This window comes from Magnolia sinica, chromosome 9, assembly GCF_029962835.1.
Source record: "Magnolia sinica isolate HGM2019 chromosome 9, MsV1, whole genome shotgun sequence".
Classification (NCBI taxonomy): Eukaryota; Viridiplantae; Streptophyta; class Magnoliopsida; order Magnoliales; family Magnoliaceae; genus Magnolia; species Magnolia sinica.
Window position 1 is genome coordinate 74,578,806 of NC_080581.1, and position 72,089 is coordinate 74,650,894.

The following is a 72,089-nucleotide window of genomic DNA, read 5'->3' on the forward strand; positions in this document are numbered from 1 at the left end:
CATCACTGAGTAAATAAACATGACTCATTTACAACTATTTACCAATGTAATTGGAAAACCAAACAGGCCAGTGGTAAAAAATACCTAGGACTACGAGTTCTGCCGTTTGTGAATTGAGGGCCTCGATGATTCCTTTTCCAGCAGAGAGGGTCGAAAATCGTCATTCTTATTCACAAAAAAAGAATGGTCATGGACCGTTTCGTATGAGCCTTCAAAGGACGGCTATCAACCGTCCTTTAAAAGGACGGTCATAGACCATCCTTAAAAAGGACTGTCATGGACCATCTCTGATGAGCCTTCAAAGGATGGCCATAGACCGTCCTTTAAAAGCACGGTCATGGACCGTCCTTAAAAAGGACTGTCATGGACCATCTCTTATGAGCCTTCAAAGGACGGCCATAGACCATCCTTAAAAAGGACTGTCATGGACCGTCCCTTACGAGCCTTCAAAGCACACTTTCAAATTTGAGAGGGTCAATATACACCTGTTACAATATATTTCATCGTATTCTTCCTGATATACACCTGTTATATAATATATTTCATCATATTCACATTCACATCCATCTAAACCCAAACTATGTAAATCTAACATAAATTACATTCATCCAAACATAAACTACATCCATCCAAAAACAAACAATCTTATCCACGTTACATTCACCCACGCATAAATACATATAAGTTTAACATCATAAATAAAAAAAAAGGAAAAAAAATCAGCAACAGTTTTTTTTTTTTTTTTTGTCTTTCATCTAAAAAAAATATTAAACCAACAAAACATTATAATTTAGAATCATGAAGAATTGCATAAACTTCTTCCAAAAAAGTGGGTACTTTTTAAAAATAAAACTGATCATTAAAATAAAACTAATGCAAGCAAATAATGTAAAAAAATATTTCAATTCAAGTTAATAGAAACAACAACAAAAATTAAAGCTTTGTAAAAAGGGGCATGTATTAAAAGGGATACATTGTTGTTTGTTGCCATGTGATTGGGCTACAATTCAAGTTAATAGAATCAACAACAAAAATTAAAGCTTTGTAAAAAGGGGTATGTGTTAAAAGGGATACGTTCTTATTTCTTGCCATGTGATTGGGCTACATTATTACAGCAATCAGGTTTGGGTTCGGGATCGGGTTTATGTTTGAGTTTTCAAGTTTAGGTATAGGTTTAGGTTAGGGAGTTGAGATTAGGATTAGGTGTAGGTATAGGTTTAGGGATTTGAGAATACATTTAGGTTTTAGGTTTAGGTTTTAGGTTTAGGTTTAGGTTTTAGGTTATAGGTTATAAGTTTAGGTTATAGGTTATAGGTTAAGGTTTAGGTTATAGGTTTTGGTTTAGGTTTAGGTTTAGGTTTAGGTTTCGGTTATAGGTTTAGGTTAAGGTTTAAGTTTTAGTTATAGGTTATAGTATATAGGTTATAACTTTAGGGAATTGAGAATAGGTTAAGGTTAAGATTTAAGTTTCGGAAATCGGGTTCGAGGTCGGGATCAGGTTTAGGTTTGGGTTTTTAAGTTTAGGTTTAAGTTTAAGTTAGGGAGTTGAGATTAGGATTAGGTGTAGGTTTAGGTTTAAGGATTTGAGAATACATTTCGGTTTAAGGTTTAAGTTTAGGTTTTAGGCTTATGTTTAGGATATAGGTTTAGGTTATAAGTGCAGGTTATAGGTTTAGGTTTAGGTTAGGTTATAGGTTAAGGTTTAGGTTTAGGTTTATGTTATAAGCTATAGGTTTAGGGAATTGAGAATAGGTTTAGGTTTAGGTTTAGAAAATCGGGTTCCGGGTTGAGATCAGGTTTAGGTTTGGGTTTTCAAGTTTAGGTTAGGGATTTGAGATTAGGATTAGGTGTAGGTTTAGGTTTAAAGATTTGAGAATACATTTCGGTTTTAGGTTTAGGTTTAGGTTTTAGGCTTAGGTTTAGGTTATAAGTGCAGGTTATAGGTTTAGGAATAGGTTAGGTTATAGGTTAAGGCTTAGGGAATTGAGAATATGTTAAGGTTTAGGTTTTGAAAATCAGGTTCGGGTTTGGGATTGGGTTTAGGTTTGGGTTTTCAAGTTTTGGTTCAGGTTTAGGTTAGGGAGTTGAGATTAGGATTAGGTGTAGGTTTAGGTTTAGGGATTTGAGAATACATTTAGGTTTTAGGTTTAGGTTAGGTTTAGGTTATAGGTTATAGGTTTAGGTTTAGGTTTAGGTTAAGGTTTAGGTTATAAGCTATAGGTTTAGGGAATTGACAATAGGTTAATGTTTAGGTTTAGGAAATCAGGTTTGGGTTCAGGATAGGGTTTAGGTTTGGGTTTTCAATTTAGGTTTAGGTTTAGGTTAGGGAGTTGAGATTAAGAGTAGGTGTAGGTTTAGGTTTAAGGATTTGAGAATACATTAGGTTCTATGTTTAGGTTTAGGTTATAGGGTATAGGTTTAGGTTTTGGTTATAAGCTATAGGTTTAGGGAATTGAGAATAGGTTAAGGTTTAGGTTTAGGAAATCGGGTTCGGGTTTGAGATCGAGTTTAGGTTTGGGTTTTCAAGTTTATGTTTAAGTTTAGGTTAGGGAGTTGAGATTAGGATTAGGTGTAGGTTTAGGTTTAAGGATTTGAGAATACATTTAGGTTTTAGGTTTAGGTTATAGGTTATAGGTTTAGGTTTAGGTTCAGGTTTAGGTTCAGGTTATGAGCTATATGTTTAGGGAATTGAGAATAGGTTAATGTTTAGGTTTAAGAAATCCGGTTCGGGTTCGGGATCGGGTTTATGTTTGGGTTTTCAAGTTTAAGTTTATGTTTAGGTTAGGGAGTTGAGATTAGGATTAGGTGTAGGTTTAGGTTTAAGGATTTGAGAATACATTTAGGTTTTAGGTTTAGATTTTTGTTATATGTTATAGGTTTAGGTTTAGGTTTTGGTTATAAGATATAAGTTTAGGGAATTGAGAATAGGTTAATTAATGTTTAGGTTTAGGAAATCGGGTTCGGGTTCGAGATCAAGTTTAGGTTTGGGTTTTCAAGTTTTAGTATAGGTTTAAGTTAGGGAATTGAGATTAGGATTAGGTGTAGGTTTAGGTTTAGGGATTTGAGAATACATTAGGTTTTAGGTCTAGGTTTAGGTTATTGGTTATAGGTTTAGGTTTAGGTTTAGGTTTAGGTTTTGGTTTAGGTTATAAGCTATAGGTTTAGGGGAGAATAGGTTAAGGTTTAGGTTTAGGAAATCGGGTTCGGGTTCGAGATCGGGTTTAGGTTTGGGTTTTCAAGTTTATATTTAAGTTTAGGTTAGGGAGTTGAGATTAGGATTAGGTGTAGGTTTAGGTTTAAGGATTTGAGAATACATTTTGGTTGATTTGAGAATACATTTTGGTTTTAGGTTTAGGTTTAGGTTTTAGGCTTAGGTTTAGGTTATAGGTTTAGGTTATAAGTGCAGGTTATAGGTTTAGGTTTAGGTTAGGTTATAGAGGTTTAGGGAATTGAGAATATGTTAGGGTTTAGGTTTAGGAAATCAGGTTCGGGTTCGGGATCGGGTTTAGGTTTGGGTTTTCAAGTTTAGGTTTAGGTTTAGGTTAGGGAGTTGAGATTATGATTAGGTATAGGTTTAGGTTTAAGGATTTGAGAATACATTTAGGTTTTAGGTTTAGGTTTAGGTTATAGGTTATAGGTTTAGGTTAAGGTTTAGGTTTAGGTTATATGTTATAGGTTTAGGGAATTGAGAATAAGTTAAGGTTTAGGTTTAGGAAATCGGGTTCAGATTCGGGATCAGATTTAAGTTTAGGTTTAGGTTTAGGTTAGGGAGTTGAGATTAGGATTAGGTGTGGGTTTAGGTTTAGGGATTTGAGAATACATTAGGTTTTAGGTTTAGGTTTAGGTTATAAGTTATAGGTTTAGGTTTAGGTTTAGGTTATAAGCTATAGGTTTAGGGAATTGAGAATAGGTTAAGGTTTAGGTTTAGGAAATCGGGTTCGGGTTCGGGATCGGGTTTCGGTTTTGGTTTTCAAGTTTAGGTTTAGGTTTTGGTTAGGGAGTTGATATTAGGATTAAGTGCAGGTTTAGGTTTAGGGATTTGAGAATACATTTTGGTTTTAGGTTTAGGTTTAGGTTATAAGTTATAGGTTTAGGTTTAGGTTTAGGTTATAAGCTATAGGTTTAGGGAATTGAGAATAGGTTAATGTTTAGGTTTAGGAAATCGGGTTCGGGTTCGGGATTGGGTTTATGTTTGGATTTTCAAGTTTAGGTTTAGGTTTAGTTTAGGGAGTTGAGATTAGGATTAGGTGTAGGTTTAGGTTTAGGGATTTGAGAATACATTTAGGTTTTAGGTTTAGGTTATAGGTTATAGGTTATAAGTTTAGGTTTAAGTTTAGGTTAAGGTATAGGTTTAGGCTTCGGTTTAGGTTATAAGCTAGAATTTTAGGGAATTGAGAATAAGTTAAGGTTTAGGTTTAGGAAATCGGGTTCAGGTTCGGGATTGGGTTTAGGTTTGGATTTTCGAGTTTAGGTTTAGGTTTAGGTTAGGGAGTTGAGATTAGAATTAGGTGTAGGTTTAGGTTTAGGGATTTGAGAATACATTAGGTTTTAGGTTTAGGTTTAAGTTATAGGTTATAGGTTTAGGTTTAGGTTTAGGTTTCGGTTTCGGTTTAGGTTATAAGCTATAGGTTTAGGGAATTGAGAATAGGTTAAGGTTTAGGTTTATGAAATCGGATTCGGGTTCGGGATCGGGTTTAGGTTTGGGTTTTGAAGTTTAGGTTTAGGTTAGGGAGTTGAGATTAGGATTAAGTGTAGGTTTAGGTTTAGGGATTTGAGAATACATTAGGTTTTAGATTTAGGTTTAAGTTATAGGTTATAGGTTTAGGTTTAGGTTTAGGCTTAGGTTTCGGTTTAAGTTATAAGCTATAGGTTTAAGGAATTGAGAATAGGTTAAGGTTTAGGTTGATGAAATCGGGTTCGGGTTCGGGATCGGGTTTAGGTTTGGGTTTTGAAGTTTAGGCTTAGGTTTAGGTTAGAGAGTTGAGATTAGGATTAAGTGTAGGTTTAGGTTTAGGGATTTGAGAATACATTAGGTTTTAGGTTTAGGTTTAGGTTATAGGTTATAGATTTAGGTTTAGGTTAAGGTTAAGGTTATAGGTTTAGGTTTAAGTTAAGGTTATAGGTTTGGGTTTAGGTTAGGTTATAGGTTTTTGGTTAAGGTTTAGGTTATAGTTATAGGTTTTAGGATTTGAGAGTAGGTTATAGGTTCAGGTTATAGGTTATAGGTTATAGGTTTAGGTTAAGGTTTAGGTTAGGTTTTGGGATTTGAGAATAGGTTTAGGTTATAAGTATAAGTTTAGGTTAGGTTGTAGGTTAAAGTTTAGAGAATTGAGTTTAAGTTATAGGTTGAGGTTATAGTTTATAGGTTTCGGTTGTAGGTTTCGGTTGTAGTTATAGGTTTTGAGATTTGAGAATAGGTTTAGGTTATAGGTTAAGGGTGTGGTCCCTGCAAATACAGATATAAATACGGCCTGCTCTAATTGGCCAGGCCCTTCCAATGGTGTTCATAGGAAATGGACAGCTTCGTCATGGTCATAAAAGCGGTTCCCATCTTTTAAGGACCCTCACTCAACATCCAAATAGTTCTGACGCACATCCGGGTCTGCTCCATCAATTTCGAGTAAATACATAAACATGGACTGTCCAAATGGCCAGGCCACTCCAATGCTATCCATAGGAAATGGACAGCTTCATCATGGTCATAATAGCGGTTCCCACCTTCTAGGGACTCCTGCTCAACATCCGGATAGGTCCGATACACATCCGGGTCTGATCCATCAATTTCGAGCTAATACATTTAAAAACAACATAATTATATCTAAAAGCATCTGGATACCTGGGGAAGGCCTCCCATATTCGTATTGTTGGTTACTCATCCCTTTGTCTATAAGCCACAATCGACCAACACTTTCTATTGCTACCTGTTTTTTAAAATCAACACAAATATAACTGGGAAACAATATAAGGAATAAGAAAAAATGAATTTACTTATACATATCATTAAATGTTTCCCTATAAGGAGGTGATATTATATCTTTGATAGCCACAACCTGTATGACAGAGAAAAATGCAACCGATACAGTCTGTTACAATTCAAATGAGAAAAAAGATTTGTGGCTGCACCGATATTCTAGCACATTACGAACGACTGCCTACATACCCAAAAAGTCAGATTGGGATCAAGCCACTACGTAGTTCTTTTTAATTAACTAAGTTACTAAAGGTCATAAATTTCATATTTAACAAAGTATCACTGAATGTCGTCTCAAATCGTTTTTGGTTAGGATTTGAGAATAGGTTTAGGTTAAGGTTATTAGTTTAGGTAAAGGTTATAAGTTTAGGTTATAGGTTAAGGTTTAGGTTTAGGTTTAGGTTATAGGTTATAGGTTAAGGTTTAGGTTAGGTTTTAAGTTTAGGTTAAGGTTTAGGTTAGGTTTTAAGTTTAGGTTAAGGTTATAGGTTTAGGTTATAAGTGTAGGTTACACTACGCCAAAACTGCGAAAAAAGGACGGTCCAAAACCGTCTCAAATGGCCAAAAAGGACGGTCATGGACCGTCGCAAGGGCCGTCAAATTTTGACGTGTCGTATTACTTAAAGGACGGTCGAAAACCGTCATTTTTATTGATGAAAAAAAGACGGTCATGGACCGTCCCAAAAAAGGACGGTCCTGAACCGTCCTTAAAAAGGACGGTCTCGGACCGTCTCCTATAAGATTTTAAAGGACGGCCATCGACCGTCCTTTAAAAGTATGCCAAAACAGTGAAAAAAGGACAGTCCAAAACCGTCTCAAATGACCAAAAAAGACGGTCATGGACAATCGCATGGGCCGTCATATTTTGACGTGTCGTATTACTTAAAAGACGGTTGAAAACCATCATTCTTATTGACGAAAAAAGGATGGTCATGGACTGTCCTTAAAAAGGACAGTCATGGAGCATCTCTTATGAGCCTTTAAAGGACGGCCATCGACCGTTCTTTAAAAGGACGGTCATGGACCGTCCCTTATGAGAGGGTTAATATACACCTTTTACAATATATTTCATCATATTCTTCCTGATATACACCTATTATATAATATATTTCATCATATTCACAGTCACATCCAACTAAACCCAAACAATGTAAATCCAACATAAACTACATTCATCCAAACAAAAACTACATCCATCCAAACACAAGCAATCTTATCCACATTACATTCATCCACACAAATATATATAAGTTTAACATCATAAATAAAAAAAGAAAAAAAATCAGCAACAATTTTCTTTTTGTGTCTTTCACCTGAAAAAAAAAATATTAAACCAACAAAACATTATAATTTAGAATCATGAAAAATTGCATAAACTTCTTCCAAAAAAGTGGGCACTTTTTAAAAATAAAACTGATCATTAAAACAGGTTTAGGTTTTAAGTTTTAGGTTTAGGTTTTAGGTTATAGGTTAACATTAAGGTTATAGGTTTTGGTTTAGGTTTAGGTTTAGGCTTAGGTTATAGGTTTAAGTTAAGGTTTAGGTTTTAGTTATAGGTTATAGTATATAGGTTATACCTTTAGGGAATTGAGAATAGGTTAAGGTTAAGGTTTAGGTTTAGGAAATCGGGTCCGAGTTCGGGATCAGTTTAGGTTTGGGTTATCAAGTTTAGGTTTAGGTTTTAGGCTTATGTTTAGATTATAGGTTTAGGTTATAAGTGGTAATAGGTTTAGGTTTATGTTAGGTTATAGGTTAAGGTTTGGGTTTAGGAAATCGGGTTCGGGTTCGGGATTAGGTTTAGGTTTGGGTTTTCAAGTTTAGGTTTAGGTTTAGGTTAGGGAGTTGAGATTAGGATTAGGTGTAGGTTTAGGTTTAGGGATTTGAGAATACATTTCGATTTTAAGTTTAGGTTTAGGTTTTAGGCTTATGTTTAGGTTATAGGTTTAGGTTTAGGTTAGGTTATAGGTTAAGGTTTAGGTTTAGGAAATCGGGTTTGGGATCGGGTTTGGGTTTGGGTTTTCAAGTTTAGGTTTAGGTTTAGGTTAGGGAGTTGAGATTAGGATTAGGTGTAGGTTTAGGTTTAGGGATTTGAGAATACATTTAGGTTTTAGGTTTAGGCTTAGGTTCTAGGTTATAGGTTTAGGTTTAGGTTAAGCTTTAGGTTAAGGTCATAAGCTATAGGTTTAGGGAATTGAGAATATGTTAATGTTTAGGTTTAGGAAATTGGGTTCGGGTTCTGGATCGGGTTTACGTTTGGATTTTCAAGTTTAGGTTTAGGTTTAGGTTAAGAAGTTGAGATTAGGATTAGGTGTAAGTTTAGGATTAGGGATTTGAGAATACATTTAGGTTTTAGGTTTAGGTTTAGGTTATAGGTTATTGGTTTAGGTTAAAGTTTAAGTTTAGGTTTAGGTTTAGGTTTAGGTTTAGGTTATAAGCTATAGGTTTAGGGAATTGAGAATAGGTTAAGGTTTAAGTTTCAGAAATCGAGTTCGGGTTTGGGATCGGGTTTAGGTTTGGATTTTCAAGTTTAGGTTTAGGTTTAGGTTAGGCAGTTGAGATTAGGATTAGGTGTAGGTTTAGATTTAGGGATTTGAGAATATATTAGGTTTTAGGTTTAGGTTTGGGTTATATGTTATAGGTTTAGGTTTAGGTTTAGGTTTAGGTATAGGTTATAAGCTATAGGTTTAGAGAATTGAGAATAGGTTAAGGTTTAGGTTTAGGAAATCAAGTTCTGGTTCGAGATCGGGTTTAGGTTTGGGTTTTCAAGTTTAGGTTTAGGCTAGGGAGTTGAGATTAGGATTAGGTGTAGGTTTGGGTTTAGGGATTTGAGAATACATTTAGGTGTTAGGTTTAGGTTTAGGTTATAGGTTACAGGTTTAGGTTTAGGTTTAGGTTAAGGTCATAGGTTATAGGTTTAGGTTTAGGAAATTGAGAATAGGTTAAGGTTTAGGATTAGGAAATCGGGTTCGGATTCGGGATCAGGTTTTGGTTTGGGTTTTCAAATTTAAGTTTAGGTTTAGGTTAGGGAGTTGAGATTAGGATTAGGTGTTGGTTTAGGTTTAGGGATTTGAGAATACATTTAGGTTTATGTTTAAGAAATCGGGTTCGGGTTCGGGATCAGGTTTAAGTTTGGGTTTTCAAGTTTGGGTTTAGGTTTAGGTTAGGGAATTGAGATTAGGATTATGTGTAGGTTTAGGTTTAGGGATTTGAGAATACATTTAAGTTTTAAGTTTATGTTTAAGTTATATGTTATAGGTTTAGGTTTAGGTTAAGGTATAGGTTTAGGTTTCAGTTTAGGTTATAAGCAATAGGTTTAGGGAATTGAGAATAAGTTAAGGTTTAGGTTTAGGAAATCGGGTTCGGGTTTGGGATCGGGTTTAGGTTTAGGGTAGGCAGTTGAGATTAGGATTAGGTGTAGGTTTAGGTTTAGGGATTTAAGAATACATTTAGGTTTTAGGTGTAGGTTACAGGTTTAGGTTTAGGTTTAGGTTTAGGTTATAAGCTATAGGTTTAGGGAATTGAGAATAGGTTAAGGTTTAGGTTTAGGAAATCGGGTTAGGGTTCGGGATCGGGTTTAGGTTTTGGTTTTCAAGTTTAGGTTTAGGTTTAGGTTAGGGAGTTAAGATTAGGATTAGGTGTAGGTTTAGATTTAGGGATTTCAGAATACATTTAGATTTTAGGTTTAAGTTTAGGTTATAGGTTACAGGTTTAGGTTTAAGTTTAGGTTAAGGTTAAGGTTTAGGTTTAGGCTTAGGTTTAGGTTATAAGATATAGGTTAGGGAATTGAGAAAAGGTTAAGGTTTAAGTTTAGGAAATCGGGTTCGGGTTCAGGATTGGGTTTAAGTTTGGGCTTTCAAGTTTAAGTTTAGGTTTAGGTTAGGGAGTTGAGATTAGGATTAGGTGTAAGTTTAGGTTTAAACATTTGAGAATACATTTAGGTTTTAGGTTTAGGTTTAGGTTATAGGTTACAGGTTTAGGTTTAGGTTTAGGTTTAGGTTAAAGTTATAGGTTATAGGTTTAGGTTTAGGTTAAGGTTAAGGTTTATGTTTAGGTTTAGGTTATAAGATCTAGGTTTAGAGAATTGAGAATAGGTTAATGTTTAGGTTTAGAAAATCGAGTTCGGGTTCGAGATCGGGTTTAGGTTTAGGTTAGGAAGTTGAGATTAGGATTAGGTGTAGGTTTAGGTTATAGATTTAGGTTTAGGTTAGGTTATAGGTTGAGGTTTAGGTTTAGGAAATCGGGTTCGGGTTCAGGATCGAGTTTAGGTTTAGGTTTTCAAGTTTAGGTTTAGGTTTAGGTTAGGGAGTTGAGATTAGGATTAGGTGTAGGTTTAGGTTTAGGGATTTGAGAATACATTTAGGTTTTGGGTTTAGGTTTAGGTTATAGGTTACGGGTTTAAGTTTAGGTTTAGGTTAAGGTTATAGGTTATAGGTTTAGGTTTAGGTTATGGTTTAGGTTTAGGGAATTGATAATAGGTTAATGTTTAGGTTTAGGAAATCGGGATCGGGTTTAGGTTTAGGTTAAGGAGTTGAGATTAGGATTAGATGTAGGTTTAGGTTTAAGGATTTGAGAATACACTTAGGTTATAGGTTTAGGTTTAGGTTTAGGTTATAGATTTAGGTTTAGGTTAGGTTATAGGTTAAGGTTTAGGGAATTGACAATAGGTTGAGGTTTAGGTTTAGGAAATCGGGTTCGGGTTCGAAATTGGATTTAGGTTTGGGTTTTCAAGTTTAGGTTTAGGTTTAGATTAGGGAGTTGAGATTAGGATTAAGTGTAGGTTTAGGTTTAGGGATGTGAGAATACATTTAGGTTTTAGGTTTATGTTTAGGTTATAGGTTATAGGTTTAGGTTTAGGTTTCGGTTTAGGTTATAAGCTATAGGTTTAGGGAATTGAGAATAGGTTAAGGTTTAGGTTTAGGAAATCGGGTTCGGGTTCGAAATTGGATTTAGGTTTGGATTTTCAAGTTTAGGTTTAGGTTTAGGTTAGCGAGTTGAGATTAGGATTAGGTGTAGGTTTAAGTTTAGGGATTTGAGAATACATTTAGGTTTTCGGTTTAGGTTTAGGTTATAGGTTACAGGTTTAAGTTTAGGTTTAGGTTAAAGTTATAGGTTATAGGTTTAGGTTTAGGTTTAGGTTATAAGATATAGGTTTAGGGAATTAAGAATAGGTTAGGTTTAGGTCTAGGTTTAGGTTTAGGGAATTGAGTTTAGGTTATAGGTTTAGGGAAAGGTTCGGTTTAGGTTATAGGTTTTGGGATTTGAGAATAGTTTTAGGTTATAAGTATATGTTTAGGTTGGGTTATAAGTTAAGGTTTAGGGATTTGAGTTTAGGTTATAGGATTAGGTTTAGTTTTTGTTTTAGGGATTTGAGTTTAGGTTATAGGTTTAGGTTTAGGTTCTAGGTTTAGGTTTGGGTTTTGGGATTTGGTTTTGATTATATGTTTTGATTTAAGTTATAGATTATAGGTTTAGGTTTTAGGTTTTGGTTTTAGGTTTAGGTTTGGTTTAGGTTTTAGGTTTTGATTTAGGTTATAGGTTAACGGTTTAGGTTATAGGTTTTTGGATTTGAGAATGGGTTCGGGTTTAGGCTATAGGTTTTGGCTTTGGTTTAGGTTACAGGTTTTGGTTTTGGTTATAGGTTATAGGTTTAGGTTTAGGTTTAGATTATGGGTTATAGGATTTGAGAATGCATTTGGGTTTAGGATATAGGTTTTGGTTTTGGTTTTGGTTATATGTTTTGATTTAGGTTTAGGTTTTAGGTTAAGGTTATAGGTTTAGGTTTAGGTTTAGGTTAAGGTTATAGGCATAGGTTAAGGTTTAGGTTTAGGTTTAGGTTATAAGATATAGGTTTAGGGAATTGAGAATAGGTTAAGGTTAAGGTTTAGGTTCGGGTTCGAGATTGGGTTTATGTTTGGGTTTTCAAGTTTAGGTATAGGTTTAGGTTAGGGAGTTAAGATTAGGATTAAGTGTAGGTTTAAGTTTAGATTTTAAGTTAAGGTTTAGGTTTAGGTAAGGTTGAGGTTTAGGTTATAGGTTAAGGTTTTAGGTCATAGGTTTTGGTTTAGGTTAAGGGTATGGTCCCTGCAAAGCAAATACAGATATAAAGACGGCCATCCGACACAAATGCCAGGCCCCTCCAATGCTGTCCATAAAAAATGGACAGCTTCATCATGGTCATAATAGCGGTTCCCTCTTTCCAGGGAACCCCGCTCTTCCGAATAGCTCCGACGCACATCCGGGTCTGCTCCATTAATTTCGATCAAATACATAAACACGGCCTGTCCAAATGGCCAGGCCCCTCCAATGCTGTCCATAGGAAATGGACAGCTTCATCATGGTCATAACAGCGGTTCCCATCTTTGAGGGACCCCCGCTCAACATCCGAATAGCTCCGACGCACATCTGGGTCTACTCTATCAATTTCGAGTAAATACATAAATATGGCCTGTCCAAATAGCCAAGCCACTCCAATGTTGTCCATAGGAAATGGACAGCTTCATCATGGTCATAACAGCAATTCTCACCTTTCACGGACCCCCGCTCAACATCCGGATAGCTCCGACGCACATCCGGGTCTGCTTATTTAAATAAAATGGATTATCAAGATCATTTAAATAAAATCAGGTCCAATCAATAATCTGACCTGGAGGATTCTGTTAGCATTGTTGACGGCACCTCGAATCTTGTTTTAGGGCCTAGAAAGTCAAAATTAGATACAAAAATTAGAAAAACCAAAGAAATTTAAGAAAGATAGTCAAAGTCCATGTGAATGAGCACAAGTATGCACCTACATATGAATTCTGAAAAGCTATTGCATATCACAAAAAATAATAATAACAATAATAAATAAATAAATAAATAAATAAATAAATAAAAATCCTTGCGTTTGGTTATTCAACAAAATGGGTTAGAATGAATTCATTTACCTAATTCATGGAAACCTTGCGTTTGGATATTCAACAAAATTGAATTGTAATAATTCAATTTGGTTCAATAAACTCAGATTTCTAAGAAGGATTTAATGGTTTTAAATCCATGGTTTTCTGGAAAAGGTCCATTTCCTGAACGTCAAATTCAACGGGGAAAGTAACATGGTTAATATTACTTTTCACAGGGCAAAGTTTCAATTATGTCTCTTCTTTACCTTCCATTTTTTTCTTAACAAGAAAATCCATATTTACTAATATTTCCATTTTTCTATTTTTCAAAAGAATGAGTTCGGACTTCGAAAGCGTCAGCTCCAGCACTCGTACTTTCAGCCCAAACCCTAACCAAGGACTCCAAAATTACCAAGTACTCATAAACATTCATTGCAAGCATTTTCAAAAGAATGAGTTTGGAAAATCAATCCTCTTATTTTCATTTACAGAAACTAGTGGATGACAAATTATGTGTAACTTACAGAGACGGTTCAGCCACTTGTGCAATTAGGGAAGGTTCAAAAGGGCCAGATTTTCACTTTGCAAACCTTGAAAATAGAAGGCAAAAATGCATGATTTCAACTTTGAAAGCAATCTCGATCGCCTGCAAAAATGCAATTTGTGTTCTAATTTGACCATTCATCAGATAGCAAAAATGCAAAAATGATTCCCACCATCAGATAGTACACATGCCAAAGATCTGACCATTCATCAAGTAGTGTAAACTGTGAAAATGCCTAAAGCAGTTATCGGGGAAAAAAAAAAAAAAACCATCTAATATTGTAGCATAATTGCAATGAATTACCTCTAATGTCCTCAATAGCTGTCTTTAAAGAAACAGAGAGAAGCATCATCAATGACAAATATGAAACAAAATCCTTCAAAGTACAATTTTATGAATTATTTAGATGAGGAGAATCCAGATAAGCAGGTTCCATGTAGAGTGATTCCATTGTTCTCTGTTTATGTCTGCGACCTTAAACCACACATGAGAAAATCAATGGTGCTTTCTCACAATGTTTTCATGCAATTTCCATAGAAACTTACCTGATCAATGTCCTCACAAACAACAAGTTCCTCATGACCAAATGGATACCTATGAGGCACAAACACACCATCTATTAGCTACAGCCATGAACACACCATCTATCAGCTATAGCAGGAACTTAGTTGAGTAATTCCAAGCCAAAAAATGCAGGAAAAAGGTCACTTGAAAAGTTTACAATGAACCAAAACTCGAATAAAGCTTTCGACAGTGATCTCGTGTAAGCATCAGTTGTGGTCCACTACTGAGTGGATCAGACTGATTTTCAAGATGAGGATTACTCATTTGCAGCATGTTGGCAACTAGACAACTAGCTAGGTGGAGTTGGTTATTAGTTACCAATACATGTTACTGTTACACAAAAGTTACATAACAGAGGAATACTACTTGTAGCCACAAGACATGAATGCCCACATGTGCCATCTTTGAACAGATGTATTTGCCATCAATCTGTCTCCATGCAGTGTGTAAAGTGCAGCAGTATGTAATTGTTAAGAGTGCCAGTGCCTGACATACTGTTCTTCATAGATTATCATCTATCTAATGGTTACAGAAAGGGCCAAAGAATACAAATTTGGAAGAAATAAAGTATGTACCTGATTGGAAAATAATGAATTCGAGACTATGACAGGAAACTTCTCAGAATTCAGTAAGCATGTAGTTGTTAGTCTCATGTCCACCACTTGACCTTCAAAAGAAATTAGGCATGTTGAAAGTTCATAAACCATACATGAGATGCAAATTCTATACATTGTTTTGTTTCTTTCTAAAATTCTAAGGAATAGGATGCAACCACTTGTAACAATAGTGGAGTTCTAAAATTCTGAGGAATAGATGCATGTCCATTGAAATGGTTGTTGCTATCTGCTCCAATACCAAATCAGTGGAATAGGATTGCAAATGATAAAATGAGATGAAAACAATTATTACAAATTAAACCTGAAATTCCTCGCAAGCAAGCATACACAATCACACTTAGAATACCAATCTGGAAATTGTCATGGGTAACTGCTCTAAGAGTTGTACTAATCTGGAAATTGTCATGGGTTACTGCTTTAAGAGTCACCAGATTGTGTCACGTGAGCTTGTGATATATCTGAAAATTGCCTATTGCCTGTAATCAATGGATGATACATCACTTATAATTTTGTTTCACCGATTGCTCTAATAGATCAACATCTGAATCTTAAACTTGAAAACCTTTATGACCTTATTTTACAATTAATCCAATGCATATATACCAAAAAAAAAAGTCAATCCCGTTTTGTAAAATCAACCTAAACCTCTGGATTAGTAGAAAGGTTATCTTGCCTGCAACAAAACTAGAGAAGAAGTTCCCATGCAAAAGACCCTGATTATAACACAAGGCACAATATAACATATTTTCCTGAGGTGGCTGCTCATGAAGGTATTCTCTGTTTCTAGTCTTCTTACAATCAAATCTTGTGGCTGGAAAAAAAAAAAAAAACACAAACCAGATCTACAATCAACAATTAAAACCCTAACATTTCGACCAAATCAGAGCTATGAAAGTATAAAAAAAAAAAAAAAAAAAAAAGGCATGATTAAGCCATAAACATCCCAAAATCTGAGCCAAGGCTAGGGCAAAAACACCCCTACTACAGTTGAGGCATCTCCGATTTGAGGCAGTTTCATAAGACCTACTACAGGAGATGCCTATATTCTTAGATTGAAAATTTCAAACTGCCCAACTAAGCAAAATCAAAATTATTATTATAAAATGCTCAACAATACACAGGCGTTTAAAATCTAATGAAAAGACATCTAGTAGATTTAACCAGATCATCGAAATTGTGGGTCTCATAACTCATTATGAGTGGAGCATCTCAAAAATCACACTGATCAAGCAATCCTTACTATCTGATTGATGGCTATCAAGTAGATGGTCAAAAGTAAATAGTGAGTGGTCCAAATTTGAAGGTGTTAGAAATGGGAAAAAAATAAAATTACATCATCATCACAGCTGAATATCGAGTGTGCGTGTGGCATGAGAGTGTGGGGTTGTGTGCGTGTGTAAAAAATTAAAAAAAAAAAAAAGAAAAAAAGAATCCCATATAGGCTGATTAGGGATTTCGAATCCCAAATCCAGCAATTAGGGTTTTCTGATTCGAATCCCCAAATCAGAAATTAGGGATTTCAAATCCCAAATCCAGTAATTAGGGCTTTCTGATTTGAATCCCCAAATCAGAAATTAGGGATTTCGAATCCCAGTCCCATATTGGGGATTCCATTCATATTACCCCATAATCCAGTTGAAATTAGGAATTTTTTTTTGGATTCGAATCACCAATTAGGGATTTTGAATTCGAACCCCAAATCCAATTGCCAGATTGGGTTCAATCTGGAATCAGATTGGGGATTCCATTATAATCCTCTGCTTGAGCATCAGTATAACATTTTCAATGCAAATCCCTAATCAGGTATTCTAAATTGCAGAAAGCAACAGCAAGAAGGGAAAAGGTTTACATCATACCTGAGAATCGAAGATTCACAAGCAACGGAAGGCCCTTGATCGCCATCAGCAGTGGCTTCTTAGGGTTCGATCCGTCGTACACCTTCAGCTCCTCCTCCGTGATCTCCCTGAACTGGACCGGAGGCGGCAGAGGCTCCATCTTCTCCTCGTAATCCCTCGACCTCTGCGAAGGAGGTGGAGAATCGAAGAAGTTGGAGATGGCATAGTAGAAGGCCATCGCTAGGGCTAGGACCATGAAGAAGGTAGTCGGGGAGAGGCCTGTGTAAGCTGTGATGGAATCTTTCAGGATGGCCCACAGCTGATCGACGGTTGAGACGAGTAGCCATGGCCGGATTTCAGAGAGAGAGAGAGAGAGATTTCGGGCGCGAGAGAGGGTTTGGGTTTTGGGAGGGGCGGGCGCGCGAGAGGGATTTGGGGTTGCTGGAGATGGGCGCGCGCGGGAGTGGGTTGTGGGGTGGAACGGATTAGCTACTCCCCCTGTGGTCTGTGGGCCCCACCATGATGTATGTGTTTCATCCAAACCGTTCATCCATTTTTAAAGATCATTTTAGGCCTTCATTTTAAAAATAAGAGGGATATAAATCTTAGGTGGACCACACCATAGGAAAACAATAATGATTGGATATCCATCATTTAAATCCTCCTATGGCCCACTATACTGTTTATCTGACATCCATTCTGTTGATTAGGTCATAAAGGCCGAGATGAAGGGAGAAAACAAACATCAGCTTGATCCAGTACTTTTACGGCTCCCAAAAAGTTTTTAATGGTCGACATTCATTTAACACTTTTTCCTGTAATGTGGTCCACTTGAGATTGGGATATAACTCATTTTTTTGTAATATTATAAAATGATCTATAAAAATAGATGGACGGCATGGATGAAACACAAACATTATGGTAGGGCCCACAGACCACTGAACACAAAAGTTGAGAGGGGTTACCCTCCATTAAAACATTCATAATTATTTTTTGGGCACACATATATGTGGTTCACAAATCTAGCCCATCCATTATATGTGTGCCACTTGGATGAGGGGTCATACCAAGTTTCAGACGCATCCAAATTTTAGGTGGGGCCCCACTAAGTGCTTTTATATGTTTTAGGCATGTCTACATGTGATTTTAGATGGTATGGCCCAGCAGAGTTCTGTATATGGCTGATTTTTAGGATATCCTATAATTTAAAGGGGACCCATCAAATGCACGATGTTGATTTTTGACACACGTCATGGTGGGGCCCACATAGCTCAACCTTATGGGAGTTCCCATGAGCTCGACGAATAAAACATTTTCCATATATATATAAAAACTTATGATGTATTTGTTATATTCACACCGTCCATCCATTTTGAGATATCATTTTAAGTCACGAGCCAAAGAATGAGACAGATAAAAATCTGTAGTGGACCTCACCACAAAAAACAACGGGAAGGTGATTCCCACCGTTGAAACTATCCTAAGGCATATCGTAATGTTTATTTGAAATCCAACTGGTTCAAAAGTAAAAATAAAAATAAAAAATGGTCATGGGGCCATACATCATGGTGGGGCCCACACAGCACCAACCACCAGCCATTGGATGGTGTAGGGGGAGTAGCCAATCTGTTCCCCTTATTTGTGGTGTGGTCCATTTAATCTTTGAATATGATTCATTTTTTAAATAATTCTGTAAAATGATCTCGAAAAATGGATGAACGGTGTGTGTTGATCCCAAATTTTCGGTAAATCCAAAACTCAAGTGGACTATGCCACACAAAACAGTGTGGAATAATGATTTCAACCTTGAACGTTGGATCTGCCCCGTCAATCAGATGCACCATTCCATGGTAGGCCACAAGCTTAAAAATAAAGTCAATCCATGACTTAGGTGGGCCACACTACATACTATAGTTGAGAGGGTTACCCTCCCATTAAAACATTAACAATCATTTATTGGGCCCACCTGGATGTGGTTCATAGATCCAGCCTATTCATTATGTGTGTCCCACTTGGATGAGGAGTCAAACCAAGTTTCATACACATCCAAAACTCATGTGGGCCCCACCAAATGCTTTTGTATGTTTTAAGGATATTTTCACATAGTTTTAGATGCTATGGCCCACCTGAGTTTCATATATGATTGATTTTTGGACTTAAAGGGGACACATCAAATGCATGGTGTTGATGTTCTACACACATCATGGTGGGGCACACACAGATTAAACTCATGGGAAGTTCCCCCGAGGTGACCTTATAGTACCATTTTACTATTTTAGGTAACTCTTTCATGGGTGTTACTCTAACCGTGTAGGGCCCACCTTGATATGTTTTATGTAATTGAACCGTCCTCATATTTTTTCCATCATATTTTAGGATGTGATTTCAAATCATAAGAACTCAATAATCTCAAGTGGGTCATACCAATCAAAACAATGATAAATAACTATTAAAAACCTTTTGAAGGCCACAAAAGTTTTGGATCAATTTGATCTTTATAATTTACCTTCATCTAGATCTTCTTTACATTATTAACAAGTTGGATTGCAAATAAACATTACTAAAACCTTATGATGGGCTCTTTATAATTTTTAATGGCGAGGTACTATATTCTCATTCTTTCCAGTGATGTGGTCCACTTAATGTTTAAATCTACATAATTTTTTATAGCCGGCCTAAAAATGGGTTGGAGAAACATAGGGCGGCAAGGATATACAACACATCATCAAAATCTCACTTTTGTTATCTAACTTTACAATTTTTCTTGTCAAAATACAAAATCTAGTTTTCTTTTTTAAAAATATATTTTTTTACAATTTGTCAATTTTTTCACAATTCTTTGATTTTTTAAATTTTCTTTTTCAAAATATCATTTTTTAAATCTCACTTTTGTTACATAACTTTTCAATTTTTCTTGTCAAAATACAAAATCTAGTTTTCATTTTTAAAAATATTTTTTTACAATTTGTCAATTTTTTCACAATTTTGTTTAATTTTTTCAATTTTCTTTTTCAAAATATCATTTTTTAAATCTCACTTTTATTATATAACTTTTCAATTTTTCTTGTTAAAATACAAAATCTAGTTTTCTTTTTAAAAATATATATTTTTTTACAATTTGTCAATTTTTCACAATTTTGTTTAATTTTTTAAATTTTCTTTTTCAAAATATCATTTTTAAATCTCACTTTTGTTATATAACTTTTCAATTTTCTTCTCAAAATACAAAATCTAGTTTTCTTTTTAAAATATATATATTTTTACAATTTGTCAATTTTTTTCACAATTTTGTTTAATTTCTTAAATTTTCTTTTTTAAAATATCATTTTTTTATCAATTTTTTTTTTCAAAATTATCAATATTATTCAAAGTTCTTAATTTTTTTTTTTCAAAATCTAGATTTTTATAAAATTACAGTTTTTTTAAACATTGTTAATTATTTTTTCTAAGCTTGTTAACTATTTTTTTCGAAATTCATAATTTTTTGGTTCTTAATTATTTTTCTAAGCTTAACTATTTTTTGTTTAATTTTTAGTTCTTAATTATTTTCTAAGCTTCTTAACTCTATTTAGTTTCTTTTTTTCTTAATTATTTTCTAAGATTCTTAACACTTTTTATAAGATTATTAATTTTTTTACAAGATTCTTAATTATTTTTGGTGCTTCTTAACTATTTTTGGTTCTTAATTATTTTCTAAGCTTCTTAATTATTTTTGGTTCTTAATTATTTTCTAAGCTTCTTAATTATTTTCTAAACTTCTTAACTATTTTTTGTTTAATTTTTTCTTAATTATTTTCTAAGCTTTTTAACTATTTTTTGTTTAATTTTTTGGTTCTTAATTATTTTCTAAGCTTCTTAACTATTTTTTGTTTAATTTTTTCTAAGCTTTTTAACTATTTTTGTTTAATTTTTTCTAAGCTTCTTAACTATTTTTTGTTAATTTTTTCACAATTTTGTTTAATTTTTAGGTTCTTAATTATTTTTTCTAAGTTTCTTAACTATTTTTTTTCGAAATTCATAAAAAAATTTTCGAAAATCATTATTTTTTTTTTCTTAATTATTTTTTTAAAAGATTGTTAATTATTTTTTCTAAGCTTCTTATTCAAAGTTCTTAATTTTTTTTTCAAAATCCTGATTTTTATAAAATCAGTTTTATTTATTTATTTTAACATTGTTAATTATTTTTTCTAAGCTTTTTAAATATTTTTTTTTAGAAATTCATAATTTTTTCTAACCTTCTCAACTTCTTTTTTTTTTGAAATTCATTATTTTTTTTTCTAAGCTTCTCAATTATATTTTTTTGAGCATTAGAGACGGTTAAGGACCGTCTCTAATGCAGACGGTCTTAGACGGTCTCGAAAGACCGCTATAAGACGGCTAAGGACCGTCTCTAATAGGGACGGTCCTGAACAGTCCCTAATAGAGACGGTCATTGACAGTCCCTAATAAAGACGGTCATTGACAGTCTCTGATAAAGACGGTCCTTGACAGTCTCTAATAGAGACGGACTTTACCAGGGCTATAAGACGGCTAAGGACCGTCTCTATTAGAGACGGTCTTTGACCGTCTCATATTATAAGTAAAAGACGGCCAATGACCGTCTCTAATGCAGACGGCCAGTGACCGTCTCAGATGACTGCATATAAGACGGACTTCGACCGTCTTAAATGATTTGTAGACGTTCAACATTTTAAGACAACATTAGAGACGGTCAAGAGCCGTCTAAAATTTTAGAGACGGTTTACGGCCGTCTCTAAACCGTCTTTAAACCAAAGAATTTTAGAGACGGTCCATAACCGTCTCAAAATCCGTCATTTTTTTCATTTTTCACGTAGTGTTATAGGCTTAGGTTTAGGTTAGGTTATAGGTTAAGGTTTAGGGAATTGAGAATAGGTGTAGGTTTAGGTTCAGGAAATCAGGTTCGAGTTCAGGTTAAGATTTAGGTTTTAGGTTTTGGGATTTGAGAATAGGTTTAGGTTATAAGTATAGGTTTAGGTTATAAGAATAGGTTTAGGTTTAAGTTTTATGTTTAGGTTAAGGTTATAGGTTTAAGTTATATGTTTAGGTTTAGGTTATAAGTGTAGGTTATAGGTTTAGGTTTAGGTTAGGTTATAGGTTAAGGTTTAGGGAATTGAGTTTAGGTTTTAGGTTAGGGAGTTGAGATTAGGATTAGGTATAGGTTTAGGTTATAAGTATAGGTTTTAGGATTTGAGAATAGGTTTAGGTTAAGGTTATAAGTTTAGGTTAAGGTTGCAAGTATAGATTATAGGTTTAGGTTTAGGTTATAAGTATAGGTTTTGGAATTTGAGAATAAGTTTAGGTTAAGGTTATAAGTTTAGGTTATAGGTTTAAGTTTAGGTTATAGATTATAAGTTTAGGTAATTGAGAATAGGTTTAGGTTATAGGTTTAGGGTGTGGTTTAGGTTAACTAATTTCTTTCATATGATAGGCCCACCTAATGAGTGGTTGGGCTGATTTTTGTACAAGGCTATTTTCAGGGTCGAGCCAACCTATTGGAAGGATTGTATGTTACATGAACATGATAGGTTGAAAGTAGCGTAGTGGACAATGAATTATGGTTTGATTGATTGGACTTGAAACCTTCTTAGAGAAAATAAATGAATAAATAAATAAATAAAACTATAACATATTGATCACCACCAAACTTCATGACAAATTTAAAATTCAAACACTTCAAATGGCATTCTTAAGAAGAATAATTAAATAGAATAAAGAAAGAAAAACAGAAGTTACAGTAGTTACAGACTCGCCAACTTCCCCAGTTCAAGTGGGAGTGAATTATTGAAGTTATTGCAGCTTATTTTCCTGAAAATAAATGACTAATTATATTTAGTTATTTATCAATAGCTCACCATTGTTATTATGGTCTGTTCTACCTAATAAGTGTATGGACTAATTTTTGTACAAGTCTATCCTCATGATGGAGCCAACCTATTAGAAGGTTGGATGTCATGCAAATATATAGGTTGCAAGTATTTCATTGGGTGGATAGTAACGTATGGTACAAGTGGCTGAACTTAAAACCTTCTCAAAAAGAAAAATATAAAAACAACACATTAATTATTGCCAAATTCAGTGGCAAATTCGAAATTCCAGAAGATAAGTTATTAAAATAAATAAATAATAAAGCCTATGGCATTTTTGAAGAAGAATAACTAATTAGATTTGGAAAAAAAAAAAACTTACAGTTGTTGTAGACTTTCTAAATTCCCCAGTTGAGGTGGGAGCGAACCAATGAAATTATTGAAGCTTATATCCCTGAAAAGAAATAAATAATTATACTTTGATATTCATCAATAGTCAAACATTGTTGTAATGGTATAGCCCACCTAATAAGAGGTTGGGGCTGATTCTTGTAAAAGGGTATCCTCATGGCAAAGCCAACCAATTAGAAGGGTTGGTATCATCACAAACATGATAGGTTGGCAATAATTCAAGGGATGGATAATAACTTATGGTCCAACAAGTTTTGAACTTAAAACCTTCTAAAATAGATAAATAAATAAAACTATCCCATGTTAACCACTAACAAATTGGGTGGCAAATTCATAATTCCAAACACATCATATGGTATTTCTGAAGAAGAATACTTTAATAAATTTTTAAAAAATAAAAATAAACAAAACTTACAGTTGTTGCAGACTTGACAAATTCCCCACCTGTGGTGGGAGCCAATTAGCAAAGCTATTGTGGCTTATATCCTTGAAAATAAATAAATAATTATATTTTGTTATTTATTAATGAATAAACATTGTTGCTAGTCTGACCCACCTAATGAGTAGATGGGACTGATTTTTATGCAAGACTATCCTTATGGTGGACCCAACCTATTGGAAGGTTGGATGTCGCACAAACAAGCTTAGTTGGAAGTAACTCACTAGGTGAAAAATGACTAATGGATCAACTAGGTTGGATGTCGCACAAACATGCTCAAAAAGCAGCTTTAGCAGTTTCCTGTTTCAAGAAATTTACATCAATGGGGCAACCAACTTAAAACAAATACCACCATGTGCACCATTCCAGATGCTAGATTATTATCAGAAAATTCCATGCATTTATAGTTCAAAAGCATTCCACCTACCTCATCTTCTGAATTGCTTTCTGAACTGTCAGTTGATTCTTCTTTCTTCTTTAATGCTGGACCAGGTGAACTCTTAGTTGGCAGTGGTTTATTCGATCTGGCAGGAACCTTAGCTACAATTTTCTGCTTGCAGTTACATTTGACTAGAATCAGCAATCTAGAATCCGGGATATATTTTTTTTTTGATGATTTGGAATTGTTTTTTGATGATTTGGAATCTTGGATTCTAGAATTGTATAAATGATAAAATGGGTGGGGGAAAAAAAGAAATTTATCAAACTGCTTTAGTTTTTTACGAATAAATTTTTTCGCTAAAACAGATTTTGAGAAAGAAGCTGGTAACAATGCAAGAATTAGATTAGACTCAAGATGCAGAAAGAAGACAGAGAAGAAAGAAAATTGAGGATTTCCTGTTTGATCTTAGGGGTAACATTTGGCCAACAACCACCATAATTCTAGTCACCCCTGCTTGGATGCAGAATCTGCTTTGGAACCAACTTCCCAATGAACATCTACTGGTGCAGGGGCCAAACTGTAATCAAGAATCCTCTTAGTCAACAAGAGGATGTGCATTCAAAAATGGACTTTAAGGAGTCCCTCAAAAACAACAGAATTTTCCCAGCATGAATTATAAGGCAAGACGCCTAGCAGTCTAAACTTTCAGTTTCCCACAGCATGGGCTGTAGGCAATATAGCCTTGCATTTAGAAAGTGGTATAAAAGCACATATCTGCTGATGCCTAGCTGATACCTATTCAAATTGCAGAAACATGATACATTTGTCTAAGGCCTGGAAGATCTTTTACATCTCTAGGTTCATAAGATGATCAACTTTGATGAATTGAGGGGTTTACATGTATGCAGGAAAAATGCAACATGTGTATGGCCTTGAAGACAATAAGTACATCTCAGACAATGCTCCATGGTATGATAAATGCCTCACGCATTTCTATCATCTTGGATGCATTTCCTTAAAATGTAAATATGAATAATACTATATGGATATAGTAATCGCGGGATATAGCAATCCCATAGATCTTGCACCACTGACACAGCTAGCATTACCTTCAAATCTGTGCAATCCACTCTAATACCATCCAATCTGCCGGGCCAAACAGGGCCTTATTGTACTGAGTAAACTCAGTAGGGCCTTTCAGTTTTGAATCCCCAAATTGAGAAAATTAGGGATTTTAATCCCAAATACAGCAATTAGGGATTTCGAATCCCAAATCCCAAATTGGGAATTTTAGATCCCCATCCCCAATTCCAGATTACAATTAGGGATTTCAGAATCCAGATCCCTATTCTAGTTACAATTAGGATTTCAGATCTTTAATCCCCTATATTCGTTCATGGATTAGGGATTTAAATCACAAAATTAGGGATTACAAGATCCAGTTTCCAGAGCTCGGCTTGGAATCTGATAATTAGGAATTTTATATACCCTTACCTATATTTCTGGGAGATAGCCATGGAGGCCATAGTCAGCATCTTTGTTGGTCTTCTATGTCTCTTCATCTCCAAGATCCCGGCCTTACACTTCATTCCATCACAACCAGCACCTCCACCTCTCTCTACGACAACCATTATCGTCGCAAAGAGAGGGTCTCCTGGTAGATGCTAGCGGCATACGTGGTTTTCAGACCACCACTGATGTCATTCGCCTTCAGCAATGCCGTCAGCCATCTTGATCAGCACCATGTTTGATGGAGACGGCCGGTCGATGACTGACTGCTCATTCATCAGCGGCGGTGGAGGCCTATTGGGTGAGAGAGAGAGAGAGAGAGAGAGAGAGAGAGAGAGAGAGAGTTTGGGTTTTTGGGGAGGGGCGGGTGAGGGAGAGAGAAAGGGTTTGGGTTCTGGGAGAGGGGCGGGCGCGCGAGAGAGAGACTGGAGGGATTTGGGTTTTGGGAGGGGCGGGCATGCGAGGGACTTTTAAGCGGAAACGAATTTGGGTTATTGTGTTCAGTACAATGTGGGCCCCACCATAATGTTTGTATTTCATCCATGCCGTCCATCTAGTTTTCTAGATCATTTTATGGTATTAGACCAAAAATGAGTTATATTCCAATCTCAAGTGGACCACATTATAGGAAACAATGATTAATGAATTTTGACCATTAAAACTTTTTTAAGGCCATAAAAGTTTTGGATCAAGCTGATATTTGTTTTTACCCTTCATCTGGGTCTGTGTGAACTAATCAACAAATTGGATGTCAAATAAATAGTACAGTGTGCCTTAAGAGGATTTTAATTATGGATATCCAATCAATATTGTTTTCCCGTGGTGTGGTCCACCTGAGATTTATATTCCTGTCATTTTTGCGGTCAAGCCCTAAAATGATCTTTAAAAATGCATGAACAGAATGGAGAAAGCACATACATCATGGTGGGGCCCACAGAGCACCGACCACCAGCCACGGGGCTGGTGGCAGGGGGAGTAGCCAATCTGTTCCCCTTTTAAGCTTACTTTTTAAGTCTTGTGGGGCCCACCATGATGTATGTTATTTATCCACTCCGTCCATTCATTTTAACGGATTATTTTAACAATTGATCCAAAAAAGGAGTCAAATCAAAGCTGTAAGCGGATTACATAACATATTAACGATAGAAATTTATTTTTTATTATTTCTTATGGTGTGGTCCACTTAGACCTTTGATCTACATAATTTTTTGGCTCATCCACTAAAATTATATATCAGAATTGATGGGCGGTTTAGATCAAACACATATATTCCAATGGGCCCCATGGAGCCCCTCAAGGTGGGCCATACCATCTAAAATCATGTGAAGAAATGCCTAAACCATATAAAATCACTTGGTGGTGCCCACCTGAAATTTTGATGCATATGAAACTTGTTCTGACTCCTCATCCAAGTGGGACACACATAATGGATGGGCTAGATTTGTGAACTACATAAAAATCCTCCTAAGGCCCACTATACTGTTTATTTGACATCCAATATGTTGATTAAGTCACACAGGGCCAGATGAAGGGGAAAAACAAAAATCAGTTTGATCCAAAACTTTTATGGCCCCAAAATATTTTTTAATGGTTGACGCTCATTCAACAATGTTTCCTGGAATGTGGTCCACTTAAGATTTGGATATATATCATTTTTGGTCTCATACCATAAGATGATCTTTAGAAATAGATAGACGACATGGATTAAACATTTACATCATGGTAGGGCTCACAAAAGTTTTGCATCAAGCTGACATATATTTTTTCACTTCATCTAATTTTTTACACCTAATCAATAGGTTAGATGTCAAATAACCATTACAGTGGGCCCTAGGAGGTTTGCAACTAGTGTACATTTAATCAAAAAAAATTCCATGGTGTGGTCCACCTGAGATTTAGATCTATCTCATTTTCGGGATTAAGACATAAAATTATCTTTTAAAATGGATGGACGGCGTGAATAAAACACATACATCATGGTGGGGTCCACATTGCACCGACAACTAGCAACCTGGCTAGTGGCAGTGTAACTAGCCAAACCACGTACACTTCTGGATGGAAGCGGATTATGTATAGAGTAACTTGGTACCATAAGCATACTGAGTAAATCCGGTGGGGCTCACCATGATTTATTCATTTATTTACTATCCCACTCTTTTCTATGGTGGGTCCACTTGAACTTTGGATCTGCCCCGTCAGTCAGATGCACCATTCTGTGGTGGGCCACAAGCTTAAAAATAAAGTCAATCCATGACTTGAGTGGGCCACACCACATACTATAGTTGAGAGGGTTACCCTCCCATTAAAACATTCATAATCATTTATTGGGCCCACCTAGATGTGCTTCATAGATCCAGCCCATTCATTATGTGTGTCCCACTTGGATGAGGAGTCAGACCACTTTTCATACACATCCAAAACTCATGTGGGCTCCACCAAATGCTTTTATATGTTTTAGGGATGTCTTCACATAGTTTTAAATGCTATGACCCACCTGAGTTTCGTATATGACTGATTTTTGGACTTAAAGGGGACACATCAAATGCATGGTGTTGATGTTCTCAGGCCATATATACAGTTTCGAGCCAAATGGATGGTGAGAACCTTATGATGTTCTAGATGACTTTCAGGCCTCTTTAACGTGAATGGCTTGATTTCCTATGATATCTGATATGTAAATCCTTCGATCTTGGTCCCCTGGGGTCTATCCCTTGCCTTTGGTGTCATCAGAGTGTTAAATCCATGCTTTAAGCATCCTTTTCAGTCCTATGCTTGTGAATACACCTTGCATCACAAATACGATTAAATAGGGCATTAAACAGTATCATGTTCATAAAAACAAGTAATAACTGGGGTCTAATATGTAATATTCGACCCTCAACAGGGGGCCATATAAAGTTTTGGATCAATCTGATATTTTTTTCCCTTCATCTGGGCCTATATGACCTAATCAACAGATTGGATGTCAAATAAAAAGTACAGTGGGCCTTGGGAGGGTTTTAATGGTGGATATCCAATCACTATTGTTTTCATGTGGTGTGGTCCTCTTGGGCCTTCAATAAAAAGTACAGTGGAGAAAGGTTTCCTTAAAACATTCATAATCATATATTGGGCCTGCGCCTAAATGTGATTCACATATCCAACCCACTCATTATGTGTGTCCCACTTGGATGAGGGGTCAGACCAAGTTTCAACCGCATCCAAAACTCATGTGGGCCCCACCAAGTGCTTATATATTTTTTAGGATGTCTTCACATAGTTTTAAATGGTATGGCCCACTAGAGTTTCGTTTACCGATGATTTTTGAGATATCTCATAACCTAAAGGGAACACATCAAATCCATGGTGTTGATGTTCGACACACATCATGATGGGCCCCACAAAACTTACTAACATCAATTCTTAGGTTCTTACAAGTTCAGTAAGTTGGGTCACAATTTTAACCAGAATATTTGGCCCATTTTACATGTCTGGTCCATTCACTCTATTTTATTGATTAATACTCTCAATTTGACTAGTTACTCACCTCAATTAGGCTACATATGAGAAAGATATTAGGCATACAAGATTGATCAACAATTTCAGTGAAATTTGTGAAGTTATTTACTCTTTAATTTGAACTGATTAGATTGTCCAAAAACGATTAAAGGTTCAATTAGTGGATGTGCCTAATAATTTAGTAATTTTATTTTTCACAAATAAATTTAACATTTTTTTTTCAAAATGTATAATTTTTTTTCTCTTTTAACTAAATATCATTTTTATTATAAAATATTTTAAAAAAATTTAAAATACAAATTTTGAATTTTTATTTTCAAAATCTCAAAATTTTTCTCATATTTTAATTTTTTCTCAAAAATTTCAAAATGCCGATTTTTTTCTTCAAAAGCATTATTTTGTTCTCAAAATTTTTCTTAAACACAATTAAAATTTCTAAACTTTTCAATATTCCTTTTCGTGTGATATTACAAATCCTTTAAATATTACCTTTTAATTATATATAAAAAAAATTTCCATTCATATGATATAAAAACTACACACACACACACACACACACACACACACACACACACACACACACACACACACACACATTTTTACCAATAAAATTTTTTAAAAATTAAAACATTTTTACATTATTACCCGACCCAAAAATGGGTTGGAGAAACATAGGGGCGGCAAAGATATACAACACATCATCAAAATCTCACTTTTGCTATGTAACTTTTCAATTTTTCTTATCAAAATACAAAATTTAGTTTTCTTTTTTAAAATATATTTTTTTACAATTTGTCAATTTTTTCACAATTTTGTTTAATTTTTAAAATTTTCTTTTTCAAAATATCATTTTTTAAATCTCACTTTTGTTATATAACTTTTTAATTTTTCTTGTCAAAATACAAAATCTAGCTTTCTTTTTTTAAAAAAAATATATATTTTTTTACAATTTATCAATTTTTTCACAATTTTATTTAATTTTTTTTCAAAATATCATTTTTAAATCTCACTTTTGTTATATAACTTTTTAATTTTTCTTGTTAAAATACAAAATCTAGTTTTCTTTTTTAAAATATATATTTTTTTACAATTTGTCAATTTTTTCATAATTTTGTTTAATTTTTTAAATTTTCTTTTTCAAAATACCATTTTTTATCAAAATTTTTTTTTTCGAAGTTGTCAACATTATTCGAAGTTCTTAAAATTTTTTTTTTCAAAATCTAGATTTTTATAAAATTACAGTTTTTTTTTTTCAAAATTTAAAATTTTCTTAATCAATGTTAATTATTTTTCTTAGCTTCTCAACTAATTTTTTTTCAAAATTCATAATTTTTTCGAGCTTCTTAATTTTTGACTTGAGCATTAAAGACGGTTTAGGACCATCTCTAATAGAGACGGTCTTTGACAGTCTCTAAAGAGATGGTCTTTGACAATCTCGAATAGAGACGGTTTAGGACCGTCTCTAATAGAGACGGTCTTTGACAATCTTAGATTATAAGTAAAAGACGGCCAATAACTGTCTCTAATGTAGACGGCCAATGACCGTCTCAGATGACCGCATATAAGACAGTCAACGACCGTCTCTAATGCGAACAACCAATGGCCGTCTTAGATGACTGCGTATAAGACGGTCAACGACCGTCGTAAATGATTTGTGGACGTTCAAATTTTTAAGACAATATTAAGGACGGTCAGGGGCCGTCTAAAATTTTAGAGACGGTTTATGGCAGTCTCTAAAGCGTTTTTAAACCAAGCAATTTTAGAGATGGTCCAGAACCATCTCTAAATCCATCTTTTTTTCCATTTTTCACTTAGTGTCAAGTAGCCCTCGTGATCTCTACAGACGCCTCCGCCTCCACCAATTCCTGGGTTGCCCCTAACCAAGCCATCAACATTAAGTTTTAACCATCCCGTTGGTTGTTTAGCCCAGGAGATGATCTGGAATTTTTCGATGTTGAACTTAGAGTGAGAATCCAACCCCAACACTTACATCACGGATCTCCCGGGAGCAGAATAGGAGTCGGAGGTAAGTAGGAGAGCCTATTTCTCGCAGCCATTTGACAACTTTCTAGATAGTTGGACCTGGTTTGAATGGGCTATTCTCATATCTAGCTACATTCCTGCCTAGCCACAACTCCCAAACGATGATGGAGGGAACAATACCCCGGAGGTATTGCCATGGAGAAGATCGTCTAGCAGCCGAGAACCAGTGGAGGAGACGTGAGTTGATGGTTTGATCGTGGATGAATGGAATGTGGAAGAGGCGAGCGAAGTGCCTCCAAACTAGAGTAGCAACCAGGCCATTGCATAGCAGATGATCGAGGCCTCCCTGTTGAGATGAGGGCCTGGTTGGGGAGAAGCCTGGAGGGGGGAGGCAAGCTGACGGCCGGCTTGTGGAAGTCGCTGAACAGAGGGCTACAAGATAGTGCTGGGCCTATGGATCGAGGGGACCGAGGGGGAAATGGAGTGGGAACTGTCCGTCTACCCCTGGATTGGGCTGAGCTGAAGGAGGGGGAGAGAGAACTAGATGGGGAGGTGGGTCTGTTGGATGGCTGCTGATTGTTGGTGGGATGAAGGATGTGATTCTCAGCTCGCCTGAGGTAAGTCTGGGCTGATCTCTTGATTGGGGAAGGGCCTACTCCCACCGAGCAGAAACCGGGTTGGAGAATTAATGCCCAGCTGGAATAAGGAGGGGTTAGGCGCTAACGGGGCTTGGGCAACCTCATAGAAGCAGTACTCGCATTTTGACGCTAAACAGATCCTAAATTTCTGGACAACAGCATCAACCGGGATGGCGTTGCACATCACTTTCCAAAGAAAGATGGCCAGCTTAGGGGCAGAAACTTATTCCATGCCCAGGCTGTCTAAAGAAGCTGAGGCCTGGCAGATCTTAAAGCATTCTAGGTTGATTTTACGGAGAATTTGCCGGACGGATGGAGCTTCCAAATAAGCTTATCCTCTCTCCTAGAAAGAAAGATCCCGCTGTCATGAATGGCTTGAATAGCAGCTGGGGGAAGCATGTGTGATTCTAAGCCATAATTCACGTTGTAGGTTAAGCTTAAGCTAAAAGCTTTGTAGTGGATCCTGTTGGGTCTAAAACCTAGCTTCCTGTTGACGTGTGGCTGCAGCCACGATGAAACAAAAACTGAAACTTTTGGAAGAAGAAGAAGAGAGAACTGCAGCTGTATTGGAATGAATTAAAAATCGTATTACACTGTTGCCTATTTATAGGCTTTCTTATTGTGTGAAATTACTAAACTATCCCTGTCTAGATTCATCCTAGGGGTAGCTAAATAAAGAAAAAATAATCCAAAAAAATCTAGAAAGAAATCTACACAGCTAGCAATCTGATCTTAGAAAAAAAATCTAATCCAACAGCTTGCTCATTAAGATATGCACACGGTTTTGGATTTGCAGAAATCACCATATCCAACACTCCCCTTCAAACCAAAACCGACTTCATTCCAAGCATTGATCTAAGTCTCCTGAATGTGTCAGTTGGCAATGCTTTGGTGAAGATATCTGCCACTTGCTCAGTGGTGTGACAGTATTCCAGCTTTACCAATTTCTGCTTTACTAGATCTCTAAGAAAGTGATATCTTGTGTCGATGTGCTTGCTCCTTCCATGCTGAACTGGATTTTTGGCAAGTTCGATTGCCGACTTGTTGTCCACATATATAACAGTGGATTCCTCCTGTAGATGCTTCAGCTCCTTTAGTAGATTCCTTAGCCAGATCGCCTCACATACAGTGGATGAAGCTGCTACGTACTCAGCTTCACATGTGGACAGGGCGACCACACTCTGCTTCTTTGAATTCTATGTAAATGCTGTCGACCCAAGATAGCAAGCATAGCCTGTGGTACTTTTTCTTTCATCTTGGTCACCACCCCAATCACTATCAGAATATCCATACAACATCGCCTCATCATTGTATGGATAAAAGAGACGAAACTCAATAGTCCCTTTCATATACGTTAGTACTTGTTTTGCAGCTAGCCAGTGTGACTCTTTTGGGGCTTCTATATACCGGCTTAGAAGCCCAACACTGTAGACTATATCTGGCCTAGTGATTGTGAGGTACCTTAAGCTTCCGATTATGCTCTTAAATAGGGTTGAGTCGACGTTTCTTCCTTCTCCATCTCTTGTGAGCTTTAGGCCTGTTGTTATAGGTGTATTTACGGCTTTACAATCGACCATCTGAAACTTCTCAAGAAGTTCCTTTGTTTACTTCTTCTGGGATATGTAAATGCCGCCGACTTGTTGCTTCACTTCAATGCCCAAGAAGAAAGACATCAATCCACCATCAGTCATCTCGAACTCTTTGAACATAGCTTGCTTGAATTCTTCAAACATCGCCTGGCTATTCCTAGTGAACAGCAGATCATCAACATATAAACAAGCGATGAGGATATCACCATGGGCATTCTTCTTTGTGTAGACTACATGCTCATACGGACATTTGACGAAGCCATTCTCTTGAAGATAACCATCAATCCGTGCATTCCAAGCACGGGGAGCTTGCTTCAACCCATACAAGGCTTTCTTCAGTCGATACACCTTGTGTTCCTCCCCTTGCATGACAAAGCCTTCAGGCTGGTCAACGTATACTTCTTCTTCAAGTACCCCATTTAGGAATGCAGATTTCACATCCAGTTGGTAGATCATCCAACTGTGATGAGCTGCAAGGGAGATAATCATTCTTACAGTGTCAAGGCGAGCAACTGGGGCGAAAACTTCTTCATAGTCTACCCCATATTTCTGTTTGTAGCCTTTTGCTACGAGCCTTGCTTTATATCGTTCGATCTTACCATCGGCATTCCGCTTGATTTTGTACACCCATTTGAAACCAATTGTCTTCTGGCTTTTAGGAAGTGAGGTCAACTCCCATGTTTGATTCTTCTCGATGGCATGAATCTCTTCTTCCATAGCCTTTATCCAACATTCTTCATTCACAGCCTCCTCGAATGTGAGAGGCTCGTGGTCCGCATATAGGCAGAGTAAATTCACTTCCTCAGTTTCTGCATAGATGTCGTTGAGGCTTTTCATTTTAATGGGAGCCAAGGGTGAAGGAGAATCGGATGAAAATGTGCTGGATGAATTCTGATTTGATGAAGTACTTCCAGGAGAGATGGAGTGTACTCCTGGACTTCTGTGATCCGAAGGGGGTGATGTAGGTGTCTGCTCTTGCTTCTCATGTCTCTCTTCTTCATATTCTTCGACCTCGACTTGTTTTTCTTTGGCTGAGTTTCCCTTGTTCCATTTCCATGCTTCTTCCTCACAAAATACCACATCTCTACTCACCACCAGCTTATTGGTTAGTGGGTTGTAGAGCTTGTATGCCTTTTGACTCTTCGCTGTAGCCGATGAAGATGCACTTCTCGCCACGATCATCAAGCTTTTTCCTTCTTGCTTCTGGAACTTGAGCGTAGGCAACACACCCATAGATCTTAAGGTGTGCCACGCTCGGCTTGTATCCACTCCATGCTTCTTGCGGTGTCTGGAATCTGACACTCTTAGTCGGACACCTATTGAGCAGATAAGCAGTACATGCAACTGCCTCTGCCTAAAAATTCTTTGGCAGACTTTTCTCCTTCAGCATGGTCCTCGTCATATTGAGGATAGTGCGGTTTTTCCGTTCCGCAATTCAATTTTATTGTGGTGTGTACGCTGCAGTATGTTGTTGCTTAATGCCATGTTCCCTGCAATATTCTCGAAAAACATTTGAGGTGTACTCCTCACCTCTGTCAGATTGAAGAGTTTTGATTTTAAGACTACTTTCTTTTTCAACAAGGGCCTTAAAATTTTTAAAAACAGTAAAAGCAGCAGACTTCTCTTTGATTACATATACCCATAATTTTCTACTGAAATCGTCAATGAAGGTAATAAAGTATTTATTACCTCTAAGAGAGATTGGATCTAATAGTCCACAGATGTCAGTGTGAACCAACTGCAACAGTTCTCTTGCTCTTCGGGATAATCCACTCGGAAAGGAGTTCCTTTGTTGTTTCCCAAGTGTGCACACCTCACACACATGTTCTGGAGCTTCAATAGTAGGCAAACCATGCACCATGCTTGATGAGGACAGAAGTTTCAGGCCACTAAAATTTAGATGACCAAAGCGAAGATGCCACATCCAGGAATCATTCTTTACTTTTCCATAAAAACACTTCTCAAGCATTGTGTTTATATGGAGAGGAAACATACAATTCTTCGCCATCTGGACTTTTACAATCAAACGTCCATGCATATCTCTAATGGAAAGAGAAGAGTTCTCCATGTGTATGACATACCCTTTTTCGAGTTGTCTAAGACTCAGTATGTTACTTTTCATGTTAGGCACGTAGTACACATTGGAGATATAGTTTGGAACACCATTCTTCTGAAAGATTTGGATTTTACCTTTACCTTTCACAGGTGTTTTTGATGAGTCTCCAAACATTTCATCGCCATGAACTCCTTCTGTGAGTTTCACAAAGAGTTTCTTGTCGCCACACATGTGATTACTTGCACCCGTGTCGAGATACCATACATCATGCTGATCACTACCTTTCTCTTGTGCAAGGAGAAGTGTGGAGCTTTCTTGTTCATGGCTTGATGCTTCGGCATAGTTGGATAGCTCGTCTTAAGTTATCGGCTTGCTCCAGCAATCAGATGCATAGTGGCCAAGCTTGTTGCAATTGTAGCATTGGATGTTCTTTGTACTTCCTCGTCCATGCATGGATCTACCTCTACCATTTTCTCTTCTATGGAAATTGATATTTTTCTGTTGGTTTTGGCCATGGCTTTGTTGGTATCCGTGCCCTCTGCCTCTTGCGCGATTGTTAGCAAAACGTCCACCACATTGTGAACTTCCACATCCACCATTGTTATTATTCAGAGTCAATCTTGACTCTAAAGCTTGTTCCATCGGCATGGAACTGGCATTCTTCTGCATTCGTTGCTCATGAACTTGCAACGATCCCATCAACTCCTCAATGGAGAGTTTCTCAATATCTTTTGATTCTTCGATCGCCACAACCACATGCTCAAACTTAGTTGTGAGAGATCGAAGTATCTTTTCAATAACTCGGACATCTTCAATCTTTTCACCATTTCTTTTCAAATTATTGACAATTACAAGCAAACGTGAAAAATAATCAGTAATATTCTCACCTTCCTTCATGTGAGTCGCTTTAAACTCGGCTCTTAATGTTTGAAGGCGAACCCGCTTTACTCGATCTACACCCTTGAAGATGGTGCTAAGGGTATCCCATGCTTGCTTGCTTGATATTGCTTCGGCAATCTTTTCGAAGGTGGATTCATCCAACCCTTGATAGAGGAGAAACAAAGCCTTATTGTATCTCTTCCTTTGATTTTTTAGAGTGATCTTTTCTTCGTTGGTGAAGGCGGCTTCTTCTTCCATAGTGGGTTCTTCATACCCATCGGTGACGATCTCCCATAGTTCTTGCGACCCGAACAATGCCTTCATTTGAATGCACCATTTTCATAGTTGTCCTTTGACAACTTAGGAATCTGCGGCTGGATTGTGCTAGCCATCTTTTCTATTTTTAAAGGAATGATTGTTTCTTTTTAAAAAAATGAAGGGAGATAGAAAAATAGATTTTTTTGGCTAAAATCTAATTTTTTTTTTAAAATAGATTTTTTTGCTGCAATCAGATTTTTTTGAAAAAACAGATTTTTTTTCAATCTGATTTTTTTTTTTTTTAAAACAGATATTTTTGTTGCAATCTGTTTTTTTCTTTTTGAAAAAATAGATTTTTTTCAATCTGATTTTTTAAAAAAAATAGATTTTTTTTCTCTACTGCAATCTGATTTTTTTTTTTTTTTTTTAAAAACAGTTTTTTTTGGAAAACAGATTTTTTTTGCAATCTGATTTTTAAAAAACAGATTGTTTTTGAAAAAAAAATTTTGTTGTGGCCGAAAACTTGCTGGAAAACTTTTTGCTGGAAATTTTCTGCTGGTTTTTGTTGTAGGGTATTTGTAGACACCCAAAACAGGTAGAGGTGCAGGACCTCCTTCTCACGGATCAACAGCTCTTTCTCACGTCTGATGAGGCTCTCACGGCTGATGAGGCCCAAGGATCAAGGGCTCTGATACCACTTTGTTGGGTCTAAAACCCAGCTTCCTGCTGACGTGTGGCTGCAGCCACCATGAAACAAAAACTGAAACTTTTGGAAGAAGAAGAAGAGAGAACTGCAGCTGTATTGGAATGAATTAAAAATCGTATTACACTGCTGCCTATTTATAAGCTTTCTTATTGTGTGAAATTACTAAACTATCCCTGTCTAGATTCATCCTAGGGGTAGCTAAATAAAGAAAAAATAATCCAGAAAAATCTAGAAAGAAATCTACACAGCTAGCAATCTGATCTTAGAAAAAAAATCTAATCTAACAGCTTGCTCATTAAGATATGCACACGGTTTTGGATTTGCAGAAATCACCGTATCCAACAGATCCGGCCTCAAGGCAATAATAATGAAAACAACAAAGTGACGGCCCCTTTAGAGTCTTTCACTTTATGCAGATGTACCACTAAAATCACAATATAGAGGAACAAATTAAGCTTATTATTATTTAGCAAGACATTAACTACCATTTGAAAACAAACTCAAGAGCTTCCTATTCCCATGAAAACACAGTCTATAGAAATGGAACTTATTCAACAACCAATCATAATCAAACTTGAAACCCTCATAATCAACCATAGCTATACGTATGCATTTGGATTTTCAAGGAGATATCCTTCTACTGCCTTGAACATTCCCGCCATGTTTCCCATCATCTCCTTGGTTTCATCTTCCTTGGGCAGGTTACCTTCTACCGTCTCAAACTCCCCATGAAACTTGCATACGCTTCCACCATTGATGCCGTCTTTGAACTCCAGCGTAAATGTAGTTGATTTCACTTTCTTCCCAAGTAGGCCACCTTCAATAACCGAGTACTTGAATAAACGGTTATTGTCGTCGATCTCATCTATGCGGTCCTTCCAGTAGCTGAAGTCCTTGATGGCTGCACATTAACAAAACAAATACATTTTTTTTTATATTGAAGTATAATGCTGTTATTATGAAGCACATACAAAAATTATGTTAGTTACCATTAGTAAAGTTGGACTGTCTGATCGTGCCAACCCCACCGTCCCCTTCGAGAATGACGATGCTTGATATGATTTCAGGCATGAGCTTGGGCATGAGGTTGTGGGAGTCCTTCACCATCGCCTTCCAGAGTCTCGATGGTGAGATTGGAGACAAGATTTCGTGACCCACCGTTCCAGCAACCATGATTTCAATACTAATATTAAGGAGTAGATATGTCTATGGTTGTGGTTTTTTAGTAAGTGGGCTCGAGCTTGTGAAAAGATGAGAACTCTCGTGAAGATTTATACATGCTTAGGGTGGAAAGAGAGGTGGGAGAAGTGAGTTCTCTTTCATAGGATTTAGCTCCATTGAATACATTGAAAATTCTCTTATATTCCATTCTTAGGCATTGTATGTTGGTTGAGACAAACCCTTTGCTTTGTATTGTAGTGAGGGATTCTTGAGCATGGATCACAAATAAGTGGAATAAAGCTCGTCTACATACCACACACGTGCCAGCATGGTACATACTTGTGAGATCTATTCCATCCATCAGGTTTTTCTCAAGTTCAACTGGTTAGACTTCTGACCAGTTTAGAAATTAGACAAAGGGGTCACGGGCTCGGGTGGGCCTAATCGCGTTGTTAATGAGAAGTTCACCCGAACGATCAGCTACGTCACCAAACGATTGGAAACTGTGGTGTGGCCCACATGAATCAAAGGTGGGACTGAAGTTTGGGCTTCAGGCCTAAGTTTAGTGTTGCATCGAATGGTTGAAGTGGGTTTTATATAATCGTCCCGGTGGGCCCTATAAAAATTAAGGTTGGATGTCTCCCTCCCAACTATTTGCCTAGGTGGCCCGCCTGAGTCACAGGTCTGCCTTAGTTTAACATGGAATTATGTATCTAATGAATGGAGAGGATCTCAGACACCCCACACACACTCACGCCTAGTGGGACTTCACCGATTTCCCCACCTTGAAGCCATAGTTTACTCATACGATAACGTTCAAAGTATTAAGTGCATGTGACATCCACCGCATCAAACATTTTGTTCCTATCACGAGGATCTTCTCATGCAATAGTTAGTCATATGTACCATCTTTTTGGTGGGGCCTGCCCGAATGGATGTACATCTTTTCGTTTTTTTTTTTTTTTAAAAAAAAAAAAAAAAAAAAAAAAAAAAAAAAAAAAACTTCTACAAAAAAAAAATAATAATAAATAAAAAAAATTGGACCACACTATATAAAATAATGTGCAGGCATTGGTAAATAGAGAAACACTAGTGTGGTCCAGCAAATGAGTATACATTATGGAGTATTCCAAAAGATAATTCTCACGATAGGGCCAAATTATTAGTAGATGAGTTAGATGTCATATAAACATGAATATTTGGAAGTTATTTGATGGTTGGACCATAACATATGGTTCAGCCTGCTAGTCTCGAGACTTCATTTAATTTGACCGTACACTGGCCCTTATTTTTTATGGGCCCACTATGAACTATATGTGAGATTTATTCTGATCATTAGATGTGTAATCCCATTTTAGGCCAGAACAAAATATTAGGCTGACTTGTGTTTCCGGTTGGCCACACTAAGGTAAATAGTTGGGATTTTACAAGGCCCACCATGATTATTATATACAATCCACTCCAACTATTAGATCCCACACTAAAAATTAAGCCGTTAGCACAAATATTAAACCCTTCTCTGATTCAAGTGGGCCACACCAAGGGAAATACTTTGGAGGGTGGGTTTGCCCTATACATGGTTTCCAATTGCCTGGTCCACCTCAATCAAGAATAGGGCTCAGTTTTGGACTCTGGGCCTAACATGAGGTGACACACCTGATGGTCGGGGTGGATTTCACATAAACACCACTGTAGGGCCCATCAAAGTACCACCCTTTCCCAAAGGCGAGGTGAAATAACTACTGTGTTAATGTGAAATCCGCATGGACCATTAGCTGGTCATCTCATGTTAGGTTGAGGGGCAACAATTCACATATGTAATTCCTATGACCCTAACAATTGAAAACAATATATAGGGCAAAACTCACCCTCCAAACTATTTCCTTTGGTGTGGCCCAAATGAATCAAAGATATGATTGAAATTTGGGCCTTAGACCAAAATTTTAGTATGGCATCTAATGGTTGGAGTGGATTTTATATAATCATTACGGTGGGATCTATAAAAATCAAGGGTGGATGTCTCTCCCAACTCATTCCCTTGGTGTGGACAACTTGGATCATAGACCAAAACTAGTTTTTAGCTTGCATACAAATCTAATAATCGGAGAGGACCTCACATACACATCAAAGTAGGATTGACAATGGTTGGAGTGCATTACCCATAAACATGGTTGGAGTGGATTACACATCTAATGGTTAGAGATGATCTCACATACACATCATGGTGGGCCCGTGAAAATTCAACGGTGGGCGTTCGTCTTCCCACTTATTTGATAAAAAAGGTATACATTTTCAAGAGAGTTCTCAAGTCCAACCCGATTAGACCAAAAGCTATATATACTCCATGTGATTACTTCCAAAGTATCATGTGACATCCAACTCTTCCAAGAGGTCGTTACTATCAAGATCTCTTGGTACAATTTTATTTTATTTTTTATTTTTTTTATTTATTATTATTATTTTTTTTTTTTAACACACGCACACACACTACCCCACACACTCACGCTGGTGGAATTTCACCACCTATGGGTACTCAAACCCTTGACCGGGAGTTGAAACTCCTGAGAGTCTACCACCCGAGCAAGAGTAAGGACCCATCTCTTGTTACAATTAGCTATAGGTGTACATGAGTTGAGCCAAGGCGAGCTTTGCCCAGCTTGTGCTTGACTCAGACTGATCGAGTCTCAGCTCATGCTCAGCTTGGCTTGGCCTTCGAGCTCGGAAAAGCAGTTCGTGCTCAGCTTGGCCGAGTTCAAGCCGAGTTCGAGCTGAGTTTTTGGATCTGTGCTCTACTCAGACGGTGAGTAGTCGTGGGAAAAAATGGAGAGAGTGGGTTGCATTGGCAAGGTGCCCCATTTCATTTGGGTCTAAGCCCAACCTCCGCATCTGATCAAACAGTCTAGCTGCTGATTTAAATAAGTCATTCTTACAAAAACCAGCAATCATGGAGGTGAAAGAAACTAAATCAGGATCCTGCGTTCTAACAAAAACCTTCTGAGCCTTATCCACCAACCCACATATAGAATAGAAGTCAATCAAACAATTCTCAATCCTGCAATCACCGTTGAGTCCAACTCTAACAACAAGAGAGTGCACTTGTTTCCCAACACCAACCACGGCCAGGTTAGCGCAAGCCTGAAGCACAACATTACAGGTAAAATCATTGGGAAGAACACCGGATTCGAGCATTTCTACAAACAGAGAAAACCCAATTCCCCAAAGACCATTCTGAATGCAACCAGAAATAATTGAAGTCCAAGTGACAACATTTCTCTCAGGCATTCGCTCAAACACATAGAACACATCCGAAATATTCCAAGTCAAGCCGAGTCGAGCTAGGTCCAGCTCGAACTCGACTCAAAATATTCTGAGCTCCCAAAAAAAGGCTCGACTCAGTTTGAACAGAGTTTTGATCCGAGTCGAGTCGAGCTTTTTCAAGCTGAGTCAAGCAAATTACCGAGCTTACACTGCTCGTGTACAGCTCTAGGTGCAATATTAGTCTCAGTACTATCTACAAACCAAATGGGCCATACCTAAAACAAGCACATTAGTAAATGGAGAAACATAAGACTAGTCCACTAAATGAGTACAATAGTCAATTCCTATCTACAAATCAAATGGGCCATATCTAAAACATGAACATTAGTAAATGGGTCCTTGCTATTGATCCGGTGGCAGACTCTAAGGAGTTTCAACACGTGGTCAAAGGTTCAAGTACCCATAGGTGGTGAAATCCCACTACTGTGTGGCCCACCACAATGTGAATGTGACATCCAAGCCACACCAAAGAAAGCAGTTACTAAAGAAAAGTCTACCTTTGATTTTTACAACTTCCACTACGATGATTATATGAAATCCGGAAGGTCATGATTGCCCAGTGCATTGTTTCCAAACAAGTAGTCCACTTGGATAATAGATTAGGGTGATTTTTGGGCCCTTCACATAATATGAGGCAATGCACTCGGTGCTCAGTGTAGATTTTACACAAACATCACAGTGGTTGACTCAAGCAGTACTGTACCCATTTTCTCACATGCGCACCCAACCGAGCGTTAAAAAAAAATGTTATTGGAATGTAAATTCCTTGTTATTATGTAGTTTTTTGTAAACTTCTCTAAAAAGTTTTAACATTTGAGACCTTTGCCAATGTCACTAGGCGTGTTAAATCATGCTAATGATGACAAAGAAGAGTGTGACACAATAAGAGAAAGATCACCTTCTTCTACAAGTGATTAAACATTAAATCCATAAGGAGATTTTTTGAGTCCATTATAAAATAAGAAAGAAAATTCAAGTATTTTATTGAATAATGTTTTTATAATTTATCAATTATACCATTAATAAAGAAAATCTATACCCTAATTCAAAAATATCCAAGTAAAACTTTTCTAAAGCCTACTTTCTCAATTCGTTTAGAAGTTACTCCAAAGTAAAACTTTTCTAAAGCATAAGTTGCCAAAAATAAAAATGTCTAGATAAAGCTTACTAGAACAGTCTTAGCATTATTACAAGTGATTTTTAAAAAAGATGAAAAATCCTAAAACTCTAAAAATTAAGGAGATACGACAAAAATACAAATTACTAAAAATAGTCAAATTTTCTAAAATTATAATTTTGATCCGAAAGTGTGTGTTTTCTGTTAAATGGGGGTGTGCGACCTTCCATACACATCGATTGACCATGAAACCATTGTTACATAAAGATTGATAGTTGTGCATTTTGTGACAATGTCTAGAATAGGAGTTACGAATGATTTACGACCCACTTCGAACGCCAATTTTTACTTATCTTGAATGAATTTCTTCAATCTGAATGTACTTGGGCCCAATTATATTATGCTTTATGTAGGACTGGAAGAGATCTAACAGATTACTTTCACTTCATTTGAACTTCTCTTGGTCCGAAAAATGCATTTGTGGCATGTCAAACATCAGATGAACATGTGCCACATGTGTTAGTAGGGCATAAGTCTGGGATCTAGTACATTCATCAGAATGGCACTACTATTTTGATGCCTGGGCGCCTAAGCATCCGGTTGATCCACCCGTCAGATGGACCATGGCTTGCAAATATACATGTGTAAGTGTTTGTCTATGTATACACCTGTTTACAGTATTGTTTACAATATATAGTAGCCCTGGTTAGACCAGATTTTATTTTTGGTAAACAATGTAAGATCTCAGCAAACCGATGGATGGACTAGATCTAACAAGTATGTGCCATGCTCACGTGTGTGGCATGTACACAAGCTTTATGTCGCATGTATGCGCTTATCAAAACTCAATATTACCTCAGCTACAGTACAAAGCAAGGGATCTCCGCATTTTTTATTATCATTTGTCTCAACCTGCATGCATTGCCTAGGATTGGAATATATGAGAATTTTCAATGTATTCGTTGGAGCTAAATCCTATGAAAGAGAACTCACTTCTCCCACCTCCCTTTCTACCATCACCATCTATAAATATACATGCATCTTCTCATCTTTTCGCAAGCTCAAGTCCACCTAGCTACTCAAAAACCACAGTCATAGACTTTTATACTCATTAATAGTATTGAAATCATGGTCGCTGGTACTGTGGGTCATGAAATCTTGTCTCCAGTCTCACCATCGAGACTCTGGAAGGCAATGGTGAAGGATTCCCACAACCTCATGCCCAAGCTCATGCCTGAAATCATATCAAGCATTGTCGTTCTCGAAGGTGATGGTGGGGTCGGCACAGTCAGACAGTCCAACTTCACTGATGGTAACTAACATAATTTATTTTTATTTTTATTTTTTTTTTAATACTTAATATGCGTTTAAATAAGTTTGATAACAGCATTATACTTCAATAAAAAAAAATGCGTTTGTTTTGTTAATGTGCAGCCATCAAGGACTTCAAATACTGGAAGGACTGCATAGATGAGATCGACGACAATAACCATTTGTTCAAGTACTCAGTGATTGAAGGTGGTCTACTTGGGAAGAAAGTGAAATCAACTACATTTACACTGGAGTTCAAAGATGGCATCAATGGTGGAAGTGTATGCAAGTTTCACGGAGAGTTTGAGACTGTAGAAGGTAACCTGCCAAAAGAAGATGAAACAAAGGAGATGATGGGAAACATGGATGGAATGTTCAAGGCAGTAGAAGGATATCTCCTTGAAAATCCAAATGCATACATTTAGCTTTGGTTGATTGTACGTCTTTCACCTTTCATTTTGCTTGATTGTTGAATAAGTTCCATTTCCTTGAACTGCATTTTCATGGGAATAGGAAGCTTGTTTAAAGTAGTAGTTAATGTCTAGCTAATAATCTTTTTTCCTCTATATTGTGATTTTAGTGGTACACCCACATAAAGTGAAAAGAGTGTTAAAAAGAGATGGTCACTTTGTTGTTTTCTTTATCAGTGATTTGAGGTCGGATCCACTATAAACCTTTTAGATTAATCTTAACCTACAACACAATATGTGGCACTCACCATGATGTGTGCATGAAATTCAATCCATCTATCATGTGTTGACCCTCATTTCTACTTGGGTCCCAAAATGTGGATTGATTCAACATTCAGGTGAGCACACAATAGAATAATTGGGATGGGAATACCCATTATTAAAAACCTTTCAGATTTTCTGTGGGACCCATCATGTTTTGTATATACACCATCCATTCCATTCTGAAGATGTGCCCCACCAGGACAATGGTTAAAAAAAAAATTAAAAAAAAATAAAAAAAAAGGAAAAAAAAGAAAAAAGAAAAATGCGGGTTCGGCCGTTTCAATCCGAGTGAGTGGAGTTTCTTGAGTTTTAAAGGCTAGGATTGTTCCGGGGATGCAAGGCTATTAAGAATCGGCGTTCAGGATCTAAGAACATGGTCGAAAGAGGGCCGTATACTGTTCTAGGACCTGAGAACTAATGGAAAATCACAAATAAACGGTTCTTTCTTCGATCTGGTTTCACTGGGTGGTTTAGATGGGTCCCGCAGATATTGTGGGACCCAGTTTTCCGGACGGAAAGATTGAAAAGTCGGTGGTTTCCCTGTTTTCGCAATTCCTCACGTTTCTTACGTGTTTTGATCGAACATGTGATGGGGCGTCGTTCGTTAGGATTTCCAGCTGTTTACGCTTTCTCAGATTCGTTTTTAATGTTTCTGATGAGTTGGAAGGAAGACGAACGGTTCAGATCAATCTTGATCTAAAACCGATTCAACGATTATTGGCGGGAAGGAAACAATTAACGGCTTACAGTTTCAGTTGTTGGCATGATCCGCGTGAATGGAGATGGATGGATACGATGTCAGCATCCAACGGTTGAGGATCGGGGAGAAATTCTCTCGCGGATCGACTCGGAACGGAGCGATCTAATTCCGTTTTCGGAATCTTCTTTTACACGCAAACAGTGATTTGCGATCAAACTCGGGCGCACGCGTGTGCGTGAAAACGTATGGTATTGAAGAGGTTTTTGTCGGATCTCTGTTACGATCACGATGAACGGTTAAGATCACCTAGAAGATGATTAATGGTAGGCCATAACCCGACGAACAGACGGACAGTCGTCCGTTTCAAACTCCCCGGCGCGGGAATGGCGGGGAGGAAGAAGACTCCCTCTTCTCCTGTCGTTTCGTTGGGTTTGAACTTTAAGTTATTTTATTATTTTTATTTTTTGTGGGGTCCACTAGGGACCAAATGAACGATCTGGTCCGTCCACTGTATGACCCAGCCCTGTACTGACCCAGGGAAATTTTCTGGTATAGATTGGACTTCTAGGTGGGCCGCACATCGCATATCTTTATCAATTTATTGTAGATTTAATGTTGTTGACGGTCATTTTAAAAGCTATTAATTGGTATATCCTCATTTAGTTTTTCGCCTGTATAATACATTTTCTCCGTCTAATAGGATGATATTGTTAGATCTGAATCAAATCATAAAATTGATTCTCATCAATTTTTTAATTTTATTTTTCCTTTTAAGAGATCACCCACACTAATTTGAATGCTATGGGTTTTATGTCTCTCAATTAGCAAATGCATTAAAGATAATTTTAATAATATTCATTTGCAATTATTATAAAGTCTAAAAAGTTCAAATTAGCACATAAGGGCAATTAATCATTATTTGTCTAACCAAAAAATTTTACTTTTCAAATTAATTAGACAGCTATGCAATATGCTAATGTAACTCCATTATAAACGTCCTGCAGAGACATTCATATGTCACGAAAAATAAAAATATTGCATCTGCCAAATATTACCATGGCAACTTATTTCATCGTTTTCTCATTGGGATCATGCATGTTGGTCGTCACTCTGATAGAACTGATGGATGCATACATAGTGTGTCATGTTATGTTCTCAATTATTATTATTATTATTGATGATGGATTGATTGAATGACACAATTACATGACCAAGTTTGAGAGTTGAAATATGAAACTTAGCCGATGATCAAATCAACCACATGTGAAAAAACAAGTCGATTCACCTCCCCATCTCAGGACAAGGTCCTGATCAAATGCAGGTGGACAACTCCATATTAATTATGTCTCATCTCTTTTTTTCCTCTCACCACCTAGTGAAAGAGAGGCAAGCAAGCATACTACCAAATTGAAACAAGAGCACGCAGTCCACTAGACAGAGGTGTAAGTGCATAGTCCTTTACACGAAGGCATGAGTATGCAACTCAAAGGACATGTGAAGTGCCGAAACAAAGCGCATGCTGTTACAGTCCCAAGAGAGCGGCACAAGCAAGGTTTAAGAGTTATAAGCACAAAGAGAGGATAGAGAGAAGGGAGAGGCTGAGATCTAGCGATTAGAGCTGGGCACGGGATGACTCGACTCGGCTGACTCAACTCGTCTGACTCGTTTAGACCCAACTCGACCCGAACCGAATCTGTAAGTCAGTCCGAACCGAGTAGGCTTTGCCCAATCCGAACTCAAACCGAGTCGAGTCCGAGTTACTCAGTAACTCGACCCAAAACTCGATCCAAATCAGTATAGGCCAGACTGGACTCAGATTGGGTCAAGCATGCTGGACTCGATACCGAGTCGGAATGAGTTGGGGTCAGGCCTATTTCAAAACCACATCAAGTTGGGTCAGCCCTAACTCCGTCCGACTGGACCCAATGCCCAGCTCTACCAGCAATGGAGTGAGAGAGGTAGAGAGGTAGCCTTAAATTGGAGAGATGAGGCAAGGAAGGAGAAACTACAAAAACGAGAATAGAAATATAGCGGATGAAGAGCTATACTCAAACTAAAACTTATTAATAAATAGTAAAAATGAAATTAAAACAGGATTTTAAACATCGATCGAATGGTATTTCAGGTTGGGTGGCTAAAATAGCTCGTCCTACCCCAAAATCATATATGGTATGCCCGATAGCTTATTCTGGCCTGCGAGATACATTCGTTTTTAAGTTCTGACAGTCCGGTTTACTTCTGTTGTCAACTGGACCTTTTCTGATCCATCTTGGCCGCAACCAGCTCTACATCAAGAGGCCACCGCTTCTACCCTCTCCCCCCATTCCACCAAGTGCTGGGGTTGGTGGGCCCTACTAGGGGTTGCCACTTGTCAAAAACCAACAATTTTAAGCCACCGTATATACACATTGGTCCACCTTATAAGCAACCATGACCAATGACATTGTCATTGAAAAGGTGGACCTGTCTATCGGACCAATCGATTCATCAAGTGGGCCCACATGTATACTGAGTAAATGCACCTGATGTCCATTGGTTTCTATAAGGTGGCCCACTTGAAGAAGAATGTACATGATTTCTGCGTCCAACCATCTTTTAGGTAGAGCCTATTTTTTTTCAGTAGCTCAAATGTCAATGCATGTAGCACTTAGGTTTTATGGGCTCATTCGATAGTAACATTCCATCTATATTAAGGCCCTCGTGGGATTAAGGAAATGAAACGGTGAATTTTATCATGAAGTTTTGAAATTCATAGATTTGCATTGAATTTAGATTTGACAAATCCCAAACACCATTGTTTTGAAATGAAGCTTCAAATAATTCCTCATTTTGTGGATATGCAAGGTTTTTAGATTTTCTAGATATTTGGATTCGCCCTAAATCAAAGATTTTTGATGGTTCAGATTGGCAAATTCATTAATTTCACAAATCTTTATTTATTTATTTATTTATTTAAAAAAAAAAAAAAAGTAGATTCAAAATTCAAGAATTTCACAAATCCTGGCACGAAATCCCTCACCCCAAACATCCCCTAAGTATATTCTTATTTAAGTTCTAAATATTATTTCATAATCAGTCTAACTTATGCAACCAAACACACACAAACCAAAATCTTTGATTTTTAAAGAGGCAACAAAGGCGGGCTAATTTAGATCTACTCCTGATAACCAAGTAGGAAAATAATTAATTTCAATTAGAAAACATATGTAAATCTCTCCCATTCACAGCAATAAATTACAAAGAAAGAAATTCTAGTACAGGTGTAAAAAAAAAAAAAAAAAACAAAAACAAAAACAAAAACAAAAACAAAAGGAAAAGAAAGAATGGATGTGGGACTAGGGCTTGTGGGTCCTCTTCTTATACTTATCTTTGATCCAGTGGAGGCTAAAAGAGGTGCCTTCCTTAACCTTCTTAATGCCAGAGGCAGCAATCACCTTTGTTTTCTCCAACCTTCCTCCCATTTCTGCTCTTGCCACTCTCTTTATTCCGATCTGGGACTGGGTCCGGATCGCTGTAGTCCCATTGATCACCCCACGACGTTCCATACGAGCTATTCCTCTCCATTCAAACCTTATCAGAAAACCCCAACACAAGATTGCAAGAAAACCCAAATCCTAACTTGAGAGAGAGAGAGAGAGAGAGAGAGATTTCCTTTGCCAAGTGGTGGAGGCGTACGTACTTGGGATATTAATATAGATTTATATGGGGTTTGATAGATAGACTCGGTTTGGCTACCCCTCCTTAATAATTGGAATTTTTACCGCAGAATTACTAAGGAATTTTGATAAGCATCCTTTTTCAAGGGATGAAATGATCCAATCACGTGACTAAACGTTCCTTTGGTAAGCATCCCTTCTCAAGGGATGAAATGATCCAATCACCCTCATCTACTTTCCTTCTTTTTTTTTCTTTTTTTTTTTTTTCTATAATTCGTTGGAATCACCGCAAGAAAAGGGAGCTTTAGCCTCGGTTCAAAACTGTGGCTAAAAAGGTTAAAAACTGAGGCTAAAGCTTTTAGCCTCAGTTTTGCCTCAATTATCCAAACCGAGGTTGAAACCCCCGTAGCTAAAGGCTTTAGCCTCAGTTTTAGCAACCGAGGCTAAAATGACTTTTATAGCCTCGGTTCTTCAAGTGAAGCTAAAAGAATCTTTTTAGCTTCAGTTTCCTCGAAATGAGGCTAAATCAAAATTTTAGCCTCTTTTGTTTCCAACTAAGACTAAATCCAAATTTAGCCTCAATTGCCTCCAACCGAAGTTAAAACTATTTTTAACCTCAGTTCTCAGCAACCGAGGCTAAAGCCTTTAGCCACGGGAGTTGTAGTCTCAATTTATGTAACTGAGGCAAAACCGAGACTAAAGATGGATTTAGCCTCTTTTGGCATCAACCAAGGCTAAATTCGGTTTTTGACCTCATTTCTCTATCATCCAAAGCTAACAATATCATAATCAACAAATGATTAAACCTGTGCATATTTCATCCATTTAACATTCATCAAGACAACAATTCTGCACAATATCAACAAAACAATTAATGGTCTATTTAATTTTTTCAAAACAAAATACAAAGACACATGAACTGCCACATACCCTTCCACATGAACTATTTCAGTAAGGTCCCCTTCTGGATCGATCAAATGTCTTCCTTTCCTAGCCACATCTCCTGGCAGATGTCTACAACACCAACATCACTGGCCATGATCACGCGTCCACTGTGTGATGTAAAAGTGACTGGGGCGCAATCCATTCCGGTCCATTGTCACTTCGAGATAGCGGCCATCAGTAACTACATTTATACAATAAATATAAGTTCAAAATACTTATGTCACATGCAGAATCATTAAAGCATGAAGCAATTCCAGCACAAACTTTACATGATATAAGTGCGGGTCCATCTCATGGCTCCATAAGAGCTGAAAAATATTCGTATAAGGCTTTTCTATCACGATCCATGTTTTTAACATTTTGCCACGCCTTAGGTATCATCATCATGATAGCTTTAGGCAGACTTCTGCCAGCATGAACCATAAGCTCCAAGACGCCATCAAATGTTCCTAAAACAATCACAGATCCAATTCAGAAAACTCCAAGCTTGAAATATGCAATTAAACATGAGTGCATTCATATTTAAATGTGTGTACACAGACACAATCACAAGCATGCACATGTATTTGTGCACGCACATAGAAGCAGAAAGACAGAACTTGGCCTATGCCCACCAACACACATCTATTAAAAAATGCTTGGTAAGCATAAGGTCACCTGAATCGGAAGAGCTGGCATCGATGACGGGTAGAAGCTTCTTCATCTCATTCTTTGACAAGCCCAGTTCCTTGCATTTTAGAAGACCATCACCTGAAAAGTGTTTGTTGAAAATGAGAATGGACCTGTAAGGAAATCAAATAACCACGGCATCAAGTCCAAGTTCCATTATATTTCCCTTCATGAAAATGAAAAATTGTCCAAGAAATAAAAAGCAAGTTTGGACGGGTAAAAAGAAAAACACTGCAGAGTCACGATCCATTCGTAAGATGGCTGAAACCATCTTTGATTAATAAAGTAACATACGCTTATTGAATGAAGAGAATATATTTTCAAACATGCAAACATCAATGGAGTGGTATAGTAAGTCATTCTAAAAAAACCAATTGAACTTCAAATTAGTTAAACCATTCGAACTTCAAATCAGTTAAGTCTGTGCGCACGGATGCACTATTGAACTGACTTGCATCCACTCTCACCATCCTTTATCTATTTTCTCTCCTATGTATCCTAAATTTCTGCCTCTACCATCCTTTATCTATTTGCCTCCACATTCTACAGTATCCACTCTCACCAAATAGTCTCCTTCCTTCACATTGTTCCCCCAAAACAAAACCTTCCCTAACCTCCATGCATCGCAATCTCATGATTGGTCTTCAATTCTCAGTCAATGGATGTAGTCAGACAGTTTTTCTTCCTGTATTAGAGCTTTTTGAAGAATGTATGGGACGGTGACTCAGAAACAACCTGAACTTATAAGCACCAGTTATCCACCACCCTTGTCGATGGCCAAACATTCATCATCTTCTCAACATTTTACTTAGAAACATCATAACATGATGTGAGCCAAATCTCTTAGAAGCCATAGATACATGAATAATATATGGATTCTAATGTATAAAACCCTCATAGGAGATCTAAATAGCAAGGTTATGACAAGATCAAGCCAAACAGTCTTTTTTAACTGATTTTCAACAGGTGCATTCATTTGAAGTCAACAATCTGGCCTTAAAATTAGCACTTAGCCCCTTCAATTTCAAAGTACATAATCAATTGCATGCTAAAAAGGCATTCTATGTTGAACCTGCTGCTTCAATATTGCAGTCTTCATGTGGATGTGAAATAAATCACAGAGCATGTGCTCACTCTTAAACATGAAATTTATGAAAATTTCTAGATAGTCAGAGAAGATAAGAAGAAAGAACAAGAACAAGAAGAAAACAAGATATGAGTTGTACAAGATTTATATATATATATATATATATATATATAAAAGGCACCTGAGAAACATGCGACTACTGTGCCAATAATCAACAAGAAGAAGAAAACAGGTTCGAATTTGAACTTAATTGCAAAACAAAGAAGCTACTGTACAAACCAAGTTCTGAAACATATGCACAAGAAACATGGAAGCTAGTCCATGTGGAATCAATAGAAATAAAATCATAAATCAGTAAGGAAAAATATCAATCAAGTCATACAGCATGATACTTCCACACAGAATCAAAAGAAAATCACATACAAATCATATCAGATCCTTATCTTTCATTTCTAAATTTCTCAAATCCCACAAAGGCAGTCATATCTCAATTTCTAGATATTTCATGTGAAATTAACAGTGACGCAAATAAAAGAAGAAAAATCTTCATCAATCGATCCAAAAATTCTCAAATTCTATTCTAATCGATCGAACCAAAAAAGATGTGAATTACCTCGAATAGATGTAAAGATTACCTGAACATTGAATTTCTAGGGTTCTTTTTGTCGCTGAAACTTGAATGTCTGCCTAATATTTTCGGAAATCATCTGAAATATGTTGAAAAGCTCAAACCAGAAAAGGAAAATGGCAATCTCAGTTACGGATGCATATGAACAAAATCGACAGCAATGTGATAAGAAGAAAACAGAGAAAGGAAGGAGAAGGCATGAATTCTCAGTCATTGAACTGGAAACAGCATGTTCTCAGAAACAAGAAAGGCAGTTCAATACCTCATCAAAGGCAGCACCAATCATTTGAAGTCCAACAGGAAGGCCGGCAGGTCCACCTTCAATCAATCCATATGGCAGCACCAGTGCAAGCAGTCCAGCCAAGTTAACATTCACCTGCACCAATAATAATATCACTTGGTTTTATTTTATTTTATTGATGGAATCATTGAGGAAAAAAAAAAGCGCAGAGGAAGGTGACCCTATTGTCACTCCACAGCGAACAAGATATAAAACAAAACAAAAGACAAACACACACAAAGCAAATGCATCCTGAACTGAAACACAACCAGCGGCCCAGAAATTCAGCCAGTCACCCAAGAAATTCAACCAGCGGCCCAAGTAACCACTAGGGAGCAATACTAGCCGCAGCCCCTTCCTCTATTCAATTTCTCATGTGAATTTAACTGACACAATTACCCTTCATACAGACAAAATTCTCCCTCCAAAAATAATTCTTCCTCCATATAGTTACCTTTTCTGGAGGGACTCTTATACAAAAGAAAGCAAATGCATCCTGAACTGAAACACAACCAGCGGCCCAGAAATTCAGCCAGTCACCCAAGAAATTCAACCAGCGGCCCAAGTAACCAATAGGGAGCAATACTAGCCGCAGCCCCTTCCTCTATTCAATTTCTCATGTGAATTTAACTGACACAATTACCCTTCATACAGACAAAATTCTCCCTCCAAAAATAATTCTTCCTCCATATAGTTACCTTTTCTGGAGGGACTCTTATACAAAAGACTTCCCAAAGAACTCTCACACGCGTTGCATGCGAGGCCCATCCTGTATAGATTAGTCTTTCCCATGAAATTCTGCTGATGGAACAAGCTTTTGAAACATAACCCCAACAAATTCAACTAAGACCATTAATCTACAAGTAACAGTTCATAGGAAAAAGGAAAACTGACAATTTATAACTACAAAAGCCAGAAAGGCAGTGATTTACTTACAAGAATCCGACAGCAATTTGGTTCTCATAGTTCAAACCATCAGACATTCTTAGATCTCCAAGGCGATCACCAAGAAGTAACACATTAGTTCTCTTCTTCACTGAGGCATTGCCATCGTTTGGCTCCTCAGTATCTCCTAATTGGTGATGACGTGCTGCAGCCATATCAAGAGCATGCTCAAAATATGAATAGAAGAAAGAAACTGCAATACTAATACAATATACCGACCAGGACCAGCACTGTTTCCTCCAATAGTTGTTGAAAGTTTGCTGATATCAGAAGTCAACCTAATAACCAGCTACAAGCCACTAGCTAATGGAGTTCATTAGCAAACAAAGCATGAAGCAAAAAAGCATGGCCCACCTTTTTCCAATCTGCAACCCTCATTTCAAGACAGCTCTTCGGATTCTTTCGCATGTAAAACACATAAATACACATAAATACGACTTGACCTGAAAAAGAAAGGACCAACTATTCAATGATGGTGAACTACAAAAAACAAAAGGATCACAAAACCCATGATGGTGAACTACAAAAAACTCATGAAATGTAATAAAACATAAATATATATGTAAAAGATCACACATAAATGAATCCCAGCTAAAAACTACCTCTGGTTGAGCCACACCTCTGATTTCAGGTTTCAAGTTTGAACTTCTTCCTATCTGTCCTGAATGAATATGTATTCTTCTTTAGATCATGAATGACAATTCAATCCTGTATTGATGCCAATGGTCCATTGGCCTGACAGCACACCACTTATCTTCAGAATAAGAAGAGACCTTGCAGAAGATCTCTTCATAATTGTGTTGTGAATCTTACTCACATCATAAAATAATAGGAAAGTTTGATGTGCCGTACATGTTGTTTTTGACCCGGATTGTCCTACTCTACCAAGGGTATCCACGTTTTTTCTCATGAATCAAAAGTACCCATTCTCCGAAATTTTCAAAAGGCACTTGCCAGAGTGCCTCAATAGGGCCTTTCCTTTGTCTTTTAATACAATGGAGATGGTTGAAATGAAAAAGAAAGAAAATAAATAAATAAAATCAAAACTTCAAACAATGAGATCTGAAAGGAAAACAGATCTATAATTTTCCATTGCATCATCAGAAAAGCTACCGATATGCTAGATCGCCTTCCATACTAACCAAACAGTACATCTCCTCTACTCCATTTCAGTAAAAAGACAATAGAACAAAACTGATAACCATAATCCAAACATGAAATATACGAACAGATCTACCATAAAATCAAACCATTACAAGCACCAAAACCTAACCCTAGATCGTTCTGATCTATCAAGTTTAGCAAAATCTCCCAAAAATAGCAGAGAAAACCTAATTTAGAGATAGGGAAGCTCAAATCTCAGTAAGAAAAGATAATAAAAAGCTGAGATTCATCTAGCGTGGGAAGCAGATTGTGACCTACCTGGCCTGCACGAAAATGGGTGTATATGCCCCTTGTTTATCTAACGTGAGAAGCAGATTGTGACCTACCTGGCTTGCACGGAAATTAGTGTATACTCTCATGTTAAGTAGCAAATAAGTTAAGTAGCCATCATTACATTTTGAAGGTTTATGGATTATATGACAACTAATATCAATTTTCTCTAATCATGAAATGATGAAGAACTCGGATGAGCTGCATTCACTTACCATGATTTAATGCTAGATGAAGCATTTTGTGAAATGAAACGGCACAATTATAGGAAGAAATAACAAAAGAAAACCCATTCACAAAAAACTAGTACAACTCAACCATTTATTGTAAACATGCAGAATAAAATAACACAGAAATTTAAATATTTCTAGATTATTGCAGATAGCAAAGACTCAGAAGCAAACAATTCCTTCAAATTTGGTTACCTTCAACTCGTCTTGAGCCTTTTCCCCAGTCCAAAACTTTGGCTCCTCCAACATTACCTCCAAATGAAGGACGAGAATGTAAATTGCTCAAGGCAGAAGTTGCAATCACTCCAATCGCATCAGATCAAAGATCTAGACCTCGAAAGAGGATATCTGAGCCGCTGATGTGTGCAAAAGCTTTCTTTCGAGTAAAATCCCTAGATCTGAAAGAACAGAGCAAAAGGCAGGAGATCTCTCCCACTTAAAATATCGACGATCAGAACCTCAGAAATCGTAGATCTTCTAAAATCGAAATGTCTCGATCAGGCAAAAAAAGAAGCACAGATCGATTGATATCCCTTCCAATAAGGTAAACACAGCTTCTATATATATCATTGATCGAAGATCTAGGCTGCGGAAATCACAGATCTTCACAACTAAGAGCTTCCGCAGCTGAATCTGCTTCCATTTCAGCCGATTGAAGATTATGAGTTCAGAAGACACGTATTTTCGCATCTACGAGCTTTCCGGGTATGAATCTCTCGATTAAAGATCAGAAATCGCCAGAAAAATGAAAGGAGAGATCGAGAGAAAAGGGGCGGAGACCAGGGTTTCAGCTCTTTTTCGAGAAACTGAGATCGAGAGAAAAGGAGCGGAAGGAGCGAAATGAAAAGAATCGAGCTTACCTTGAACTGATTTGGATCTGGATCTGAATAATAAGGAGGTCTTCTGGCGGCTCTCCTTCTTCCAATCGAGAGAGAGAGAGAGAGAGAGAGAGAGAGAGAGAGAGAGAGAGAGAGAGAGAGAGAGAGAGGGCGTGGATCGAAGCAGAGAAGAGGAGCTGAAGTATGGTTGCTATGGTCAGCTTATTAACTGAGAAATGCTAGTGTATTCCTTCGACTGGCCTCACACGTGGAATCAAGGCACAGGTGTGTAAGATCAGAGTCACTCGTCAGGCAATTCCTAGTGTACGGATACAATCTCTAAAAATCAGGCTGATATATCATCAGTGCCACACGGTACAAGGATAAATCACTACCATTTTCAAAATGGTGGCGAACTATCACAGCAGTCCAGCTCTCGACAAAATCAGATTGTGAAAATGATTTTGGACCAGGACCCAATGTATGGTAATTACTGTAACCTCAGGCTGGGATATGGGCCACCTGAACTGTGGACTGGAGTGATTTTTGAGATGTACGGTCTAAATGAGGAGTGAATTCATCAAATCTAATTGATCCAGATGAGTGATGCATAATTCAGGTGGACCACATCAAAGGGAACTATAATGGACATTGGGGAGGGTGATGGCCAAATGTTTTAATTGGTGGTTGGGATCAACCTAACTAAATCAGGTTCATTAATGGGCCCATCCATGGTAAGTCTAGACAGATGAACGGTCTAGATATCACACACGTATGACGTGTGTACTAAAATGGTGCAATTGATAACTATGGTTTAGATGGTAGACCTTTAGCCTCTTTTATGTAATTGAGACTAAAAAGTTGACTTTTCGCCTCGATTCCTATGCAATTGAGGCTAAAAGGTAGACTTTTCGCCACGGTTCATGTGCAACTGAGGCTAAAAGGTAGACTTTTCACCTCGGTTCCTGGCAACTAAGGCTAAAAGGTAGACTTTTCACCTCTGTTCTTATGCAATTGAGGCTAAAAGGTAGAGTTTTTGCCTCGGTTCTTGTGCAATTGAGGCTAAAAGGTAGACTTTTTGCCTCTGTAATCGAGGCTAAAAGGTAGACTTTTCACCTCGGTTCATTGCAGAGGCTAAAGGAGGTTTTCGCCTCGGGTTCTGTCAAAGGGAGGCTAAAAGGTAGAGTTTTGGCCTCGGTTTGAGGCTAAAGGTAGACTTTTCGCCTCGGCTCCGCAACCGAGGCTAAAAAGTGGACTTTTCATCTTGGTTCCTATGCCGAGGCTAAAAAGTGGACTTTTCGCCTCGGTTCTTCTGAGGCTAAAAAGTGGACTTTTCGCCTCGGTTCTTATGCAACTAAGGCTAAAAAGTGGACTTTTCGCCTCGGTTCCTATGCAACCGAGGCTAAAAAGTGGACTTTTCGCCTCGGTTCCTATGCAACCGAGGCTAAAAAGTAGACTTTTCGCCTCGGTTCCTTAGCAAAGCTGTTCATTAGTAACCGAGGCTAAAAAACACATTTAGCCTTCATTTTTTCAACTGAGATTAAAAAGGGGCAGACTTTTAGCCTCATTTTTCACCAACCGAGGCAAAAAAGCAAACTTTTAACCTCAGTTGCTCACCAACCGAGGCAAAATGGCAGACTTTTAGCCTCAATTTTTCACTAACCAAGGCAAAAAGGTAAACTTTTGGCCTTAGTTACTCACCAACTGAGGCAAAAGGGCAGACTTTTAGCCTCGGTTGCTTACTAACCGAGACAAAAGGACAGACTTTTAGCCTCAGTTGCTCACCAACCGAGACAAAAGAGCAAACTTTAAGCCTCAGTTTCTGACCAACCGAGGCAAAAAATGAACTTTTAATCTCAGTTCCTTTACAACTGAGGCTAAAAAGCACATTTAGCCTCATTTTTTTGAACCGAGGCTAAAAAATTAAGGCTAAAGGCCTACTTTCTTGCAGTGAATAGTGCATGTGGCCTCAAGTGGTGATTGGGTGGGCGTACCAGAAAATGGGTTGGCTGCTTGGGTAGGCCCCACCGTGATATTTATGTAGCCATGACCTCCAGGTGGGCCACCTCGTGGTAGGCCAAAGTGCCAAATATTACCTTCATCCAGTCCATCCATCAGAATGGCACCACTATTTTGAGAAAGCGAATTGCTTGTGACACCGGGCGCAGGCCCGCGGCTGTGTGGGGCCACATCATCTTTTTTGGCACGTCCGCGAAAGGACAGGATTCTAGAAATCAGGCAGATCCAAAAACTCATGTGGGCCATACCACACGAAACAGCGGGGATTGGACGATTGTCGGTGACAGAAGCTTTATATCAGGACGATATTTGTGCCTACAGTTTATCTGAGTGGTAATAGGGTATAAACATCATGGTCAGCTTCAGGAAGGTTTCAACAGTGGACGTTTCCGTTCACACTGTTTCATTGGTGTGGCCCACTTAAATATTGGATCTGCATGATTTTTAGAATTCTGTCCTATTGTGGTCTTTCAAAACAGATGGACAGAGTGGATTTGTCAAGTACATTTTTGTGGACCCCACACAGCCCTGGGCGTAGGTATATCAGGCTTCCCTATTTTGATACCTTGGGCCAAGAATCCATTTGATCCACCAGTCAGGTGGACCAAGCCATCCACCTGTTTCCAATATTGTAGCCAACCTCACTACAACACAAAGCAAGGGATCTCCTCATTTTTCATTATCATTTGTCTCAACCTACATACAACGCCTAAGATTGGAATATATTAGAATTTTCAATGTATTCAATGGAGCTAAATCCTATGAAAGAGAACTCACTTCTCCCACCTCCCCTTCTACCATCAGTATCTATAAATCTCCATGCATTTTCTCATCTTTTCACAAGCTCGAGCCCACCTACTTAACTAAAAAACGACAACCATAGATATATCTACTCATTAATATTAGTATTGAAATCATGGTTGCCGGTACAGTGGGTCACGAAATCTTGTCACCAATCTCACCATCGAGACTCTGGAAGGCGATGGTGAAGGACTCCCACAACCTCATGCCCAAGCTCATGCCTGAAATCATATCAAGCATCGTCATTCTCGAAGGCGATGGTGGGGTCGGCACGATCAGACAGTCCAACTTCACTGATGGTAACTAAAATATATATTTTTTAGTACTTCATATGGCTTTAAATAAGTTCAAAACAGCTTTATACTTCAATTAAAAAATGTGTTTATTTTCTTAATATGCAGCCATCAAGGACTTCAGCTACTGGAAGGACCGTATAGATGAGATCGATGACAATAACCGTTTATTCAAGTACTCAGTGATTGAAGGTGGCCTACTCGGGAAGAAAGTGAAATCGACCACATTTATTCTCGAGTTCAAGGACGGCATTGATGGCGGAAGCGTATGCAAGTTTCATGGGGAGTTTGAGATGGTTGAAGGTAACCTGCCCAAAGAAGAAGAAACCAAGGAGATGATGGGAAACATGGCGGGAATGTTCAAAGCAGTAGAAGGATATCTCCTTGAAAATCCAAATGCATACATATAGCTTTGGATGATTGTGAGGCCTTCACCTTTGATTTTGGTTGATTGTTGAATAAGTTCCATTTCCTTGGACTGTGTTAGCATGGGATTGTTTCCAAATAGTATTAATGTATTGCTACAATAGTAATATTTGTTCCTCTATATTGTGATTGTAGTGGAACATCCATATGAAGTGAAGAGAGTCTTAAAAGAGGTTGTCACTTTGTTGTTTTCCTTATTAGTGCTTATGGTATGCTTTGTACATACCATCCAATCCATTTAGAAGATATGCCCCACCAGGATAATGCAACACTTTTAAAAAAATCACTTCAAAACTCAGTTAGGCTATACTGATTTTAGAGCGTTTGGGTAATCTATTTACACGATGTGCCCTAACTGTGCCTTAAATTGGGCTTATTTGAGAATAGTGGTGGCCGGGCTAGGCCCGTTGCCTAGCCCAATTCCTGCCCATTGTCACCCTCAAGACGGATTGGTTGGTTTGAAAAGGTCCATACACCGTGTCTCGCTCTATAGTTGACCGATGTAGTTACAGTTGGGGTGTGAATGGGCTGGGTTGGGCTAGTTCCTGTCTTATGAAACTATGAAAGCCCAATCCATAATATAATTACCAGAGTACAGCCCCTAACTAGCCAACTAGATAAGCATCTACATGAGGCCTAATAGGATATACTATCTAGATCTGGCCACCCTATATCACATGATGGGCCAAAGAAAACGGGCCCAATCACAACCCCGCCCATCCACTTTTCTGACCCATTAAGTGTGACCCATCATGCATAATATAGGACTAGAGCTGTATGGGAACTCAGTTAATTAACTTGCTCGACTCGACTAAAAAAAGCTTGACTTGACTTGACTTGTCTCGAAATTGGGTTCAACTAGAGTTGAGCTGATTTTTTTAGCTCAAAAAAATTTTGAGCCGAGTCAGAGCTTGACTTGACATGGCTCGGAACTTGACTTGAACTTGACTCGGTTCGAATAGATTCGACTCAGATCATCATGCAATGCACCAACACGCGCCACCTGTGTGAGATGCGGCAATGTAGTTGTCCCAAGTGGTGCTCTATGTGATATTACCACCCCAAAGTCTAGTCTGGTCCACTCATCAGTCGATCCATGCATGAACCATTGAACATGGGCCGTGGATGATTTTCATTCCATCCACTCATGTTCTGGCCCACCTCATGATTTTCACATCAAAGCATCCACACCTCTACACATGGTCACCTTTGAAGGGTGTTTATTATATTGGTGTGGACCCATATCAAGCCCATTCATCATCATTATACATAAACTTGGGCCACGAAAGGATATTAACTAGCCCAAGTTTAGCAGAAGGTCCGTCACAAGACCCACTCACACAGCCCACAAGCCCAAAATAATAATCCAGACCAACCATGGTGAGCTGTGCGAACACGCTTGATGGACCAGCTTGCCCCATCCCCAGTCATAGTTACTAAGGGCACGTTTGGATTGTAAGTTGCTTAAGATAAGTTACTTATATCACAAGAAACTTATCTTAGTTTTTACTCATTAAGAAGATAAGTATGTTTGGTAAACAACCTACTTATCAGCTTCTCCTCTCTCTCTCTTTAATCTCTCCTATGCCTCTCTTCATCAACTTATGAAAAGTAGAAAGCTAAAAAAATTAAGTGTAGCGATTAAGTACTTTTGAAGTATATATATATTAAAAAACGCTTATAACTAATCATAAACCAAACTTATATGAAATGAGTTACTTATCTACTGCTGTAAGTAGGAAAAGTAATTTATTTTGTGGTATCCAAACGGACCTTAAAACAGTACAACAAAGCAAGGTCCGAGGGGAAGCAGATTGCTTGGTGTGCCGTGGTGTGTTGATGTCCCTGGGTTCTATGGGCCCACGATGATGTATGTGTTATACCCACACTATCCATCGATTTTGCGGGATAATTTTAGGGAATGGGCCAAAAATATGAGGCGAATCAAAATCTCAAGTGGAGCACACCACAAAGCAATCCACTCCCAAGTTTGTTTTTTTTTATTTTTTTATTTTTATTTTTTTTATTTTTTATTTTTAGGCTTGGCCATTGATATAGGCCTGTGGTTGAGCCTGGGATAGATTACATTTCCAAGGTCACTCCATACCAAACATGTGGTCTGTGTTATGGACTTTTCACACTAGAGAGTCCGTTCCTGGAACAAACATTGAATTCGGTATACCTACTGATTACATTTCCAAGGTCACTCCATACCAAACATTCTACTAATCAATGATAATACTCATGAATACAATGTACAATGTCCAGAGTATAGGCGTTGTACAGTATTACACCGCAATACAATACTATACGCGAATCCAAACCCACCCTTAAGGCCAAAGTGACAAATGGATTGGGTTCGAGCCTAGGTTTTACGATTTTTTTTTTCCTACCCTGAATGAGCCTGGGACAAGCCCAGCCCACTTATTACCTAAATAGGTGGGTTTCAATTTGAGATTGAAATCTTCCTAGCTGAATGGCCCCATCATGACCTATCAACAATGCTAACTTCCAATTAAAAAATGCCTAGGGTTTGGTCCCACCGAGAAGGGGACAGGCGGAGAAGAAGTCGGGCTCCATCAAGGGGAGATCTACGGCACCGGTATGCTAGTATTTGTAAACAGAGGATAGGCCACTCGCCGACCTGAAGAACGCAATATCCTGAGAACAAATCTCGCCCGACCGTGGCCTCAAGCGGTACACACAATCTCTTCGTCGGGAACCTTCCATTCTCGTGCTCCACTGTATATTTATTCTAGATATTTCAGAAATATGGTAGGGTTGTTGACGCCTTCATCCCTACATTTCCGGGGACGGCCAGATCTCGCGGATTCACGTTTGTGCGATTCCAATATGAGGATGACGCTAGGGCAGCCATCGGCATTCTTCATGGTAGAAGAATAGATGGCAGGGTTGTGACAGTCTAGGCAGCTCACTCAGATCGGCGAAAGCCTAAGGCTGCTGCCGGTCCAGGGGAAAACAGAAGACCCTCCTCCCCTTCTGTGAAACATGGGGTGCGATCTAACCCTACCCCGCAAGACAGTCGATCAACTCCTCCCAATCCATCGATTCCATCTCCCCCCGTGAATGCCAAGTATATTTAGGCCTACCCTCTCCTGGTTAGTAGGAAGCTGGAAGAACTGTGTAAGGGTTTGATCGGCAGAGCATATCATCCTTCTACATCCATTCTCCGGCTATGGGAAGGGATTAGAGCATCCAGGTTCAGAGCCTCGGCGGTGGACATCTCTCGCATCCCCAAGGGTTCCTTCCTCCTCATTTTCAAATCTACCTGTGAACTAGAAGACTTTGCTTCAGATCAAGATTTGCACAGAACCATGGGCCTTTTGGAAGTGTTACCCTGGTCACGAGATGCTACCCCGACTTTTGATGGCCATTAGATCTGATTCTTTAGAATTCCTCCCCATGCCTGGGATGAACAGGTCTTTCGTGCCCTAGGTAGCAGATATGGAAATATGCTTCAGATTGATAACAACTGCTTGTTTGGCATCTTTCAGGCATTTTCCCGTGTTAAAGTCCTTTTGAGACATGGTGGCATCCAAAGTTGGTCACAAAATCTAATGGTAGATGGGAAGTTGTTCAACGTTGCAATGGAATTGGAATCTTTCAGAATTCAGCCCCCTCCCAGTTTGGGTAAGGAACCCCATACAAATGTAGAGAGCACAAAGAATTGGGTGGAATGTATATTTGTGCCAGATGGTAACGTGGGACAAGAAGGCCTGCCCCCTGTTTGTAGAAATTCCCCTGATAATGTGCTAGCCCTGACTTTCGAGGAACGCATCCCCTCTGTTTGTAGAAACTCCCCGGAGAAGATGTTATGTCTTTCTTTCGAGGAACAAACGGGGACCGTCCCACCCCTGTCATACCAAATGCCACAGCTTGTGGACACCAGGAGCTGTTGTGATTTGGTAGCAATTGGTCTACATCCAATATTTTGCCTCGTGAAAATTCAGATTTAGCCTCTATAACTGACCCTGCAGGGGTGAATGCTGATGTTGTGGGGAGCTCCCCATCAGCAGAGTATACGAAGGAAGATTCAGGTGTGCTAGTCGATATTAATACCTTGGATGCGGATAAGGTGATGTAAGTCCAGGAAGACGTTAACAATGATGCAGATCAGCCCCGGCAACAATCTAACCCCTACTCAATGAACGTTGCTGGATCATGTAGTGATTTAGATGGGAACAGCGATGCAGAACGTCCTCTTCCTCTGTCTGATTCTTACCCAATGAATGCAGCTGGATCACCTGTAAAACATTGCCTAGGTTTTCCCATTAACACCGCTTACTCCCCAACATTTATCCACCTTATCGGGTGTATCAACCTTAACTGGAATGAGAAGAGAAAAGCAAGATCAGTTGGATGTTCACCTTTATCTCCATGGAATGACAGTGATTCAGAATCAGCAGGACAAATCTGGAAATCAATCTCATTTGCTCCTCAGCTTGGCATGCCTGACCCTGGGCAGAATCCCATGGAGGCAGGCTCCCACCATGGCGAGATCCATCTTATGGTGAACCTGTCCCCTTTTAAAGTCCCCATTCAACTTTTAGACAGACCTGCGAAGCTTGTGACCCCTCATGTTGCTTGTGACTCCTCAAGCACAATGTTGGCCGATCAGATCCAGGATACAAGGCTCTCTCTTCATCTCTGACTGTTGCAGGGGAGGAAATTATTGCCGAGATCTGCCCAAGACATACAGAGACAGAGAGATCATTATCTGTTCAGAGAGCAACAGACCGAAGAGCTAAAAGAGGCACAACCAAGACCACTGCGCGATCTAAAGGCCTCCCAATCAGGACTCCTTGTCCTGCTGAATGGCGAGGCACACTTAGAAGGCTGCAGCGACGGGCTGTTTACTCAGGATGTATCACTGATGAATAACATTCTTGTGTGGAATGCTCGCGGGATAGGGAATGTCCCTACCATCAGGACAGCAAGGCGGTTAATCATACTATATAAGCCGCTTGTTGTCGCTATCCTTGAGCCGATAATCAGGGAGGAGAGAAGAGTTGTAACTGGTTTAAGACTAGGCTTCCACTCTTCCTTATCAAATGGAAACGATGGTGGCAAAAATTTAAATTTTTTACAACTCCCCTTGTAGTGTTGCTCTTCATTCGATGTCTAACCAAGTTTTATCCATTAGCATAACTCTACAGTTTTTGCAGGCCCCCATTACATTTTCGGTGGTGTATGCTAAGTGTTCAAGAATCCTCAGGTGAATTCTATGGAACGAGCTTATCTCCATCAGCAACTCCATTGCAGATCCTTCGGCAGTGGTTGCGGATTTCAATGCAGTGGCCAACTCCACAGAAAGGTTCGGGAGGAGAACACAGTCAAATCCTGGGGACGATGAATTTGCTAATGTGATTAATGATGCGGGGCTGTTGGATGTTGGTTTCTCTGGCAACAGGCTCACCTGGAGTAATAACCAAGATGGTAATTCTCAGATTTGGGCTAGGCTGGACAGATCTCTGTGTAATGACGAATGGATGAGGTGCTTTCCTAGGTTCCATGTGGTGCATTTTTCCTGAGTTAATTCCGATCATGCTCCATTGTTGCTTAACTTCCCTGCCCCAACAAAAGGGCTTCCTAGGCCGTTCAGATTTCAACGCATGTGGTTCCTCCACGAGGGTTTCTTGCAGATAATCAAGGATGCGTGGACAGGGGAATTCCAAGGATCGCCTATGGTAAATCTGCTGCTGAAACTTAGAAAGACAAAGCTCGTTGTCAAGGCATGGAACAGATCAGTTTTTGGTGACATTTTCACTAAAAGGAAGCAGGCAGAATTAGCGTTTGAGCAAGCTGAAGCCAGCGCGCAGTCCTCTGCAAATTTTGTCACATCGGCGGCTTTGTTAGAGGCAAAGAATCGGCTAATGCAGTGGGAGCTAGCGGAAGAAACATTTTAGAAGCAGAAGGCCAGAAATAACTGGTTGGCCGAGGGCGACAAGAACATGAAAATTTTCTATCTGGCTGTGATGAATCGGGTTAGAAAAGCTAAAATTCGTGAAATTTGTGCACAGAAGGGTTCCATGATATCAAATCCTGACGAAATCAAAGCGGAAGCGGTCCTTTTCTTCTCTCGACTTCTATCAGCTGAGCCTTGCCAGACCTCGAATATGGTGAAAAATCTCATCCCCCACCTCCTGTCAGATGATGATAGCCTGTCCCTAATGCGCCGTCCTTCTCTTGAGGAAGTAAGATAAGCAGTCTTCTCCGTTCCACCTGATGCCGCTCCTGGCCCTGACAGTTTCGGGGGAGTTTTTTCACCAGCTGTTGGGATATTGTGGGGCCAGACTTACACAGAGTTACCATTTTCATGTTCAATGGGGGTGAAATTCCTAGATCCTTTACCTCAAACCTGATATGCCTCATCCCCAAGTCTACAACCTCTACATCCTTTGACCAATTCAGGCCCATCAGTTTGTGTAACTGTACCTATAAGATCTTCTCTAAGATAATTGCGGCCAGGCTTGCTACTGTCCTTCCCAAACTCATCTCCCTCGAATAGGGAGCTTTCATCCAAGGCCGGGCAATTACGGAAAATGTGACGCTTGTCCAGGAAATTGTTAGGGAGATTAACAACAAAGTCCGTGGGGTAACATTGCCATCAAGTTTGACATGGAGAAAGCATATGATCATGTTAATTGGGATTTCTTAAAGCTTGTTCTCCTCCGACTAGGCTTTTCATCTACTTGGGTAGCCATGGTGGAAAACTATTGGAGCAACTGCTAGTTTTCCATTCTCATTAATGGGGAGGCGCAGGGTTACTTCAAATCCTCTTGTGGGCTCAGACGAGGAGATCCTATTTCCCCTAGCCTATTCATTCTAGCCTCAGAAGTTTTCAGCAGGGGCATAAAAAAGCTTTTCAGCCAGGGCCTCTGTCAGCCCTTCAAGCTAAAAGTGGGTTGGCCTCTTATATCCCATCTGCTCTATGCAGATGATACTCTGATTTTTGCAAATGGAAGCTCCTCTTCTTTATCAGTTATCAACAATTTCATGGGCGAGTATCAGAACATTTCAGGTCAGAAGATTAATCGGTCCAAAAGTTTCTTTTTCTGCTCTTCTAAACTGACCAATGGACGAGTCTGATCCACGAGCAGAAGTTGCACATGTCCAAAGCGAGTCCAGGTGCATCTTATTTGGGTGTTCCTATCCTCAGCGGGTGGCGCTGCAGAGCTACGTTTAAACCTCTTTTAGATAAAATTGCAGTCAGAATTGATGGGTGGAAGGCTAGGATTCTTTCACAGGCGGGTCGTGCCACCCTTATCAAGCATGTCCTGGGAGGTATCCCTCTGCATATGATGGCTGTCACGGTCATCCCATCACAGATTTTGGGGGATATGGAAAAATGTTTCACCAATTTTTTCTGGGGATGGGCGAACGGCAAAAGAAAGCTGCACTGGATCAAATGGAAGAAGATTGCGGTCCTACCTCGGAAGGTGGGCTGGGTATCAGAAGGTCAGATGAAATGATGGAGGCATTGCGTCTAAGAATGGCTTGGAATTTAGCTTACGGCAGCACAAACAGTCTGTGGATGATCTTCATGAAGGCCAAATACGGAGAGCTTCCATCCAATCCTCCCTAGTCAGAAAATAGGCTTCGCAGTGCAATGACATCCCCCCTTTGGAAGAAGATTATATCCGTCATCCCTCACCTCTCATCCAGAGTGCGCTGGCTGATTGGAACAGGTGATTGCAACCTCTGGGCTGACGATTGGACAGGCCTAGGCCCGCTCATCAATATGGCTATAAGGGAAGTTCCTCTCAACCTGAAGGAATTACAGGTCAGGGACTTCATTGGGCGTCAGGGCCCCCTGCCCCTCTCTTCTGTTTTTACCTTCCTCCCACAAGAAACTATTAAGCATATTTTTGACGGGGGTTTTTGTACCACAAGTGAGGAGGATCAATGTATTTGGCCCCTGACCTCGTCAGGGGACTTCTCAGTTAAAATAGCCTGGGCGGAGATCAAGATTAGAGGTGATGTTCGGCATTGGTCTAGATGGGTGTGGCATCAGCAGATTCCACCCAAGATTTCTGTCTTCATCTGGCGGCTCATGGAAGGTGCTATCCCAGTTGACCATAGAGTTCAGCGGAAAGGTGCAGTACTCGCCTCGTGTTGTGTCTGCTGCGATCCCCTTGACACTCGGCCTGATGTGGAAACGGTGGATCACATCTTCTCTTCGGGCCACCTAGCAGTCTCGGTATGACGGCACTTCTACAGCCTGTTGGACTTCTCAGGTGCGTCCAACCAACCCAATCTTGACAAGTTGAACCACTGGTGGGGTGCATTGGTCCAAGGGTCTCAAATATCCTTATCCGTGCTCTCCTTCCAGTCTTCCTTATTTGGGAAATTTGGAGAGCTAGGAATTTTGCCAGATTTGAGGGCAAGAAGATTGTCGTTGGGAATGTGATTTCCAGGACCAAATGGTGGCTAGCCTGGGCGTTAAAAGGGAACCCGCACATGAGGCCCAAATCTTGGCTGAATCGGATGCTCCTCATGAGCCTGGGGATCCCCGAATCTTCTCCCCCTGCCATTCGCCTCGACGTGGTTAAATGTGGGAGACCGGACTCCCAATGGGTAAAACTAAACGTCGATGGGTCGGCCTTGAACAACCCAGGATCATGTGGAGGCGGCGGCATCTGTCGGAGGGAGGATGACAATATGATTTTCACCTTTTCTTCTGGGTATGGGCAGGGGTCCAATAATAGTGCAGAATTCTTTGCCATGTACGAGGGTCTTTCCATTTGTGTGCGCTTTGGACTAAGGCAGGTTTTGGTCGAGTCGGATTCCAAAATGGTAGTGGATCTCATCAACGGGGTCTCGCAGGGGGGCTGGAAATGGTCTCATTGGCTCGCCCGTATTGCTACCTTAACCAACCTCGGTTCGTTCCATTTTTCTCATATTTTCTGAGAGGGCAATGGCCTTGCAGATGGTTTGGCCAAAGCGGGTAGTTCGACCCAGACACATTGTATCTATACGTCCACTCAGGACCTTCCCCACAATATTCGGGGTAGGGTGGTCCTAGATAAGGTGGGAGTCGAGAACATTAGGAGGGTGGTCCATATATAGCGCTTTTATGATAGGCTACCCATTGTCAATTTTTGGATGTATGGGCATCCCGAAGTATAGTCCCTGTAAACAGCTTTTTCCTGATATGATATGATATGAATGGAAGTTTTTGAAAAAAAAATAAAAAATGGCCCATCATGTTTAGTCCGATTAAGAATCGTCCATTCACTTCTACCTAAAGCTTACAATGATCCAGCCTGGCCCCTCCAGATTGGCAAGATTGGGTTTAAAATTTAATCACATTTATTAAACGTAATGGGCCAGGTTTCTTTATGATCCGTTAACATGGATTAGACAGGCCCATTTTGAATTTCAAGGGCATTTTGCGTAGGGAAGGGTGTGAGGAGGAAGATCACTTTCTAACATAAGTATGCAAAAACCTTGAATTCATAGGATTACACGACTAATAAAGAGAAAAAAAATCCTAATTTGAAATTACTAAAATAGAAAAAATTTAAACCTAATAAAAGTCCTAATTCAATTAAAATAGAGCTCACCCGAAATAGTAAGTCCTAAATTAAACTTACCAAGGTTTCTCAACATGAATACAATTAATATCTAAAAAAGACAAAAATGTAAAAACTCTTAAGAAACACGACAAAAATTGAAATTATTAAAAATAATTTTTTTAAACTAAAATTTTGTTTTTAACTAGAAGCGTGTGTTTTCTTGTGAAATGGACGGATGTGACCTACATGTAGGTCGGTTGACGTGGGCCGCTGCATTAAGATCGATAGGTCATGCGTCCTATAGTGACACAAGGATCAAAAGTTATGGCTTATTTATGTTTCACACTTCAAACGACAATTTCTTCCTATTCAAATTGAATTTCTTCGAACTAAATGTGCTTAGGGCCAATTGCGTCATACCGTAGTACTGGGTAGGATATAATAGATTACTTTTATTTCCATTTGATCTTGTCACACATTACTTCATCCTTATAATATTTATCAAAAGAGAATGAGAATACGACATTATTTAGTTATCTTTGTTTCACTAACCTCCTTGATCTATCCATTCATGTAGGGAGAGGGGTGCCTTTCTATCTTCTATTATAACATTTCTACCATAGTCTTCAATACTAGGTTCTCACTACTTCCACCATCTATGATCAAATTATAGACCTTTTAGTTCACAGTGTATCTCATTTGAAAATGTTGTACCACTGCAAATGTATCTCCTCTTTTGGCATGTACAATAGCTTCCACATGATCAAAGTAATGGCTTGCGATTCACCATTATCGAGTAATGGCCTATGATTTATCATTGATGTCGCACCATAAACATGATGACCGCGAGCTCCACCACTGATCTCATGTATTTGTTTCTTGGAGCACTGTCAATGGGATTGTTTCTCACCATTGTTAGAAGCCATTGAAACGAGAAAAAGCCTCATTCTAATACCAATTGACATAGGGAATGGTGTGAGTAGGAAGATCATTGTCTACCTCAAGTATGCAAAACCTTGAATTCACAAGATAAAAAGTAAAATTCAAAGTTTTAGTCTTCAATAATGTATATCATCTCTTGATTACACCACTAATAATTATATAAAAAAAAAATCCCCAATTTGAAATTACCAAAATTTACAAAATTCTAATTCTAATAAAAGTCCTAATTCAACCAAAATAGATCTTATCCGAAATAGTAAATTTTGTTAAGAATAGAAAATCATAAACTAAACTTACTAGAGATTTTCATCTTGATTACAATTAATATCTAAAAAAGACGAAAATCTAAAACTCTAAAGAAATACAACAAAAATTAGAATTATTAATGATAGTAAATTTTCCCTAAAATCTGATTTTTGAACTTGAAGTGTGCATTTCCATGCAAAAAGGTGAATGCGAGAACCCAGATGGTCCGCTACATAAAGATCAATAAGTCGTGCGTCCCGTAATGATACCTAGATCAAAAGTTATAGTCGATTTACGGTTAACCCTTCAAACAACAATTTCTATCTATCCAAATTAAATTTCGAACTGTATGCACATAGAGCCCAATTACATCATGCCCTATGTAAGGCTGGGCCCTGATACCACGGATTACTCCTACTTTTGTTTGGCCTCTTTTGGCCCAACCATATTGCTAAGAATGTATCTGTGCAGTATCCTACAGCACATTTTCTCTCATATATCATGTAGGATATGGCATGCTTAGTTAAACATCCCAGATGTTAGATGTTGTACAAAAGTGGGTGGGTGGGCTTGGGATTGGCCCTATTTGTTTTGGCCCATCACGGGCCCAGGTAGGGCCTAGGGTTTGGACAGACCTCACCCCTCACCGTTGATGCCTCTATTTGCTACTGCCTTATTTTGGGTTGGATTTGGCCCGTGTTACTAGATTTAGATACATACGAAGGCTCGACATATAAATTGATCAAATCCCCATTTGTGAAGGTAAGTGTTGTTGATCCATCCGTTGATTAGGTAGGCTGCACATGCTTAAGTAAAGACATTTAGAAAAATGAAAACCAACGGTCTACATGTCTTACATGTATATATGTTACCTAAGCTTTGATTGGAACCGATATTTTATAGGATGGAACACATGCACACATTAAGTTGGGCCCAATCGAACTACTTTGGACTAAATACTTTGGTGGGCCACACACCAAAAATATTATATTCAGGGGATGAAATGATCCAACCATCCTCATCCAATTCATCCATCAGAATGATCCAACCCAAGAATCCATTTGATCCACCAATCAGGTGGACCAACCCATCTGCCTCTTTCCAATATTGTATACACTACGCCAAAACTGCGAAAAAAGGATGGTCCAAAACCGTCTCAAATGACCAAAAAGGACGGTCATGGACCGTTGCAGGGGCTGTCAAATTTTGACGTGTCGTATTACTTAAAGGACGGTTGAAAACCGTCATTTTTATTGACGAAAAAAAAGACGGTCATGGACCGTCCTAAAAAAGGACGGTCGTGAACCGTCCTTAAAAAGGACGGTCTTGGACCGTCTCTTATAAGCCTTTAAAGGACGGCTAATGACCGTCCTTTAAAAGGACGGTCATGGACCGTCCTTAAAAAAGACTGTCCTAGACCGTCTCTAATAAACCTTCAAAGGACGGCCATAGACCGTACTTTAAAAGGACGGTCATAGACCGTCCTTAAAAAGGACTGTCGTAGACCGTCTCTGATAAGCCTTCAAAGGACGGCCATAGACCGTCCTTTAAGAGGACGGTCATGGACCGTCCTTAAAAAGGACTGTCATGGACCGTCTCTTATGAGCCTTTAAAGGACGGCCATAGACCGTCCTTAAAAAGGACAGTCATGGTCCATCCTTTTTATAAGGGTCAATATGCACCTGTTACAATATATTTCATCGTATTTTTCCTAATATACACCTGTTATATAATATATTTCATCATATTCACATTCACATCCATCTAAACAACCCAAACTACGTAAATCCAACATAAACTACATTCATCCAAACATAAACTACATACATCCAAACACAAGCAATCTTATCCACATTACATTCATCCATACATAAATACATATAAGTTTAACATTATAAATAAAAAAAGAAAAAAATCAGCAACAATTTTCTTTTTGTGTCTTTCACCTAAAAAAAAAATATTAAACCAACAAAACATTATAATTCAGAATCATGAAGAATTGCATAAACTTCTTCCAAAAAAGTGGGCACTTTTTAAAAATAAAACTGATCATTAAAATAGGTTTAGGTTTAGGTTTTAGGTTTTAGGTTTAGGTTTAGGTTTAGGATTAGGTTTTAGGTTATAAGTTTAGATTATAGGTTATAGGTTAAGGTTTAGGTTATAGGTTTTGGTTTTGGTTTAGGTTAAGGTTTAGGCTTAGGTTATAGG

The 72,089-nt window shown here is 38.3% G+C and overlaps 2 protein-coding genes and 2 long non-coding RNA genes across 8 annotated transcripts; 1 reads left to right on the forward strand and 3 right to left on the reverse strand.

The window, feature by feature from the left end:
• Positions 1–22,141: 22,141 nt before the first annotated feature.
• LOC131256458 (uncharacterized) lies at positions 22,142–23,720 on the reverse strand. The gene is made up of 3 exons (XR_009176828.1): positions 23,061–23,720; positions 22,617–22,688; positions 22,142–22,235 (listed from the first exon to the last, which is right to left on the reverse strand). It is a non-coding gene; the product is annotated as an uncharacterized LOC131256458 (long non-coding RNA).
• Positions 23,721–37,181: 13,461 nt separating this feature from the next.
• LOC131255129 (pathogenesis-related protein STH-2-like) lies at positions 37,182–37,755 on the reverse strand. The gene is made up of 2 exons (XM_058255824.1): positions 37,572–37,755; positions 37,182–37,483 (listed from the first exon to the last, which is right to left on the reverse strand). Exons 1-2 carry the CDS (start codon positions 37,753–37,755, stop codon positions 37,182–37,184), a joined length of 486 nt encoding a protein of 161 aa, XP_058111807.1.
• Positions 37,756–43,068: 5,313 nt separating this feature from the next.
• On the forward strand, positions 43,069–43,914 carry LOC131255130 (pathogenesis-related protein STH-2-like). Its single transcript, XM_058255825.1, has 2 exons — positions 43,069–43,490; positions 43,613–43,914. The coding sequence occupies exons 1-2, from the start codon at positions 43,307–43,309 to the stop codon at positions 43,912–43,914; spliced, it is 486 nt and encodes a 161-aa protein (XP_058111808.1). The 5' UTR covers positions 43,069–43,306.
• Positions 43,915–49,300: 5,386 nt separating this feature from the next.
• Positions 49,301–55,924, reverse strand: LOC131255697 (uncharacterized). Of its 5 annotated transcripts, none has more exons than XR_009176253.1 (8): positions 55,658–55,924; positions 54,993–55,195; positions 53,488–53,576; positions 53,125–53,278; positions 52,171–52,284; positions 51,916–52,005; positions 49,794–49,973; positions 49,303–49,705 (listed from the first exon to the last, which is right to left on the reverse strand). It is a non-coding gene; the product is annotated as an uncharacterized LOC131255697 (long non-coding RNA). The 5 variants fall into 5 exon arrangements; XR_009176252.1 differs by having other exon boundaries at positions 49,305–49,705; positions 54,993–55,232; XR_009176254.1 differs by lacking the exon at positions 55,658–55,924 and having other exon boundaries at positions 49,301–49,705; positions 55,050–55,647.
• Between the last annotated feature and the right edge of the window lie 16,165 nt (positions 55,925–72,089).

Bases quoted from the DNA above. Each gene is read 5' to 3' on its own strand.
- LOC131255129 (XM_058255824.1), bottom strand. From the start codon at position 37,755: ATGGTTGCTGGAACGGTGGGTCACGAAATCTTGTCTCCAATCTCACCA. The intron at 37,484-37,571 runs GTAACTAACATA...GTTAATGTGCAG, and splicing joins ACAGTCCAACTTTACTAATG to CCATCAAGGACTTCAGCTAC.
- LOC131255130 (XM_058255825.1), top strand. From the start codon at position 43,307: ATGGTCGCTGGTACTGTGGGTCATGAAATCTTGTCTCCAGTCTCACCA. The intron at 43,491-43,612 runs GTAACTAACATA...GTTAATGTGCAG, and splicing joins ACAGTCCAACTTCACTGATG to CCATCAAGGACTTCAAATAC.